Source organism: Gadus macrocephalus, chromosome 11 (genome assembly GCF_031168955.1).
Source record: "Gadus macrocephalus chromosome 11, ASM3116895v1".
NCBI lineage: Eukaryota > Metazoa > Chordata > Actinopteri > Gadiformes > Gadidae > Gadus > Gadus macrocephalus.
The window spans coordinates 14,611,249-14,681,619 of NC_082392.1; the positions used below are offsets into that span (position 1 = coordinate 14,611,249).

Consider the following 70,371-nt stretch of genomic DNA (forward strand, 5'->3'; position numbering starts at 1 on the left):
ATGTTCTAACGCATAATAACGAGAAATGTGCTTCTGTACACTGAAGCCATTCATGAAATTACAAATATCCATGGTTGTTTTCGTCCTAAACTTGCAGTGAGTGGGATTGTACCCCTAAGTACCCCACAGCCCCTGAGCCCCATGCCCCGATGAACTCTTTTGAGGAGGCAGTTGTACACTCACTCTTGCACGTCTTGCCATCTGGTCGGAGAACATAACCTTTCCTACATCGACACACGCAGGAGTCCCCTGTGCTGAGGTGCTCCTGCTCACAGGCGTGTGGACCAGCGGCGCAGGGATCTGTCCCTGGAACCAGAGGGAGTTCAATCAGAGTCCAACTGAAACATGCTGCATGTCGTGTACAATGTAGCCACACTGTAGGTTGTGAGGTTACAGGTTATGTCACCAGAAATAGTCAGTTCATCATGGTACCGTTGTTGTCTATTATAGACCTCATTGCCTTTATTTATAGGCTGATGCAATCTACATGTAAACACTTGAACAGGACACCTAAAGACGCCTTATTATTTTACATGTAGGTCGAATTTCAACTCTGGGTTTACTCTACATGCAGGACCAAGTGCTCAAGGTCATACCAAGACTGCACAGATGCAGGTTTATACTTGACATTTCTACAACCACTGTTTCCCATCAGCCTTCACAACAGTCACTGGGGATTAGTCAGGGTTTCCGGGAAGGGTGTGTAGTTACCGGTGCAGCTCCTACACTAACCATGTGACATGTGCCCTTTACAAAGCAGTTGTCCCTGTACTCACTCTTACAGGACTTCCCGTTCGGTCTGAGTCTGAATCCGTCTCTGCATTTACACACACAGGAGTCCTCCATGTTGACAGCCTCGTGTTCGCAGCCGTGTTTACCATCACCACAGTGGTCCACCTCTGGGCAGGGAAAGACAGGATGCTTGAAGTGAGGAGCATAAATCGTACTGGCTTATCGGGGGCCAATGATGCCCTGCAAGAGGCTTTCAGAATATTTGAAAACTCATAAAGATGTCCAGCGCAAAAGTCACATGCCAACAAAACATAAAACAATCCTGATATACACATCAATATAACCATTTATATAACATCAGGGTTTCTATAAAAACGTTTGTATGGCATCCCTGTTTCTGAATGCAAAAATATAAATAATTCTGAAACATCAACTTTCTTATTAAATAATAATAATAATCATAACAGAACGTACTGCTGCAGGTCTTGCCGTCCAGTCTAAGAATGTAACCCTTCTTACACCGGCAGATGTAGGACTCTGGCGTGCTGACACAGTCCTGCTCACATCCATGGTTACCCAGATCACAATAGTCTGTTCCTGTAGAGTAGGATGTGCAATAGTTTCATCAACCCATATCCCCGTTGTCTACTACTATTAATAGTACTATTGCTGCTTCTATTCTTTACACAGTTATTACCACCATTATAACCTACCCCCTCGCTATGTTATTGTGACTATCACTGCTATCATATTACTGCTATAAATACGTTGGAAGCATGCAGGATGATGGGAGCCTGGAGGGAGGACAGAGGAAGGAAGGGATAGTTCAGGTGTTGTGTTCGGGTGGTGTTTACGGCTGCATGTCCTCAGGTCTGTGTTGAGCTGGAAGCCCGGGCGACAGCGGCATTCGTATCTGGCCGCCAGATCAGCACAGATATGTGCACAGCCGTGGTCGGTCACAGCACAGAACGCGGCTATGGTGGGAAGAACAAATAATACGATGTGATACAGCCTCGTTGGAATATGGCCCATGGTCTCTCTATCAAAGCCATGGTTTTTTATGAATGCATCCCTGGGACCATATCCATGGGCTACTGTTTACTTAGTTAACATCTGATTGGAAAACCATCTCACTCCTCACTCCAAAAGTGCAATGACTTTAGAAGAAGAAATAACCATCACCTATGCACGTCTTTCCGTCTGTGTTCAGTGTGTAGCCCAACCTGCACTTGCATCTGTAGGAGGCCGGGGAGCTCACACAGATGTGCTGGCATTGGTGATCCGTCATCTCACACATGTCTGAGCCTAATGCACGTGTTCGTGCACACACATACACACACATACACACACAAATACACACAGCACATACACAAGCAGAGATCATCAAACGCATGCATAAATGCACTTGTAAATGGGGGAATACTTCAAAAAAGGGGGAGAGGGATGAAGAGAACGTACAGAGGCAGAGAGACAGATGCAGGAGACAGAGGGGCTGGAGAAAAGTTTGATTATGAGAAACAAAGTACGGGAGCAGGAAGAGTCACAAACTGATTAATCTGTTTGTTTGTGACTGTTTATGTTCCCAGGGGCTGGGGGCTTCTTACCTGCATCTCTACTTTATTTACATTGCTTACATTTTTTATTTGGACAAAAGTTAAAAAAGATGCTCAGTGGGGAATGCTAAAATATAAAAAAATAAGAATAAGTAAATAAATAAATAGGCATCAGTACAGGCTGTCTATCCTTAACGTAAAAAAAATGTGTAAACATTCCATTGCTGGGTTTGATCTTCCCCTTGACAATCTCCCTTTTTCTCTTTGCTATGTTTCCATACATGCGCCAGAGCTCACTCTGTCATTCTATGGGTCAACTTCAAGAAAGAGTATCTTTGGGGCGTCCCAGATGCCACAGCGCAAGCTGTTTCACACTACACTTTGTCTGACCTTTCGTCATTAACAAACACCTGTGACGCTCAAAGACCTGCCAGTCTGAATAATGGCGTCAAAATCGGTGTGAATTTGTATAGTCTGATGCCGGAATAAGCGAGATTGAGAGAGAGAGAGAGAATGCTGGAGAGTTGAACAGATGGGCCGAGAGCGAATGTGAGCGGCAGCGTAGGGGCGTCATCCCATTTTGATATTGACACACAATGTTCTAGGATGCTCACTGGCACATCGGCGTGAAAGGACACTCACCTCCGCACAGCTTGGACTGGAACACGGCGTTCAAGGTCTGTATCCGGCTAAAGTTAGCCACCAGGTACACGTGCTCAGAGTGCGGCTGGCTCCCGATGGCCTGCAGCGTCTTCATGTCCACGCGGCCCACGCCGATGGCGAAGATCTGAACGCCCGCCCGCCTGGCCTCGGCCGCCACCGCCTCCACGGTGTCCTGGGGCCGGCCGTCGGTCACCACCATGGCGATGCGGGGGATGAGTAGGCCGGCGGGCCGCGCCCCCTGCTCCTCGGTGAACACGGTGTCCATGGTGTACTGCAGGGCCAGTCCCGTCATGGTGCCCGAGGCCAGGTGCTGCATGGCCCGCACCGCCCGCTCCACCTCGGCCCGGGAGGCGTGGGCGTTGAGGGGGAACTCGCTCTGCACCACGCTGCCGTACTGCAGCAGGGCCACGCGTGTGGCGTCGGGCCCCACCTCCAGGAACTGCAGCAGGTCCAGGATGAAGGCCTTGACCTTCTCGTAGTCCCGGGGCCGGATGCTGCGGGAGCTGTCGATGACGAAGGCGAAGTCCAGGGGGACGCCCCTGCAGGGGGTCTCTGTGGTAAATCATGGGGTAGCAGGGGGGGGGGGTTGGAGATCCTCTGACCCACCGATGTGCAGCTGGCAGCACCGACATGTGTCACAAGCTCACACATGGCGCAATTGAAAATAGTTTAGCTCGCTGACGACATAAACACGGAAAAACTGCAGTGCTATCATTTCAGCTCATGGGTGAAACTACAGTGTTGGCAGAAAGACACAGACACGCACATAAACACACACGCATACACACACACACAGAAACACACACACACTCACACACCTAACCCCATTTGATGACCCACCTGCTGAGTTGTTTGGAATGGAGGTCTCACACACACACACACACAAACACACATGCACACACACACACATACACACGCGCAAACATGAGCATGTAGACACACGCACACACAGGCACGCTCTTCCATAGACAAACACATCTCCACATATCAAACCCAACCACATTTGATGACCCACCTGCTGAGTTGTTAGTAGCGGAGGTCAGGTTCTGTGCACCGGCTAAAATGGCTCTGGGGAGCCGTCTGTCCAGCAGAGCTGCTTCACAGCAGCACAGCAGACACAACACGCCCAGGACCTGGGAGCTCATCCTAACCGCAGACAGCTGGGGCTACACAGTCACCATAAAAAGGAGATGCTGGATCACCACACCCAGGGGCCCAGCGGGACACACCCAGGGGCCCAGCGGGACACCCCCAGGGGCCCAGCGGGACACCCCCAGGGGCCCAGCGGGACACCCCCAGGGGCCCAGCGGGACACCCAGGGGCCCAGCGGGACACCCCCAGGGGCCCAGCAGGACACCCCCAGGGGCCCAGCGGGACACCCCCAGGGGCCCAGCGGGACGTCCCCCGTGGCCCTCACACCCGAGAACCCCAAAGGCCAACTTCTCAAAATAAATGTATTTTCTCTGAATTAACCGTACTATTAGGCCTCCTAGTAGTAGTTGTAGTAGCAGTAATAGTATAGTAGTAGTAGTAGTAGTAGTAGTAGATGGCCTTGTAGTAGGAAGATTTGGTATTATGGTAGTAGTAGTACGTGTAGTAGTAGTAATAGTATAGTAGTAGTAGTAGTAATAATAGTAGTAGCAGTAGATCTGGTGGTTTGGAAGGGTGAGGTAGTTGTAGTAGATCTACTAGCTCACATGCATTTATTATGAGGCTACAGGAGACACAGGAAACACTTTCACCTCATGTCAGTTTGATCAACCCCCGAAAGTCTTTCCTATTTCTACTGTAGCCTCATTGCAAAGGCGGAGCAGGGGCTCTACGGTGAGAGATACTGTGCCGTGTTCGTTCTCTTTAAATCAGCCTGGTGGTGGCTGACTGCATGGGTGATTTAGTTCAGACTGAAGAAGCCTGGTTGTGTTAGCTGTCACAGCCACCCTGGAAGGGTCAGAGCCCTGCCCTCCCATGTTTAGGAATTGGATTTAGAAATGGGAAATGGGAAGAACGTGGCAGTACGGGGACCGTCATCTTACAGAGGTCTCGTCAGGACCAGACAGACTGCTGGGCAGAGCATGCGATCAATGTGTCAGAGACAGACAGAGGAGAGACCGTCTTGGGACAGTGGCTGACCTGAGACATGGGTCAAACTCGCAAGGTGCTTTCCAGTTTGTCTGCTCCTGTGCGTGTGTGTGCTGTCAATATCTCCATTGAAATGATGCAAATTGGCTTTGTATATATACTATATTATAATATGATCAAATAAAAAACGGATAATTCTTGTATGCAAAATGCATGATTATTTTGTCCAAAATTGCTATCCAAATTGCGTAATAAGAAATCCTAATGCTTTTAATCTCATCTGTTTTTTTCACATGATCTGTCTGCCTTGACAGTTGATCAAATGTTCAAATGTGTTTAGTGTTTAAAGACATTCTGATTACAGATTTTTGTAGCATTTGTGAACCGGAGGTTGCGAATTAAATTAAAATGCTTAATGCAGTGGCTAAAAAAACTACCTAGTTAAAAAAAAAAATATATATATATATAAAAAGTTGTATCCTTCCCATTATTATAATTTGAATTGTTTTTGTTCATGTGTGATAGTGCTTATATTGTATAGTTTATGAACTTGCTGGAGTTGTTTACCATAACATTTCAAACGTGAACCTTCCACTTTTTATAACTGCTGTTTTACACGTTAATCTGTAATGGCTTTTCATTATGCATGTGGAAGCTTGCGCAACGACAAAATGAAAACAAGTGTGTATTGTTTATCCACAGTGCAATCTGTTAAATGCAACCTTTTCTTTCTAAATTCTATAGAATGTTTTTCTTATCAATTATTTGGAGATAGACTACTGTTTTATGCACACATTAAAATCCTCATAACCTGCAGTGCAAATGATCAGAAAGTAGATAACTTACCTTTTATCAGAAAGAGGATTTTCCAACGTTAAGCAATTAAAAACACTGATAAACAAAGTCCAGCAGCGGTATTTCTAATCAGCAGAGGTCTGGATCTGTTGAGAAATAACTTTTTGTATGGCTGGCTTAGACACAGGAGTATGTCTGTCACTCTTCCTCCTCCTCCTACTTCCTGAGACTCCTTTGCAGCGGTCTGCCTCTCACCGGTGTCTCTCTCTCTCTTCACCAGCCCCCGGTCTCCCACCACCTCCCAGCCAGAGGCCTGCCTCCTGTTCTCCTCACGAGACATCGTCAACGACCGGACGCCTAGTTTTACAACGGAAGGCTACTTATAAAACCTCAAGATGTCTCCGGGTGAAGTCACGGGCAATTGAATGAGACTGTCATCAGGGTATTTCATCAAGACCTCTGGTTGATGAACTGAATCTGAGAGAAGATGTTCATTACCCTATTTTCCTTATCCTGCATCTACGTTGCAGCTGGAATTTCACATTTGGGGGACATCACTGAGAAAGTTGAAAGGGACGTTTATGGAAAAAAATAGTCAGCAGTCTTGGTGACTGCGGTCAACCTGAAGGCACCTGGCCACCACAGGGCGTGGGAGTTTATACACAGAAGCCTGTTTCTGGATCCTGACCCACTACTTTCCATGAACGGTAGTACTGAGGCAATGATGTCTTACACTGGCCCACACTTGCCAGGTCTTAAACATGTTCCTGAAGACACATGAGAATTTGCACAGATCCAAGCACTATCTAAAATACATCAAGGAAGGAAGAACCAACTGTGGATCAAATTGGATTTTAATAGACAAATATCACATCTTAGTATTTTTTTCGTAATAGATTTGACCCTGAATACGACCACGTTATACGTTTCCTGTCCCGGGGAGGAGCCCGCCAAGAGCCTGCATCTGGTAGAACGGACTTCTACAAAATCCAACTGGAAAAACACACGCAGGCCCCCATACATCAAGGCCCTTCAGGGGAGGAAACACTGATCTAGGTTCAGCCTGCCACCTCATCATACCGACTTATCCGGCTACCTGGTGGTCCCTAGTCAGTGCAACTTCGGTGCAGGCAGCAGAATAGCGCGCCCCACTAGGCAGTAGAAACACAACACAAGCGCAGAACACAGATGGGCTGAGCATGGGCTGAGCACGTTATACTGTACAGTTAATGTTTTTATGTGTGTGCTGCTCTTTGATCACATTAGATTACAGGCAGGTTGAAGTCTTTGGAATGGTTGTAGTTACTGTGACACACCACACATGATTCCACGGAGCGCACCCCGTGACAGAGGAGGTTATGGATAAAGGCAATCTAACCCTGATCACTAGAAGACACTAATTAGCTACCGGGAAACACTTAAAGACCCTTCTCTACTCATTAGAAACAACAGGGCCTTCTTTTCATATTTGTGGCATCTTTGATCATCAGGAATGACAAGAAAAATGCTATTACACCTAAACTGCTGTTTAAATAGAAATACAAATATATCCTCTTTCTTTTCTATATGTTTATCTATGTATACTCCCTCCTCACACTTGTAAGTGCTTCCATTTTTCATTAGGTCGCCCAGTGTCAAATGCATACAATGCATATCATTTCCTGGATATTCCCCATTCAAAATAGAAATTAGTGCCAATGAATAAAACGGTTAAGTCGTCGTACACAGGTTCTTGGGAGGGACACACAATAAATGTACAAAGTTACACGTTATTCCACACACTGATCAGTAGGTCAAAGTTGGCATCAAATACCAGTTGTGAATGAAAGTGTAAAATGAGTTATCTTATGAATGCATGAGTGTCTGTGTGTGTGTGTGTGTGTGTGTGTGTGTGTGTGTGTGTGTGTCTACATCTTATGTAGGGTAGTGTTGAGGCCGTGTGGTGCGTTGGAAAATAAATAACAATAAATAATAACAAGAACAGCTCAATAGCATGTCTCAAGGACAAAGTGGATATTATGGGGTTTCGTAGAGGGTGTCATGGTGACAGTGTTGAGGCCTGGTCTTCAGGCTGTCGTGTAGGATAGGGGGCGCTGTTTGGGGGGTACCCTGACACTGTCGTCGTATGGGGGGAGCAGCACCTGGGGGTAGAGATGGAAAGTGTTAAGTTGTTATGATATATTATATCATGTTATATTAAGTTATCATGATGGTGTAGAGTTCCTGTCATGGGACACTATTATTGTTTGCCTTTGAAATTATATTTACAATTTTCCAATTGCTATAAAAAATAAAAATAATAGTTACAATTTCTAATAATCCCCCCATAAAACCCCCCAGAGGAAAAAGTGTGACACTTGTTAACATGCTACATTTGAAGAGGCGATGTGATTGGACAGTGATTATGTAACTTGTTTGATGGGATGATGTCACAGCCATTGGAGAGCATGCCAGGAATATTTATCTCTGTGATGATTAATAAATAAAAGAACTGATGGCAATTCCCCTCTATAACAATACCATAATATAAAGGAGTTTCGACAGACATAGCTCACTAAATTGTATCTAACATCATCAACACATTAACATTATAGAAAGAGACATTTTGAAGCCATAATAAATAATAATCTAATACATAAAAAAGGTAACATAGAGACAGTCAAGCATGTAAAGAATTAACACAATGATAATTATTCATCATCACAGTGTTCAATGCACTGAAACCTTTAGCCCTGTGAAGCATAGAGGTGTTCAACCTCAGTCCATTTCACCTGCGTGCTACTAACCTGATGCATAGAAACGGTCAAACTCACAACACTAAAGTAGATCCTCCAAATGACGGAAGGGAATAAGCAATGATGTGTGACAAAAATCTAAATATCAGCAGCCTTTAGTAAACAGCATTTCTGAAACCGTTCCATCGATTTAGCTCCCTGTTCTTTTTTACAAGCCCTAGTGTTTAAGTCATTAACTCAAGCTTCCATGGAAGTCGCACACCGTTTCGTAAACGAAGAACCACGCACACAGACAGGCACACACAGGCTCCTGTAAGAAGCTGCCAAGGGGAGTATTTTGTTTCTCATGGTGGGGAATGTTGCCCTCCCTGGGCTCACAGAGCGGGTCTCGGTTTTAACACCTCAAAACAACAAATTGTATTAACCTTATGACAAAAACCTATAGTTATTCTGTTTTTCGGATTGCAACACTGTATTGTATTTCCATGTTCCAGAGGAACAACACTGTGGGATTTCTGTAATTAGACTGCCAGACTTGGGGTAACAATGTATGCATGTGTGCGTGCATGTGTGCGTGCATGTGTGCGTGCATGTGTGCGTGCATGTGTGCGTGCGTGCGTGTGTGTGCGTGTGCGTGCGTGTGTAGCTGTGGCCATGGAAGCAGCCAGGTGTTGGGCAACAGGGAACCAGCAGGGGTAGCCATAGAAGATCCAGTAGCAGGGGTTCACCTACTGCTTACCTACCATGGTTATAACAGCATCTAGCAGTTAATACATGCATGGTTATAACCAACTATGGTCGTTATATTCATGGTTATAATTACCACTTATATGATGACCATTGTGATAATGCACTGGCCAGCATGAAGCCTCATTTGTGAGCCAAATCCATTGAACATGTCCCGGTTCCCTCCATTAGCCGTTTGATTTTAGTCAAATAGATTGGAACAATTCCCGCACAGTAACCACAAAACATTTGTTTGTTCAGCTGCTCTTTCAGCTCGAAGAAAGTGCCAGCTATGAAGTCAGCTCATTTGCAAACAAAATGAGGTTGAGTAAGAAGAAAAGGCAAATTATTTGGTTTTAGTATTGTGACATTCCAGAACGTGGCAGGCATTTAAATGACAGCTCAAGTAAGCAAAATCTGTTTTACCCCTCATTATGTCATGCCATTGTGGCGGCGCAGGCATTGGTCCAAATGATGGATCTTCATAGTGGTGGACACATAGATTACATGCTACATGGATCACCATAGTGTTGGACAGATAGATCACATGCTACATGGATCAACATAGTGGTTGAGAGACAGATCACATGCTTCATGGATCACCATAAGGGTTGAGTTAGATGACATGCTACATGGATCTCCAGAGTGATGGTTGTATAGATTACATGCAGGAAGTCTTACCGTGGTGTCATTAGTGGTCACGTAGAGCAGCACTTCAGAACTTCCTCTTCCGCACACATACCTGTAGCAATTCCACACGCATGCGATCAGGTAGGCCTACAATTGAAAGGGCAGAGAATGATCAAAACTGATTAAATGCATGGATTGGTATAGCATGATGAATGACGATCAACGGCTAGATATGCAATTGTTTCACTTTCTGTCGAGCCCCTGGCCAATGTTACTGTAAAAGTAACATTGGAACCTGTATGAATGTAAAATTAAATTATTACCAATAGTTTCATGTTTTCTACGTAGACCTCCCCTTTTTCCTATTTGATGATAAAGCGAAGGTTGCAGGTGCTGATGGTGGCTGAACGGTTCGGCCTAAATCACCTACCGGAGTTCACCATCTGCTACAGCCATCAACTTACATTAAACTGAGCAATCACGCAATCAACTCAGTTCCTCAACACCAAAGTTAATTTAAATAGCCTCCTAAGGAATGCCACTGGATTTTGTCAGGCAGTCCCATGTCCCACATATGTGGATGTGTGACAGCAATGCCAAAATCCGTCGGTCAAATCCGAGACAAGACACTTAAGTAACATGATCTCAAAGACAAAGAAAAAAGGCAATGCAAAGAATTGGTAGAATTGCAATTGAAACACTATTTGTTCCTCGAATCTACATCCTTCCCTCGGTCGATCTGATGTCATCATTCAACAGACCTGGCCAACGAACATTTCACAGTACCCAGTGACGGATCATCAAGATAGATTTGCAGCTTTAAAGCCATTTGATACTGTTGCATGAAGAATTTCCCAAAGGAGGAAGTTAAGCCAAAAATAAAAAAATCATTCCTGTTTCCTTGAGATACAGCAATTGCAAAACAGCTTTGATATATTATCAAAAAAAAGTATTTTCATTTTCTCTGTTCTTCTCTTCAATCTTTTCAAGGATTCATTGCTCTTCCAAACCCCTGCACTCCAGAAAAGTTACATCTGGACAAAACGTTAGATCAACGCATAGCAGTCACACGCCTAACATATTGAGGCCTAGGCGTAGCATACATGGACCAGAAAACCATTATAAAATGCATTTGAATGCAGCGAACTGCCATGTAGCCATAGCGTACCTTGAACGCTAGAATACAGCTGATGAAGAGCAAGACAATGAGGACCAGGCAGAAACTGCTCAGGGCAGCCACCTCCTCTTTGTAGGGGAAGTTTTCCGGCTAGGTAGGGGTAAAGTCAAACAGTGGTGAATGAGATACAGAAAGTTCATTAAAAACCTAATGACAAGATGGGTAGGTTAGTATAGATTTGATTAGTGAAAAATAAAACGTTGCCATTTTATAGTGACTTGCTGTGAAATATGTTTGGGTATGTTTGACGGAAAGTGTTGGCTGGGATCTTACCAGTTGTTGGAGGTAATCCTGGATCGTGTTTGGATAGACCACGATGCTCACAGCCACCAGGGTGTTGAGTGCAAAGTCAAATATTTGGTAGCAGAAGAAGGGGATGATCCAGGCGGCATGCAACTAAATCAAGAAACCATAGTAATAAATACCGGGGACCACACTAAAATAAGAAACTATAGATCTGTAACACAACGTTACAGATGAAGGGGTACTAAATTATCTTTAGAATAATCAAGCTTCATACCGGGGAGTGGGGACCCACTCAAATGAGATACCATAGTTGTGCGTTACAAAGTTGGAGATGAAGGAGTAATTAATACTAATAATAAAAATAATAATACAGAATACCGGTGACTAAAAGCAAATTAACCAGCTACTTTTGTTATTGTACTGCAAGGCTTTTTAAATACCTGACATTACAAATCTAAAGTACTGTTTGCTCATTGGAAAGCAGCCCTACAATATGTACCAATTTGCCAAAACTGTCTTAATAGCAATTACATTACATTATTAAGTTTTATGGGAAACAAACTCTATATCTATGGATAGAATTGATCTATAACATTATATTGCACTCCAAAATATCCATTTGAAAGACCTTGGATTTCGATCTGTTTGAGTCCAGTCACACTTGAGTACAGTGCACAGAGCAATAAATGAATGAATGATGACTTAATGAATGAAAGGCCAGCTTACCTTATATGCACCATAGGTAGCCATCCCACAGATTAATATCATCAGCAGGGAGATTGCTGAAGCAATGCACATATCTAGAAGAGGATGAGAGTACAATTCAGTTTGGTGTTGTTTTCACAACTCAAGCTAAATAAAATGATCTACAAGCCAGAACTACAAAGGCTTTTAAACTGTAATCAGGGAACCAACATAATCCATTTCATGTCAAACAAATGACGTGATGTATCCTAACCTATTTGGGTTTTTACAAAAATGCACAGTTCCCTGCTAGATATGTTCAATCAGGGGGATCAGTCAGTTATAACACAGCTGCAGTGTATACCTATCGAAGGGAACGGTGATAACTCAAACCCCCCGGATCATGCATTGTGTATTCCTGGAACACGTCCGGTGCCACAGCAGAAGGCAGCTTTAGATATTAAAGCCTGAACCTGGTCCTAATGCAGGGTTGGAAGCAGCTGGCAGGCCAGACTTACACCCAGAACAAGGATAACGGCAAGCTCAATAGAACTGGGACAACACGGTCTGGCCGCCAAACTGGGCCGAGCCTGCCGACAGAGCACGCTGTGATGCAACCCCGTACTCAATGTCCTGCACCGGAGCGTGCTTGTTCAACACCGTCTTGGATCAGACAGGCAGTCTATATTATTTTGTGTTTGCCTTTTATTTAAATTGAAAAGGGAATACTATAACATATATGTCTATATGTTAGATGGTTATCAACCATTAACTCTCCTCAGTCAACTTCCTCAATGATCAACCTGTTGAACATCACAAACACAATCTCCGAAAGGCCAATATACTACTGTAGTTTCTTTAATTAATATTAAGAGACTAGTATTATGGTGAGTGCTAAATGTCACCATAGTATGACACAGACTTATAAAGGCCTTAAATGGAACTCAAAAGGTTATCGCTAAACTAATAACAACACTAAACCAGACAGCTTTAAACCCACCCTCCTAGAACGGCCATTGTGGTGGAAAAATAAATCCCATCATAATAATAATCCTATGATAATAATAGTGGAAATAATAATTAAACAAAAAAATTAAATAACCTCCTTTACTCAATAGTTGAATTCATTGAATTGAATATGCATTTGTATAAACTATCCTTCTACTGAGTGGCTCGCTCCCTCTCTCCAAGGTGTTATGAAATGCTATTTCTCTGAATGATTGGTAAAGGCTTCCATAATCATGCTCCATTAAACGCCCCCAAAACGCTCTGCCACCATGAACAGTCTTACAGGCAAGACTGAAGACAAGAGCACTACCAGCAGCCATGCATCCGCTCCCCCTCTGCAAGGCTCAACTTACTGGCGTCATCCATGACATCCAGGTCATTAGCCAGCTCAGCGCTGGTCAGGTGGTACTGGTCGGGATCGCTGAGCGCCGTAAAGAGGATGACCAACACCACGGCGTTGATGAGCTTAACGCCAGGAGACATATGGACAGTTAAAAGGCAGCAGTATTGCCAGACAGATGGAGCCACTCACAAACGCAAACGCAAACACACACACACACACACACACACACACACACACACACACACACACACACACACACACACACACAGTTATGTAGAGTTATAAACGTTTTAAACAAAATGTTCTCTGACACTTTTCTAACATTGCAGAACTAAGCCATCATAAAAGACGAACATCTAGGAAACCTCTTTCCAAATACCTTTCCGAAAGCACTACATTTGATAGTAATTATACCGGTATCTAAAGATACAAAGTGGATAGCCTACTAAAACTGAGAAGAAAATCTAGCTCTTTTAGTTAAATGAAATATAAGAGATCTGCTTTCGTATGGCCAGAAGAACATGATTATATGGATGAGTCATTCATCCCTTTCACCAGGTCAACCTCATGGAAAAGGCTGTGGACATAAGACCGGCTACCTGAGACTGTCTGATCATTTATTCAGTGCATTGGAGCAGAGTTGTTGTTTCTCCACTAAACAATTCACATTGATATTTGAAGTTAAATTAATTTATAAGACAATTATGAAGAACAACCACGATTATGGGGGGGGGGTGGATTTTTATAATTTCACACACACACACACACACACACACACACACACACACACACACACACACACACACACACACACACACACACACACACACACACACACACACGATAAACATTAACGAGGCTCACCATATACCAGACCCCCAGGATGATGGTGGCTGTGCGGACATGGCAGCACAGGCAGCAGGTGCTTGAATACCATCGGTCCCAAGGGGAGAGCATCATTTTCCAAACCTCTGTATTTTTAAAACCCTATAAGAAATGAAACCGACGAGGGAAGTACGGCTACCCCAATCACGACCCGTATCGACTTCTGTCCGCGTTAACAAATGACTGTCATAAACATGTAGCCTTTCTTTATATACCCTACCTGCGACAATGAGCCCGCGCAGACGAGGCGCTGCTTGACTCCCTCGAATTGACAAACATTGGACCACGTGACCTGCTGGAGGATTAGCGCGATGGTGATGTAACGGATGGAGGAGCTCGTCTTTTCTAGAAGAAAACGAAGCCCAGGCAAGTTCGAATACATATAAAATACACTGTAGGATCCGCCAAATGTGTGACAGTATCTCATAATATAAAATAATATTAACCCTGTAAACAAAAACATATATATTATAGGCCTATTCAATAATATAATGTAGGCCTAGGCATAATATTAGATAATATAGTATAATATAGTGTCATGTAATTGTATGCAATATAATAAAATAGTTTACCAGATCCATCATTCAACTTAAGCTGTTTGCTTGTAATACTAAAACATAATTTTTTTGTTTTTTTATGGCACCCATAACGCAGAAGAGGCATACCTCAGAGGAATGTAAAGAACGGATGTAGGGAGTAGGACTCTTCCCTTTCATACATCCCTAGAAGGTATCCCTCTTGTCTGTGTTCCTTCTCAAGGTTTGCCACCTGATCAGTTTACCTAATTAGGCCTACATTTGATAGCTTTTCCTGGGATGAATTATCTTAGTCTCTATTAGCAAATTGAATTACCAAAAGATTTGTAAAAAATACACTCTGATCACTCAACGCTGATATGGTATTATGATTGGCTTTTATGAGTAGGGGCGAGAACAGGTGTGTCTCGTTAAGTTAATTATTGGTATGTAAGCCTACCAGTGCCCGTAATTAACATCATGAGACACACCTGTGCTTGCCCCTACAATTTCACCTCTTTGATGAAGGCATTTCGAAGCCCATTTCCGCCAGTAAAATTTTAAAAAGATGAAACCTCTTCCCTGATAAAAAATAAATATCCCCATGGTAAATGGTGGAAAGATGGGATAGAAAGTCATAATTATGAGATATTTTCTCACAACAGACAGGAAGATGAGATCATTGCTGGCTACTTTATGGATGCTGTGATCAATGCTGGTGGATGCTCTGCCAAACTCAGACTGGATTTAGGAACAGAGAATGGCCATATGGCTGAATGCAATGGTTTATGCATTTCCCTGCTAACCAAGCTAAAACAGACAGCGTAACCTGTGGTTAAGCCCTTGATCCAGTTTAAAGAATTGCCCCAATATAAGGGCCACAAATTATGTATGAAGTTATTGCATATGTTCTGTGATTAATTCTTATGTTATTGTTTCTGGTTGGCAGTAATAATGTTGGTTGAGGCATTCCAAGTAGCTCTGCATCAGTAGGCATAATCAAAAATTGTAGGGCTAGCAGTGGAAAATGATGGCTCTTCAGAGCCAGAGCCATCATTTCTCATGACATACCATGGGGATTTTGTTTTTTACTAGCGTAAATGGGCTTCCATACATTTCGACTTCAAGCTTTTTGGAGGACTGACTGTAGTAGATTCAAATTTCGCTCTTGGCTTTCTATTTTGAAATTGAGATATAGCGACCTCTACAGACAATCAAAATGATTTGCGTAGCAATGAATGTATTAAAATCGATAAGAGCTCATCAGTGGACTTTGGCTTATTAAGTTAATGGTAAAATTAACTTAATTCATATTCTTTATAGCAATAATACATTTGTAACTTCAGTAAATTAAGGAATATACACATTAAAGTGTATTTAGGGAATGTATAATTATATCAATTTGTTTCGTTCAAGTAGGCAAACATTAATTCACCTTAGTTGATAATGCGCTACTACAAAGTGAGTGGGACAGTAGGAGTTAGTGGACGCAACCATAGATTTCACATAATATAAAGGGGGGACTGCTCCATAGCAACACGTTTCTGCTGCTTTTAAAAAAATGCTTTTACAATATATGTTCGGCTTACAATAATGATTGAATCTTCACAAAAATAATCTTCACAAAAATGTAGTTAACCAAAAAAAAAAACCAACAGGCATTTATTTAGTTTTTTTATACATATGGCTTTGCTTTTCTTTCATTACAAAGAGGTTTTACAAAAGGTTGTGAAAGACTTTTGAATGAACCACAGGCAGACAGATATGGAGAAGATGACTATGCCACGGTAGTACATCTATGATCAGAAGTACCTATATGGCACTGCCACAAAGATTACACGCAGTAAAATGCCAAGGCTATAGGAAACAAGGTCTCAGCACACAGCGGCACAACATTTAGATGAAGGACACACACACAACGGATGGAGTCGGGTGACACCTTTAACACAGTCACGGATCGAAATGCCAGAGGTGATATGTTCCTTTGCACTCCACCTTTTCTTTTTGGATAAAAATGTATACATTTCAGCCGAAACTCACGTGTAACCGTTATATGTATGTATAACTAATTGGTGGTGCCCCATCAAAGATGCCATTTGCCTGACCTGAAGGGTGCTTTCTTAGAGGAAAGTGGTCAATGTACCGGTAAAAATAATAAGACTGCAAAGCAAAGGGCATGTACAACCTAATTGAGTGGTCTCTCCATGACGCGTGTTGTCGACCACTCGGTTTTTCTCTCTCATTTTCTTCCTAGTTACGTTCGCGGCTGTCCTCCGGCAACAGCGCGTTATCTAAACATGATCAGTATTTTCTACATTTGTTATAATTACAGTACGACTCCTTCATCATTCAAAATGTTTTGATTCACCGGAATTAGAAGACTCTAGAATCTGAGCGCATCAAATCAGGATTAGCTCAGGATAACATTAGCTGCTGGGCCACAACCTCGGTTTAGTTCTGAAGGCTCCAAACCAACCACCAAACCTTGCCGGTGCTGGTTGAAGTACAGATTTTTAAGTTTTGTTTCTGAGAAAAGTCCATCATGTAGAGTTTTAGTACAAAGTTCTGCTCATAAAAAGGTGGCGTTTTTTTGTTTGTTGCATAAACAGAATACAGGGACTTTTCCTTCCACCCAGAAGACCGTAGTGTGGACTCGTTCTCATGTCTCTCGCCTTGCCTTCTTCTTCTTCACCGGCTTGGGAGCCTGGCTCTCCTCAATTTTTTCTGTGGAGCATTGAAAATGCATAATTCTATATCAGGCATTTGCATATAATTCAGCCTGACCTATCACAATAATAAAAAAAAAAAATAGAAAGTGCTGTGGTGAGTTTTTAAGAGCTACAATTTGAGTCCTTTGTTAGAAATGTCATTGCCATCCATCACCAATTAGCGCGGGAAATGCTGTGTGAAATATATATTTTCCGGTTGACTACACCTGCCTCTGCATGACAAAGTTGTTATTATACACCACTCCTGGGTCATTTCTGACCAATCTCATCTCTTCACTGATAGACTCAGGGAATCCATCTCAGCCATCAATCAAAAAGGTGCATGAATAGAACACTTATTTTTCAAACTCTTGCTCTCTTCGACTCTAAAATCTTGCCTACAGCACCTTCAACTGGACCCGACTAGTCAATTCAATAAACTGGCATTTGGAGTCATCGTAGCTGGCTGAACTGTAGCATAGAAAGTCAAAGTGGAGGAAGAACTGGGGACCTCTTACTCTGTTGAGCGGTGGGCTCCGATTCGCTTGGCTTCTGTGGCACTTGTGTGACAGGGGTCTTCTGGGATACGGTCTCCTTCACGGGTCGCTCCACTCTCGCCTGCACGTGATTACAGGGCAATGCATCCTACATAACTTTCACCACATTCTTCAATACTGAATATTCCAAACTTCGATTTAAAGAAGATGTAATGAGGGTTTAAGTTCTTTAGATTTTCCTCTCTGATTAACCACTCTCTTTACCACTTTTCGTAACAACCCCTATACCAAGAAGCCTAATTTATTTATTTTTTATCTATCTTTCTGCAGCGGTTACAGGCACAGGAACATATGTGGTTACTAGCACAGGATGTAGTAAACGTCAGCGTCTAGCAACCAGAGCTCCGTGGAACCCCCACCTCAGTAGCAGCAGCAGCTGTCTTCGCCGGCTGGACAGCAGGAGCCTTCTCCTGGGCAGGCTGCTGCGGCTTCTTCACTGGGGCCTCATGGACCACCTCCTTCTCTGGCTCCTCAGAGTCCTTCAGGAAGATATGGGACAGAAGTGTGGTGGTCAGACAGCCAAAATAGTAAGAATCATTTCACTGCTCCACACCTTTAACTAGCAACAGAAAGGAGGGCAACAGCCGAGTGGCTTTACCTGGCTACCCTGGCCTCCTTCCTCTGCCACCTTCCTCTTCTTTTTCTTCCTCTTCTTAGTTTTACCGCTGGAGTCGGCCTTGTCATCGTCTTCATCATCCTAGTAGAAAAAGAAGTGCAACGTAAGGCAGAGTGTTGACTTCAGTAGCATCTGGGAAGATGGTCTGCTTTGGTCAGGAAACAAAAAATTGTCAAATGAGCGACACATCTGAGCAATCTTGGCCAAAGTGAATCATGCACAATTGAGCTCTTCAAGCAGGAAATATTTCCCTCTATGTATCGCAAGTCGAGGCCCCTGGCGCCAACAGTGGGAGAACACTTACAGCGGCCTCCATTAGAAGATGGACCTTAGCGGGCTCAGGTGGGGCCACCTTCTGGGCTGCGGGGGGGCTAGGGGCCGGCTCTTCGTAGTTGCCCCAGACCTCTGAGGGGGCGTTCCAGTCTGAGCTGGCGTCCACTGTGCCGCCGTCTGAAGGAAGCATTAACTCTACGATTAGCTTTGGTTGTCAACGGCAAAGGAGAGATACTGTTGTTCTCTTAGCTTACACGGCAGGCTAACATTTTGCGATTAATGTGGAAAAGTGGCAGGCATAAGGATTTATTAGAATATCAACATAATCAACAAGGTTTAACATTCCTGATGATGTCACTGCTACAATGTGGTCATCACATATATTGAGATATGTCATTTGTGGGGTCATCCTCAAAAAGGGCCTTGTAGTTAAAAGATTGAACAAAAATGAAGCGCCTGGTTCTTACTCTGGCCTGACCACTCGTCTTCTACCTTGGGCTGGCCGGCCCAGGGCTGGTCAGGAATAGGTTCTATGGAAAAAACCAAATAACGGAACATTAAAAGAACTGCTTTGGAAACTACACCCTCTGCTGGCAACAAACAGGATCTACATTTTCACAGATTTCCTTATGAGAGTCGATAGCAAGATCCTTGTGAACAAAAGAGACAAATGTGATTTTACTGATAATATAATTGAAATCACTATTGCGCAGTGTTTACTTCATATATGTTATGGTCATTTGAAGCTACTAGCTAATTGAAATGTGACAACGTGTCACTAAAAAAGGTCAGTCGTCTCATTCCACCCTTTTCCCCTTACCGGCAGCGCCTAGCCCAGAGAAAGAAGACACTTGAGTTTGGTCCGACGTCTTCATACCACTTTCGATCACAGTCCATGATCCTAAAATGGGAAGATTAGAGAGTCACCACGAAAACAAAAACTTTATCCTAATATAGTAACACTGCTGAAAAATACCATATTAGCCAGAAAAAAAAAAACATTAGAGAACCGTTAGTGAACATGATCCTACGCCAACATATGGCTCCAGAATAGCATTCATATAAAACGCAATGTCGTGGCAGCTCAGGCCTACGTCCAGAGGCCAACTGTGTGGTGTGTTTACCATCTATCTCCGATCCCCAGAGCGTGGCAGGCTCTCGCTTGGCGGCCCAGTGGCCAGGGGCCTGAGCAGCTGTGTGGGCTGGAGCATTGACAGCCGCCTTGGTGGAGCTGGAGGTCGGCTCGCTGCTTCTCACTACTACACAGATGGGGAGAGACACAAACAGAAGCAGAGATTCAGAGATGGAGACAGGATGAGGACGCAGATCCAATTGGTGGAGCAGTAGAAATACAAGAACCCTGCTCAAAGCTGAACGCATTATAAGCTAAAACCAAAGACTGCGCGTACTACGTACATTTTAGTTTCTGCCTTCAATATAGAATTTTTTGGTGGTTTAGAATGGTCATGGTCATGTCATTATCGCCATAGCATTGAACCCGATACATTTTAGTCCGATTTGGTGAAACTTGCATTACGTTTTTACATTATGAAAAAGGAGGCACAGATACTGGTTGACTGAATATTGTCATGCTATTGAGCTAAAATAACATCAAGAAATTAATTTGACACCATGATATCAAGTTTTTAAGCAAAAAATACCAAAAATACCATAGCATTCAGAAAACAAATCATTCTGGTAGTGGATTTGAATAGTTACCTTGAGTAGCAACAGCCTCGACTTTCTCTACTTTAACTTTGGTGATTTCACCTAAAAAAGGTGGGGAATAAAAGAATAGGCTTTATTCGGGGGTATTGATTGAGAGCATTAGAACATCTCACATTAGACAGTATGTGAAGGAGCCACAGCAACGCACAGTAACACACCCTTCAGGCGCCACACAGAAGGGTCCCCAGTGTCGAACAAATACCCCAGGGTCTGTATTTATAGGTCCTATTGTCCACACGAGAACGACAGAACTCAACAACACCTCCTCAGGAGTTTAAGACAGGATTACAACTCTAGACACGAAAGTAGACTTTGAATTAGTCCAATCTAAGCTTACATGTGAAGCATACATGATGATTCACATGTAAGCTGTTGTTGTATAAAGGAGCGCATTTCGACTACAGCCATGTCCCACTCCTGCTTGATGTATATTGACAGGGTTAGCCTAAGAACTAGTCAAGTTACCCTTCTTCTTCTTCTGGGCTGCGGGGACCTGGACTGGGGCGGGCTTGGGGAGCTCCTGAGGGGAACCATTGGAGGTGTTGCCCCCTCCAGGACTCGCGGAGCCGTCGCTGGGTGTTTTTTCCTTCTTGCGCTGCTCACGCTTCTCCTTGTTGCTGACCTTCGTCTCCCACGTGCCTGAGGAAATATCCAACACGCACGGTGTAGCATTAGCATGGAAGTAGCCCAGAGGGCAGAGTAGCTGGGTTTACCTTCCAAAATATGCCACGGATTAGGGGATAATGGGATAGATTGAGAACCTGTGGTTTCCTTCTTTATGAAAACCTTGTTAACATTTTAATTAAGTCTGTGGGCCATTTAATAAAACAGTGCAGCAACCTACTTTCTGAAAATAGTTTCAAATTTAAAGAAACAATCTAACGGAGAACCACACTGTAATAGAGGGAGCAGTAAATGGCCACAAAAGACGTGGAATAAAAGTAAGATAATCCTAAGTGACTGATTCATGACACCTCACCTTCCTCTGGCTCTTTTCCGTCAGCAGTCGCCGTCTTGGACACTTTGACCACCTGTTTTGCCTTCTTCTTTGACTTCTTTACCTGGAAGAAAATGATAGATGATCTCCAGGAACTATACAAAACTACTGAAGAGAGCAGCACCGTGTGCCGAAACCAGCCATAACGGAACATGAGACCTCAAGATGAGCCATAGTAGCCAATCAAATCAGTTGGTTTAACTACTGTCTATATATAAGTGAAATGGCATATGACATCCACAACTCCTGTCTAAACCTGAACTGATCCTCATTCCTGTTATCTGTTTTGGCTTTACAACTGAAAACTGTGTTATAAATTGGTAAAAAGAAATGCCCACTTTGATGGTACATTCCTGCTGGCAGCATTTGATGAATTGATCACACCTGACGGTGTCCCAAGTTAGGAATGAGTCGCCAAGATTATGCTGCATCTGCAAGTTAGGATGGTAACCAAATACTGCCAGCTGGCCTGGCCACATCACTACAACACGACAGTGACCAGTGGCGGCAGGGAGGGACTGCTGCGTTTAAGGAGGACTTTGTTAATGCTGAGATTTAAAAATGATTGATAAAAAAATATTTTTGAAAATACAGTACAGTATAGTTCCTCATCTTAATGAAGATGAGATTTGTTTTTTAAGAGATACCGTAAAATCTTACCTCTGTGGCGCTTTCAGTCTTGCCTTGCGGTGGAGGTGACTGGTGATGTGGCACAATCTCTTCTGACACTGTGGCCTCCTCTAGGGCTTCAGGAACCGCTCTCCCGTTGGGCTGAGCCTCCTGGGCTTTCTATAAGCGAATAAGTGCACAAAATCACGTAGAGATCAACAAACGTCCACGTCGTATTGCAAATGATGGATACTTATGTTCAGCACCAGGCCAAGCAAGGCCTGGCGCCAGCCTGCTTGAGCTAACGTTACTCCTGCTAATGGCAGCTAGCGGCCGAGACTGCACAGTTACCTTCTCAGTCTTCTTCTTCTTCTTCTTCTGATCCTCGGTTTTGACGGCAGGCTTGATGCCGTCGGGTTTGACTCCATAGCCACCGTCCACGGCGGCTGGTCGTCTCTTGAAGAGAAAGCCGCAGGCCGAGGCCCACAGAGCCACCAGGAGCACCAGACCGATGCACGCTGCTAAGAGGATCACCCATGGCGGAATCAGCTCCGGCTTCAGACCCAGATCCACGCCGAGCTCCGAGTGGAGAAGCTCTAGGCCGCTGGACAACGCCTCTTTCAAGCGGCTTGTTAGGAGCTTGACCTGCCTCGAGGTCGCCTCTTGGAAATTCTCCATCTGAATACTGTCTTTTATTTTTCTAAAAACCCCGACCGAGTAGTAGGCGAAGGCTTCCTCGGTGCTTCTGCTGAGCTAGCTCAGTGCTAGCTAAAAATAACGGGTCGCTTTCGACATGATTGCTAACAATAAAGTCATCCCCTGCTGGCCACCAATGCTTGACTAACTAAACCGCTAAACTACATTACCTAAGATACAATACCTCTTCTGTATTTTCAGTCAGTTAACATCCTAATATATCACAAATGCGTCCATAGAGAAGCTTGGTCAGAGGTTAACCGATTCACCTCATATGGCTCCCTGTCGACCAGGAGAACTACTGGCATTGACAGCTACAATGACATGGGCGGGGCTTAGCATCCCTTCTCAGGATTGGTCAAACGTCACCATTCAAAAAAGATGTCGTGTCAAAGTAGACGTGTCAAAAGTGGCAATTTAAAAGATCAACTATATGAATAGATACTGGTTGGAACTGCATTACATTTCAAGGACTTTCATAAGTTTACGAGAAAATAAAACTTATGTTAACTTTTTCTGTTTTTTGTTTGAAGCTTTTGTTTATATTTAATACATATTTAATAAACACTTATACACCAAAAGAACATTTCCCGAAAATAAAAACAAAGTATTTTGCATCCAAGTTTATTTTGAAATTCCCTACTCCCCCTATACAAGAAAAATGACTTTCCACAAAGGCAGAAGTGAACCGTCATTAATAACAAGTATTATTTTCAGGGCAGGAAAAAAAATTATAATCACAGTGTCTTTTCTTTTTTAAATACTACTGCTGTTATCTTTGGCTGGGTTTTGGCCGACTTTTTACTGTCCAGCCAAATTCCTGGGAAGTAAAGGTCTAAGCCAATAGAGCAGGGCTGAGGGCTTTACATCTTTACAATGCCAATACAGGAATGTTCCAGACTGTATACCTCTTTAGAAACACAAAAAAAAAAAAAAAAAAAAGAGAACAAGGAGCCTGCGTTAACAACACAGACGAATATTACCGCCAGGGAAGATTGCAACAGTTTCGTCGAATTTTCATAAAATTGTATAGACAAAAAAAAAAGAAATCTACAAAAATGGAGCTAGGTAAATATTACACAACGGTAAACATGTTTTTTTTTTCTTTTTTAATCGTTTTACACTTTCTCCTGTTGAAACACTCTACACAAAACCAAAGTTCTTGGTCTTAATGGCTAGCAGGAGTTTCTGTTTGAGGATCTGTTTGGAAGAGTAGAGTGGCACGTAGAGTCGGGAGATGCAGGTGTTGGCCGTGGGCAGGTGTTGGTCATCCGGTGGCCGTATAGTGATGGAGGGCATGGGCTGGAAGCCCTCCTCGCTGGCGGGGAGAGATGGGCTGGAGGTCCAGAAGTATACCTGTGAGTTGATAGGAGGCAGAGCAGGGGAGGACCAAAAAGGAAACAAATAATTAGTAGTGGAAAGGCGAGCCCTGGGGAGACTTTTCTCTTTTGCAAAACGGCCACGGAAAGGTTCAATGAAATATAGTCACTACTGATCACTAACTCTTTACAGATCAATTGTGACTTGGATACGAGACCGTAAATGACTGAACTTAAAGGTTTCAGTGTGAATTTAGGATAAAAGAAACGGAGACCCACCAGGTCCTGCCTCTCAGTCATGCTCATCTTCTCCACGATGGACCAGAACCAGCGCTTGAACTGCAGCAGCTTGTCCGCGTTCTCTCCTAGTGGACGCAGAGAACCAAGTTAGAACCAAACTAAAAAGTAAGACCGATTTGAAACAGAGGGGCAAAAAGAGATCCAGAGACATGAATCCGATAATGAGGCTGTAGGAGCATACCAGACTCGTCGTTGAAGGAGGTGAAGCTGATGAGCATCTGAACGTTGACCTCCCCGCAGCCGTTGACCAGCAGTCGGAAGTCCTCCGCTGTCAGATCTTCCAAGGAGTTCTTAGGAAGCACGTCCAGAAGGCCCTTCCTCATCGCCTGGGGGGTGGACAGTCACAAAGCAGAGCCTTTTAGTCACCATGAGTTATAGATGTAGACACGCCATGTGAATGGTGTGTGGAGGCCCAAGGGCACAAACAAGATTGCTTTCAATGAATGGCAGAGCTGCACTCTGTCAGAAGTCTGGCAACACTTGTAACAAGCATTTGCTTGGAAAGTAGCACAAAGTTCAACTTGAATTGAACTTCGACACCCACTAATGGAGTCCTCTACCAAGGCATGTTTATTGCCGTGCCTGCCAGTGGCAGCCATGACACCATGTTTGTGAAGCTAAGGTGAAAGTGACTAACGTTTAAGTCCTCTAATGGCCTAAAGGTGGTACACAGGGGATGGATGCAAAAAGACCAATTTCAAGTAGCTCTTACCTTAAAATGTACCAGGACACAGATGTGTCCAATATGGATCAACAGTGTCTTAAATAATGTTATCAATAAAACCACATCCTTTAACTGCGTGGCTGATATCTTCCAGAGATTTTCCCATACAAACGATTTCAGCCACCTATGAGTAATGCCGGTTGTGTGAGTGTGACCATGACTCACGTGGAGGGGCTGCTCCGCCACCACCAGCATCCTGTGCTCGGCATACTTCCTCACGTACTCGTAGACGTTGAGGGGCGTGACCGGCATGTTGACGCCCCCGGAGAGAAGCTCCACCTATGAGAGTGAACACATGCCAACATGAACAAAACCATCACCAAATACGACCATCCCCATGGTCAGAAATGTTGACTTTATACAACTTTTTTATTAGAATTATGCTTTAAAAAAAAAAAAAAGGTATTCATGAGTCAGGTGGCGATCAATTGTGTAAGAGGATTGCTCCTGTAGATTCCTTAGTAGGATATTCCAGAAGATGGGAGCATACGATGGCATCCAAAAGTAATGTAGCGGTTACCTGTCCGGCACCTTCCTCTTTACAGAGGTCAATTGCAAACGCCAGGTCCATGGCGGCGAACACCGCTTCCGCCTCACCAGCCTGAGAATGTCTGATGAGCTGCCGCAAGCTCTCGTACATCACCGGGTCGAAGAAGGCAAAGTCATGCCAGTTCACCTGAAGGAAATGGATGATTTAGTTTCCTCATTCAAAGAAAGAACTATGGGTCATGTGTGCTGGATGGAGGGGCTAGAGCACTGGTCATTTCTTTACCTTCCTGCCGAGCAGCACCTTGATCACATGCCTGTTCAGGGTGATTGGGCAGAGTTCGTTCTGAAGCAGACACAGGCCAAGTATCCTACAAACAAAGGCATAATTATACATTACTGATGTCATGTCTAGCATAGAAGGATCCACACCTTTTAGCTGAACTACTTTTCATGAATTATACATGAAGTATTTCCAGTTGAATTACTGTAAAACCTCTCGAGCTTGTGTCCGCAGAAACAGACACTGGTGCGCTGAAGTGTTGTACCCGGTTATCAAACCCCTGACTAAAAACAGATCTCTGAAGACGCCTACCTTCCGATGTTGCGGAAGCAGTTGAGGCGGGCCTCCGTGTTCTTGCCGGGCCGTGGTGAGTAGAAGCCCCGCTTGCCGGGCTGGTAGAACAGAGGGGCGTTGTCGTCGCCGTCATCGGGGTCGTCCAGCTCCATGTCCACCACGCTGCGTGTGGAGCCGTGGCGCTTGCGGTTCTCCTGCTGCTGCTGCTGCTGCTGCTGCTGCTGCTGCTGTTGTTGCTGCTGCTGCTGCTGTCGCACAGCAGGGAGAGGAGGAGGACACTGGGTGTAAGACGGAGCTCAAACGTTGAGAAATGTCTGTTTATTTCTAAAAGCCTAACGGATAGATTGTGCTTTTACTTGTGCTTTCTCTGGAGCCTCCAGTAGGCCGAGATCCAGTATACTGTCTGCACCATTTTCCCTGTAGGAGAGTAGAGTAGAGTCAGAAAGCACAGCGTTGGGCACATTGACTCCGACCCAGACAAGAATAAGGACAAACATTAAACGCATTATAATGACGCAGCACATCCAGCCAATGCCTTGCCTTCCGTGTGCTATGAGGAGCTCCATGGCTTCCTCCACCCTGGCCCTGAGAGAGTCCTCGCTGGCCAGCAGTAGAAGTAGCTGGGCCGGGGACAGCTCCAGCAGCATGCCTGTGATTTTACTGGCAAACGCCTGAGGGAAAGACATACCACGCTATGGTCACAGGCTCTAGATTGTCCTCTGCTCTATCCATGTTTTGGATTGTATTTGTATTAATTCAGTGTGTTGGTGGTTACCGGTTGCATGGCGTGCACCCGCGGGTACAGCCTCTCTCCCAGGGCCTGTCGGTGCGCCGGCAGGGGGTCCGGCTCCTCGCTGGGATTGCCCTCAGAGGCTGGCCTGAAGGGCCTGGTGTCAATGGACAGCTGTCTCCTGGAGTCCCTGACACACACACACACACACACACACACACACACACACACACACACACAGATCTCGGTTATACCGGGTAGCCGCTGAAAATACTGCATTTTGAGCATTGTGCATCCGAGTCACTATAAGGGGCCTTTATTTGCGCTGCTCAGGGAGCGTCTCTGAAATTTTATTTTGTTAGCTTTTTTCTCCATTTGATCTGTATTCACAGTTTGATTTGAATAAAATAGTGTGCAACATAAGAAGTTATGCACCTGTTGACTTTCTACTCAAATAAAGAAAAAAATATAAAAGAAGATATATAGGCTATAAAAAAAAAAGGTTACAATTCTTTAGTAAAAGTGGTGAGTAGATGTTGGCGTTCTCTATAGATTAGTGACATGGAGCATCTCCCACATCGTTCCTCCAGCTCACCTGTCTCTGTCTCTCCGAGAACCGGCCCGGATCCCTCCGCTCCGCCGCTCCCTCTCCCGGTCCCGGTTCCTCAGCCGCTGCATGAGGTCTACACACGCACACACCACATTACACAGGGGCTTTAGAGCACAGGGGCTTTAGAGCACAGGGGCTTTAGAGCACAGGGGCTTTAGAGCACAGGGGCTTTAGAGCACAGGGGCTTTAGAGCACAGGGGCTTTAGAGCACAGGGGCTTTAGAGCACAGGGGCTTTAGAGCACAGGGGCTTTAGAGCACAGGGGCTTTAGAGCACAGGGGCTTTAGAGCACAGGGGCTTTAGAGCACAGGTACCCGCGTTGAATCATTCAGGCATGCTACTGTAGCGCGGTTCTCGTAAAGATAAACCACGGCAGGGAAGAAAAAAAAATTGTACGCTAAATTTGAGCACCATGATATTAGTTTCCATATGTGGTCATACTTGAGTTGTAATCGTGATGACACGTACTGCTGGCCTGCATGCCCTTGCTGACGCTCTGCACACAGTCCAGGTTGGGCAGCTTGTCGTTGGAGAGGAAGGCGAGCGCGATGGCCGTGTAGAAGCTGCGCGCCACGCCGCTGCCCTCCCCGGGCTCGTCCTTGAAGGTGACCTTGACGCGGTGCACTGCCATGGGTGTGGTGGTGCAGCGCCGGCCGAAGTGCGTGTTGAGCTGCCGCATGGTCTGCTGGATGAGCTGGTCCCGGTCGCGGTCCACCTCCAGTGCCAGGTCCCGGGACTGCAGGTTGCGGAGCTTCTCCATTTCCCGACGGAACTTGGACTCCTTCACCTCGAAGCCGCCCAGCTCCGTCAGGATCTGACGGTGGAAGGGGGCGGAGGAGGGGGACATGAGGCAATGGCAAGTACTTAAAATGCTCTCAAAACAAAGCAGCCTCTATGTATTGATCTGGATAACACATTAGATAACGGCCGTACCGAACCGGGCTCTGCTCCCACATCCTCCATGAAGACCCTCCCAAAGAGCTCCAGGGACAGACGCCAGCGGCCCAGCAGCATGTCATGGGAGATCACCATGCCCATGAAGCTACAGTGGGGCCTGGACAGAGGGGGGGGGGGGGGGAAAGAGGATTAGGGAATGTTCTGGTCAAAAGCTTTAGGCTGAAAATGTCCAAAACTACCAACAACGTATTGTCGCTTGAAAAAAGTACAAAGGCTTTTCAATCAACAAACTACATGCAAATCACGTTGTGGATCGTCATGACAGAATGAGATTTACACAAGCTGACATGTAGCCCTCCCCCCCCACCACCACGGACGGGACATACCTAAATGAGGGCAGCGGGGGGCCTTCGCTCTCGGTCAGACCGATCTCGGCCAGCAGGCTGCTCTTCAGCTGGGCGGCCAGGTCGTGCGGGGAGGGCCCCGGCTTGGGGGCCTCCAGCTCCTGGGCGGCTGCCAGGTGGTCCTCGGGGCCCCGCTGGCCCGTCTCCATGCTCATGACGTTCTTCAGGTTGGCCGAGTACGACATCTTGGTGGGCAAGATCTGGCGCGTGGCAGGACAACAGAGGAATTGTTTAGTCACTCCAGATTGGACAACTGTTGAGTTAAGGTGACTTTTGATGAATGGAAACATGGAAAACGCCCCAGAGCAGTGCTGTGATCCAATATCCAGAGACAATTTCTCGCATATTCTTCAGTTCCCAGCAGGAAATGGAGAGGATATGACAACTCCTGAACGGCCTTCACAGATTCCAACTACAAGCCAATTCACCTTTTTACATTCGAATTATGTTCTACTGTAGATTTAAGGCGGACGGTGGATATTGGAGCACAGCGGGGCAGGTGATGTTTGTACAGTGAGTGAGGGGTGGTATACCTGAGAGGAGGAGGGTACAGAGGAGCCCATGTTTACCTCCAGGCAGTTCCTGTCCATGCTGGCCTCGGCCAGGCCTTTGGTGGCCATGTAAGAGGAGGAGTACAGGCCTTGAGAGGGACGGCCAAACAGGTCCTCCTTCCTGGCATTAGGCTACGAGCGAGAGAGACTTGTCATGCATGCATTCAGGACACAGCAATGGAAATGAGCGCTTCTTAAAATGTGAATATTGAGGATTGAAGTTGTTATTGAAGTTGTTCGACATGATTTATGTTGAGCTGTATTGACCATAGTATAACAGCATGTTGAATCATAGGGCGAGTATCCATTCGTGCAAAAGTGTACCTAAAGCATTTTCTCTTTTTCCAAGCATAACAACTGTGACATATAAAAGCCTGTTCTTATCAAGCAAGGCCATGATAAGGTTACCAAACATTCCTTTTACTCTCGTGCTTTCAAAATGACTGTCCCAAAGATAAGCAGGTCTCAGGGACACCCATGCAGCTCAAGTTGAGTGGCGCTGTGACCTTCAGCCATGAGCGCGGTCTGACCTGCAGGAGGTGTGGCTGGTCCGCCAGGGGGATGGCCTCGGCCAGGGGCACCTCGAAGGGGTTGGGCGGGATGCAACCCAAGAAGGTCATGGAGTCGGAGCGACGGAAGAAGGGATGGTTCTGGCCGGTCTCGGCTGGAACCGGATCATCGTCCTTGTCCTGCAAAGTGGAGCCTGGCGAGGGAGGACAGGATTTAATAGCGCGAGGACACAGGACTCTTATCAGAGCCAAACAAAAGACTGATTTCATAGAGTCAAGGTTGTCTCGAGTCAAGTCTTTCATTTATAATCAGTCTCAAAAGGGCATCACTGGCCACATTTTATGACACCGTTCGCACGCTATCCTCTCAAAGGGCCAGGAAAAACTCCCTTAACCATCAAGGCAGAAATCTTGAGAAGCAACGAAGGGAGGGTGGCTTGTTTAAGGGAAGGAAGTATTGAAATGGCCTCCATAAAGGAAAGAGAAATGGTAGCATTACAAGCAAAACTAACCCTAACCCTGTTCAATTACAGTCACATCTAATTCCGCTCCACTCACTTTGATTGGTGTCGTCGTCATTCTCATGTTCAGAGTCCTCATTGTCCAGACCAAGCTCAAGAATCTCACGGTTTCTGCGAACACAAATAACCCCTTTGTGAGTCATACCATCCCAAAGAGACACAGGACAATGGTATAGGGCTCCATTTATGTCACCACTGCATCACAAAATAAATATATTTATTGTACATGCGTGAAAACAAACTTGATAAGCAGAAGCAGAATGGATATATTCGACCGACATTGAGTAATGCCCAAGACTTAATCAAGGGCATTGTAGTATAGCCATGTCTCAATTATCCAAAGCCAAGAATGTGTCTGTGGATGTCCCCGAGGTAGACCAGCACTTGAGACTCCAAATTGTGTGATTATTTTGCCCAATATTGTGATTGAGATTAATTTTATATTCTGAAGCACGTGCTATACATAAAATATAGTATGTTTCTAACAGTGTTACAGGCATACAAAATACAATTATTTATGCAATTTGTATTCACTTATAATCAACAATATCATTATTATTATAAAATGATACTGTAGTATACATATATATTTCAATGTTTTACAACCTTTCACAAAGTCAAAATCTGTGACTACAAGAATTTCTTTCTGTCAATTCTGTCAATATGCAATGCATTGTTCAGTGCTGCTCAGCCCCCCACCACAAACCCAAGCTACCGTTTGCGGTCCATCTGCGGGGTCTCCAGGGTGGTCTGCTGGTTCATGGCTTTGATCCAGTAGATGAGGGCCTGGAAGACGTAGGCCACGTGCTTCAGGGAGCACACGTCCAGCACAGGGAGCACGTCCGAGTGCTCGTCGTTGTGCGAGCGCATCAGGGACAGGGCGTAGTTGAGGAAGTCCCCGCGGGCGGACATCATTCCTTGGCGTGCGGTGAGCAGGGTGGCGGCTCGTCTGCGACATCAACACGAGCGCAATCAGGTCAACCATGCTTACATGCTGGGATTACATACATAGCACCCGTCTGTCGTCACCGGTTTATTATGGTCAATTATCTTAACCATTATTATTACCGTGGAGGATGTACATAAAGAATGAATGACATTACTTCTAATGAATGACATTACTTCATCATATTAATACTCTATAGTCATACATCATCCTCTCTTACAGGAGATGCAGCTCAAAGTGCCTCACATTCAGCAAACAAATGCATAACATATGTACTTCATTGTAATTACCTGCCTTTCTTGCGATAGGGGGTAGTGTCTAGAGAATACTCTCTGCTCCAGAGAGACCTGTACCTGCGTCCCTCCAGCGTGCGGAGGCTGGCCTCCTCCCGGGCGGTGAGGCGCTCCCGGCGTGCCGAGTGCTGCGAGGCGTGCAGCGGGTGGCTGGGGTGACCCGGGTCCCCGGCGGAGGACAGCGCCGAGCCGTAGCGCAGCTGGGCCTCCGTGGAGTCCATGATGGACACCATCCAGTTCCAGGTGGGGATGAGCTTGTCCTCCACGTAGTTCTGGATGAACACACACGGGGGATGAGAACCTTAGTGTTGACGCTCATCCACACATCAATGACATTAAAGCAGGGGAATGGCGATTTGGAGAAACCATATTTATAAAGCTAGATTGAAAATGAACCAAAATCTCTCCCCTCCCTACAGGCCTCCATCCAATGCCACTCAACCAAAACACGGGACTAGCTCGCTAGCTTTAGCAACGGGTCTATAAATCCCTATGGAATGACTGCTGTCATGTGCATGTATGCACAAGCAGATTGTGCGCAGGTTGCAAGGTAGTTCATCTCATTTAATTTGATCTAATTTGATTTCGTATTTTGATTTATTGTCAGGTTTGAAAACAAAAAACATGACGAGCTTTAATGCAACACTGCTAACGTTCTTTATTTTAGTTATCAAGTCAACCATACTTCTGTTCTTCATGAAGAACACACTTGTGACCAACTCCACTCAGATGACTCACACGCGACTACCCACTAATACTTTTTTTTTAAATAAATTCAATCTTAGTGTTTTTGCAGTGGTAGCACCACCACCGTCTACCACAACAACACAGCAAGCCTTTACGAAACACACTAGATGTTGGACCCCACAGAAGCCCTTACCAACACACTAGCTGTTAGGCCCCACAGAAGCCCTTACCAACACACTAGCCGTTAGGCCCCACAGAAGCCCTTACCAACACACTAGCTGTTAGGCCCCACAGAAGCCCTTACCAACACACTAGCTGTTAGGCCCCACAGAAGCCCTTACCAACACGCTACATGTTGGGCCCCACAGCAAGCCCTTACCAACACACTAGCTGTTAGGCCCCACAGAAGCCCTTACCAACACACTAGCTGTTAGGCCCCACAGAAGCCCTTACCAACACGCTACATGTTGGGCCCCACAGCAAGCCCTTACAAAACACTATATATGTTAGCCCCGACAGCAAGCCTTTACACAACACCAAATTTTGGAATCAATCAAATCAAAAAGATAAATAATACGTAAATAATTAATGAACTACTGTTCTGAACCTACAATTCTGAAAGCAAGACTTTGGAGAAGTATTATAGCCTGTTTTTTGGTGGAACACATTTGAACTAAATATTTATGACCCCCCCAATGTTGACCTGAAGTAGCGCCACTGCATGCTGGAATCAACACCAAGCCTTTACACAACGCACTACATGCTAGTATCAACAAATGGCCTTTACACAACATGGCGGCGCCGCAGCAAGCCTTTACACAACACACAATATGGTGGCCCCGCAGCCAGCCCTTACGCAACACACTACATGGTGGTAGCCACGGCAAGCATTTACACAACACTCTACATGCTGGTAGCCACGGCAAGCCCTTACACAACACACTATACGGTAGCCCCGCAGCAAGCCCTTACACAACACAGTACACGTTGAGCCTCACCTGCAGGCTGACGGCGTCCTGGTAGGTGAGCTTGACAGCAGCAGGGTATTGGGAGTACACCAGATGGTTGTATTTGGGGATGAGGCTCATGAGGTCGGAGATCTGCCTGATGACGATGCTGTACGCGCGGGCCAGGCTGCTGGCAGATGTCAGGTAGCTGCTGGAGTTGCTAGCCTCCAGGGCCGCCGCCGCCGCTGCGCTGGAGCTAATGGCGCTGGAGCGCCGCAGGTTGGAGGGGTCGATGTAGATCAGGCCCGTGGAGCTCGCTGTCGACACAGGGGAACGCATGTCAGTCCCTTGAAACAGGCTTGTTTAATGGGATCTCTGCTAACTAGTATGAAAAAGGTCCTTGATGAAAGCACTTTGGGACTTAAACCTGCACTATCATTTTTCAACTGCAGCTATATATAAAGTTTCTCTCGAATAAAACACACTGTGATAATGCAGTATGATAATGATATAGATAACTAGCCACTTGAAGCTGCTAATGAAACGCCTACATAGTGCTGGTTTAACACATTTTTTGATTGTAAAGACACAAAAATGTAACCTAATCCAACGCTCCATCATCGACTATAAATTTAAGAAATGAAGAGTTACAGCTTTCAAGAAGCACTTCTTGAAAGTTGTTAAAATCGGTTGCCACGGTATTCACGTGAACACAAAAGCACATCAAAACCAAGATATCAAAATGGTGGAGAGGCCTACACACAAACACACACTCACACACACGCGTACCGGCCGGCGTGGAGGTGTTGGGTAGGCCGTTGCCGGCGGCTCGCTGGCTGGGCGCGTTGCGTACGGCCCACTGCATGGAGCGCGGCGCCTGGGCGGCGCTGTTGGCGTGGGAGGCGCTGGTGGTCCTCTCCAGGGGCTCGTCCAGCAGGAAGGTCTCCTGCTCCACGTCATCGCTCTGGCTGCTGCTGCTGTCAGAGTCGCTCGAGTCATTGGACTGGGAGTCGTCCTCTGAAAAGAAGGCAGGAACACTGCTGGCACCTTTGGGGGGGGGGGGGGGAGAAGGAGGAGGAGGAGAAGAGAGGACAAGAGTTTAATGAGTTGGTCCAGTCATCTCTCCTCCTTTTCATTTTACTCATACGACACAGCAATCGTTCTCCAGACTTGAGTGCGGGTTAGTGAACCGCACACACACGCCACCACAAGGCCAAAACAGACGAAGAAAGACAGACAGGCGACAGCGGAGACGACCAAGCGACCGCACTGCTTCGATGGGTCAATTTATGAAGAGGAAACACTGCTCGCAATTGTGGTTATTAATCCATAAACATATCTTGAAAGTCACATTGCAGGAAAGAATCAAAAGCAACAAACTTACCGGGGCGTGTCAAAAAAGGACATTAGTATTGAATGCTATTCTAGATGGAGGGTGAAGGTAAAAGAAAAGCCGTTTTGAAGAGCGAGACATTTTTGGTTATTTGGTTAGGGAGGTGAAGAGATGAAGATTGATAGACTTGACTTAGTAATAATGATGGATACAACAAAAGGTGAACAATGAGGATGAATACTAATTTGCAGGAATTCTCAAGAGGGGAAACTGAGCACTTTGCAAAAATCACTCTTGCCCTAACATACTGTATATGCATTGAAGTAGAGGGGAGCCCATACCAAAAATAGGAAATGCCAGGGACACCCTACTGCCTGCGAACGAAATACATTAAGGATTGAGCCAGGGACCATGTTGTTTGCTGCATCATTTGCTGAGAATCAGTAATCCCCACAACCTAAAATTAATTCCACATAAAATCGAATTAGGCTGCGATTGATTATAATGACTAGTAGTTTTGAAAGCATAACTATGGGTTGGCCAATGCAATGGAAAAGCCCAAGGCCTGAAAGAATGCAACAAATGTAAGGTCTATTTTTTCGTCTCGACTAACCTGCTTCAGAGCCAGCTGTGGCTGCCGTGACTACACTCCTGCGGCCGCTTGCGTTGTCCTGGTTGCTATGGTTACTTTCGCTATCGCTCTCGGTTTCTGCTGCCGCCAGCAGATCCAACTCCATGTCACTTCCTGCGAATGAGGAAGTAGAGAACGTGGATCAGCCCTTCCCTCACGGTGTGCATATTCACCACACATGAAATGTCTGAGTTAGTAGATTTGGTCAATACTATTCTAACTTTGCATAAACGTCCATGTAATGAACATCTTATTACATAGAAGGGTAATTAGAATTCATATGAATTTTTTGTTACTTTATATTATGTTCCCCAAGTTTGAGAAAACATTTTTCCATATCGTCTTACCGTCCTCGTCATGCTCATCATGCTGGCCCTCAGCCTCCGCATTCTCCTCTCCTTGCTCCTCCTGGTCGTCATGGTGATCTTCTTCCCCGGCCACACCCTCCACAACCTCAACCTGAAATAAGCAAACGCACACGGCCATGTGGAAGGTGTGACTCAGGGAGGATTGTGCTCATTATGTTTTAGATTGAAGCAATTTAAGAGCTAACTTAAAGATTGCTCATGATGTACAGCCGTTACAAGACCATAATGATGTCATTTATCCTCCAATCCAAAAACAGATAGATGGAGCCTAGAATACACTCCTTAATTAAAATGTTAATTCCCATCCACTTTTAAATTGATTGATTTAAATAGATAGTCAATAAGCCAGTCTATTTAAATCATCAGGAAATGTTTATTTGCCACACTGTTCTAAAGCGAAAACCCATATCTCAGGTTGATGACATGCGAGCGTCCCTAACCTCTTCCACGTCTGCAGAGACAATGTCATCCTGCTCCTCATCCCTCCCTCTGACGGGCTGGGATTGGCTGCTGCGTCGCGGCTGGGGGTTCCGGATGATGTAGGAGGACGCCGTCTGGCTGGAGCTGAGGACGAATGAACACAAAAATCATTAATCTTGTGAGTCTGCTAATGAAGAGGCTCCGTACAGCCTGTGGATTGAACATCTGGGATGGGAATTACAAAATATATCTTTGAAAAAAAATGAATACATTTAGTGTCATTCACTAATGAGCGAAGAGGTAAAACGATGAAAACAATTAAAAAGGTACGGTAGGCAATTTATTTGAGAAGCATTTTTTGTCATATTTCTTTGTCATAAAATTCGACAGCAGGCACATTACCAAATGCCCTGACAAAAATGAAAAAAATGTGCGTGTAATAAGCCCGGCCAATAATTAAATTTGTCCCGGATTTAATTATTGGACTAGCTGTCTGTGTACCCCACTACCTGAACACACTCATTGCACATGACTGAGTCTTCCACAATGCAACCTAATTGCTAAAGCCAACCAGATAGTCATGTGCGAGTGCTTGAAGTGTGGGATATTTTCAGTTGGATACATTCAAAATCGAGGCAACTCTGGTTTTTGCTAAAGTCCTTCATTAGCATCAATAACAGAAAGGGCGTGTAACGAAGAGCACACATATCAGACAAAGTGACAACAAACATGGGTGTGGAAGGCCTGGGTACCTGCTGGACTGGTCTGGGGAGGGTCTCGGGGGCAGGGGCTCCACAGAGAAGAGCTCCTCGCTGCCCTGCACGGCGTCGATGCTGGTGCTGGCCAGGGTGAAGGGCGCGGTGGGCCTGGCGATGCCCATGCGCACGGGGACGATCAGCGACTCAGCCACGTTGCACAGCTCCTCCACGGCGTACGGCAGAAGGGCTTGGAACACACGCCGGCACTTTCCAATGGGCTGGGGAATGAAGTTGCTGAGTGGACAGAAAGGAGGAGATGATGGCAGAGTTAGGAGTGGCTCAGGGCTGCAGACTTACTCTTGACACAGGGGACTCCGATACGGTCAAACAAAGAGTGGATGATTGCATCTCAGATTGAAACATTACCATGGTTGGTAAAACTATTTTTTAAATGGTAATAAAGTGACAACATTGATCTTCAATAAGAAAGCGAAGTAGTAATAATACAAATGATCAAAATAAAATACGGTGGCAATCAGGAGCCCTGCAGGAATCTGACCTACAGACTTAAGAAACAAAGCCCATCAGCCAGAAGTCACCACCACAAACAGGGCTATAGATGTATGTTATATATGTTCCCCGTACTTCTTTTTCTTCGAAGAGGCCATCTCCACGCTGAGGATGACGAAGACGCGGGCGACGGAGCGCAGGAACCTCCGCGTTACGGCGATGGCCTCGTCCCGACGGCCGGGCGTGTACTTGTTCTGCAGCTCCTTCACCAGTGTTCCCAGGAGAGTGTCGATGAACTGGCAGGGAAACGGGACAGTGTTGGTGCACGGATAGACACACAGCTGAGTAGAGGTGCACTCACTTTGCCTGTGAAAATGCTTGTTCACAAAGACCTTGCTCTTAAGGGGATAAGGCTACAAAAGTGGACTTTAATCTCAAAAGTGTGAAGAACGATCGGCAAGAAAGCAGACCGAAACATAAGTGTGCAATTCAATGGAAGCTTGTTTCCAAGGAAACTAAAATGGCGAGTTAGTAGTTGTTCCAGATGGGATCCTGCATGCTGTGGGCAGAGAGGGAGGGGCTATCCTCCTGCGGTGAGACTCACAGTAATGTCAGGAGCACACTTGACGATGAGGCAGTGTGTGAAGCAGTCCAGTCGTATGGTGCCGCTCTGCTGGTTCAGATAGACCTGCTCCTCAGGCAGAAGGTGGGCGATTCTGCTGCTGGCGCTGAGCCTGTCGGAGAAACGGAGACACGGCACAGTAGCATGAGCTCCCCTGACAACACGTCTCTCACGCTCATTAAGTTAGAATAATAAATGGTTATTTTATGTACAGGATTTTTCCATAAACTCATAACACTGTACAAACAGAGCAAAAGCAACAATAAAATACAGAGAAAGACCCAAGTCAAATCAGCACTCAGAAGTGGCACTGATTTTCTCCAGGTGGGTAGACATTAGTGTAATGGGACCTTGATTGCTTCTGCCCATCAGCCACTCTATCATCACGGAGGGGTCGTTTGGCACGGTACTCACGGGTCTTTGTTTTCCTGCGAGCCGAACATGATCATGGACTTGAGGGCGTTCCAGTCCTGCAGGACTCGCTCTAGAGCCAGCTGGGCGAAGCGCGGCGGCTCCAGGTCGTGGTCCGGCATGTCAGAGTCTGGGAGGGGGGAGGGGGAATAAGACTTAGGAGTCATGGTACTAGCCAGGATTACAGACACTAAGAAATGGTGGACAGAGAATGTGCAAACCTTCTGCATTGGCTGCTTTGCGGTTCCGGTCTTCTCGAATGCGTGGCGGTCTGTACTGGCAGTGCTCCACGCTCTGCCTGGCAACAGTCTGCACCAGGAACAGCAGAATGTGCTCTCCCCTAGGGATGGAAACATCTGGAAGTCAACTCACCACTATGAGACGTACTCTAAGCTAATGAGTGCCTTGAACCCCGACATCGCGATTACAAATTCACAAAGGCTTAGTCTGGAACCTATCAATTTCCATGGATCAACGGGTCCATACATAAATGCCTCTGGAGACCAAAGGATATGTCTGTCTGCCGTTTGTATAGACATACAGGAGCAGCAAAACGTGTGACACAGCAGCAGCATCTAGACATCTTGGTTGTTTTATGAAAGTGCTTCAACAGGGCTCCCTTTGGGCGCTCCTGTTTCATTGTCAGAACACGCCCCAAATTAGATCAACAGCTTTACTTTGACCGAACCAGGCAAGGTCTGCTGGAAATCATTCTTTACTGGGAGGGGGTCGGATGCATACGCTAGAGCAAATAACGCTATACACTGAAGATGGGTAAAAACAATAAGAATGTAGCCTTACGGATAGCCTTTCATTGCCAAAAGAAAGTAGCCTTCATTTAACAAATATCATTAAAAAAAAAAAAAAAAAATTCCTTTCATGTCCCGAGTGTGTTATGAAGGTGGGGTGTTACCTGCTGTTTGGTGTGGTGACCAGGTCCGTGGTCGTGAGGAGCCTGTACAGAAGGTCCAGCCGAGCCGCCTTCTGGCCAGCGATCAGTGTTTTGCACTTGCATTTCTCCCAGCAATCACAGTATGCAGTGGGAGAAGTCCTCTTAAGTCTAAGGAAGAGGGACGATTAAACAGAATTAGAGATCTAGACAAGACGTGCAGTTCAATAAAATATGAAAATAAACTTGAAAATAAAAAAATAAAAAAATTAGTATAAAGCCGTCACTCACTTGCAATCGTGTCCCTTGTGGCACACTCTTGCACACTCCGTACAGCAGCAGAGAGACTCCAGCAAGCCACAGGTTCGGCACTCAAAAATATCCTAGAGGGAGATCCACAACAACCATAACAGTCATTACTCTTTATAAACGACAACTACTTTTACTGCAGACATTGATGAATGGGCACGTGAGGAGCCGATTTGTGTTCCATCATGAATTGGATGAGATGGGCCATACAGTGCAACAATAAGAAAATGAAGCTACATCTCCACCAATAACATGTCATTGGGGCCGAATGAATTAGGATTTACTTTCAACATGATCCAAAAGGTAATCTAATTAAGAGTTGGGGATTAATGAAATACTTGTTTATCCATCTGTTTCTCAGATCTTAAAAGTTGAAGTCAAGAATGAACGTCGTCATGAATTAAATCACAGAATGCGACATCTCCGTGCAGAATCCATTAAAGACTTGCTTTGTGTTCAGCAGAGCAGAGTGAGAAACAGCCCATCTGCTGTTCTCCCAGTGTGACGTACCCCACCGCTTCCCCCCCCCTCCTGCTCCCAGGGGACTCACCTGATTGATGTGCTCCGCTCCGGTCCAGGTGAAGCTACAGGTGTCGTTGCAGCAGAGGACATATAGCGGGGAGTCGTCCGGGTTGGTCCCGGAGGGGCAGATCATCTCCATGAACACAGAGTCTGCGTCCTCCTTCTCCACGATGCCCGGGTCGCCCACTGTGACCACAAGAACAGGCACTGTTATGGCACGGCTACCGCAGGCTGTTATGCAGCTGACCTATGGTTAACCTGTGCTGCTTGAGCCGTTATGTAAACAGTGCTTTGTCTTTCTCTGGCTTCGCGGTTTGGGCTTCCCTTACCTAGAACCATCCTTAACAAGCCTTTGGATTTGTTTTATATAATGAGGGAGAACAAGCCCTTTGTCAAGCTCTCAAAATAGAACATCTATTACCATGGGCCAGCTCTTTGTAGTTTTGTGTAGACTACAAAGGAGTCCTGTGTAGTATATACCCAAGACACTAAATATGGGGTACTGTGTGCCTGTTTTATGTCCTCCATGATGCCATTGAGCTCTGGGTGACCTGCCATTGAGCTCTGGCTGACCTACCCTTGGCCATTTTCTGAGCAGCCTCCAGAACAGTGATAGCAGCAGGGTAGGCTCTCCCACTGACCGCCAGCATAAACGGTGTCATTCCACGGGCGTCCCTGGGGAACAAAGACAACACACATGCTTGTCAACGCTTGTGAGGTGCAAAAACAAGCCGTGGGCTTCCTGGTAGTGAAGCTTGCAAAGAAAGCGACGTCTGTGCTCTCTGGGATAAGAAAGGACAAATTTGGGTCAGATAAAGAAGATGAAATGGAAAAGAAAGAGTTGTACTTGGCAGAGAGCAGCTCTCGCAGGTGTGGCCGCAGAACAACGCTGTCACACATCAGCTTGAGGATGAGGTGGGCGTTGGCCTTCCTGTCTTTAGACTCCACCACAGACGGCTCTGAGGACGGACCTGTGAGACGAGAGAGAGCATAAAGTCCCGCAGGGCATCAGACAGACTGCTTTAATGTCTGGCTCGACAGGATGCCTCACAAGTCTGCTGAAGATAAATAGTCTGCTGAAGATAAACAGTCTGCTGATGGGGAGCAGGGGGCTGGTGGAGGGGGAGAGTCCATGGGCTCTGACCTGGTACGGTGGAGGTACTGGGACCCTGACTGGTGCCGGTGGCGGCTGTAGTGAGTGAGCCCACGGCTGGGGCGAGGATGAAGTCAATGTCACCATCTGTTGGAACAAACAGAAATAAATAACAAGAGTAGACTTTTAATGAGAGTCCTTGGCAGCAGAGGTACGACCGAAAGCGTGAATGTCAAAACAAACCTCTACACCTCAGTGCTCTACTAATAGGAGGGGTGTGGGATGGGCCGTACTCACCAGGGTCCATGGGGGGCGGGTCGGGCACCCAGCTGGGAGGGGCAATAGGTGGGGACACCGGGTCCTGATGGTCACTGGAGGACGGGCCCGACTCATGGCGACCAAGACCAGCAGCTCGCAAGGAACGCCGCATCATCTCACGCAGCCGAAGCCTGGAGGGTGAGACCGGGGTGGTATATATGAAGCCATGCCAATGTTCAATACAGCTGGAAAAAACAGCCTCACGGTTATTAGCCTATGGTACCCTTCTGCCGCTATGGACTGGAAGGATCAAATGGGGACGGCGTTCGTCTGGGGTGAAAAATGTTCTGCAGGATAACCAAATCATTTGCACATGGGGATGTTATGGGAGGAAACGTGTGTTTCACAGAAGCAAAACTAATCACAAACATGCGATGTCAGCCGCAAAAATAAAGAGAAAGGTCTCTCTCTGCTTACTGTGCAGCCCTATAATCAAGCACATTACCCTCTGCTGCTGGAGGAGCCGGTCCTGTTGCCAGAGCTGTTGCTGGAGACCACAGAGATGGCGTTGGCGATGGCTTCTACAGCAGACAGGCGCTCTGCGAACGTGTTCCTCTCAGACCGTTCAGCTTCTGGGATCGACACCGCACCAGCAGTTACCATGGAGACAAGAACAAGAGCGAGGAGGCACTTTGAGAAGATATAATTGGACTGTATCAAAGCGAGGACTGAATTTCAGTAGCCTTTATTTTCCATTGTTACCAGACTTTGTAGTGAGATTGTTAATGATGGAAAAAGATAAAAATAAGTGAAGAGGAATAGCTTGGGAACCATTCCCCTCGACAACCGTATCTCATTCGTGCCCGCCTGTAAGCAGCGTTTTGCCGCACGGCGTCGAAATTCTCCTGCTCACCTTCCTCCTCCTTGGTCTCCTTGTTGCTGACGGGGAAGCAGACCGACACGGCGGCGTGGAGGATGTTGCGGTTGCCGTCACAGCGGTGGCCCAGCAGAGACCCCAGCGCCTGGCCGCTCTGGTCCAGCAGAAAGGCCTGCTCCAGATTCACCAGATACTGCCGGCACGCCTCGTAGTCGCAGCGCAGGACGTGCTGCATCAAGGTCTGCTTCTGAAACACACCGACCAACAGCAGGAATTAGTGACTGGGGCTCTCTGTTTCTCTTGGTTTGTATTTGTGAAACAAACAAGAAAGCAAATTGTATTGTTTAAACGGAGCAAAGCCCACAAGAGAACAAATTTAATGCAGAGCTGTGTTTTTTCACTCTTCGTATGGGACTCCAAATACGTTTTTGTGCAAATGTTAGGTCATTCACCTAGTTTCCCATGCAAATACCACACAACACACCATGCAAAAATAACCGATTGCATAGTAGAACAACAAATAACTAATAATAATAAAACTAACAATTAGGTTGCCTTCGCACTTTGTGCTTGGCACCCTAATTAGCAAACAACTAGTAATGCTTGTGCTACCAACCTCGACGGCCATGATAATAATAGCAGCTTTCTTCTTAATGGTAGAGTTGGAGGGGAGATTGGCCAGGGAGTGCACCCCCATGCCCAGGCTAGCGATGGGTGGTAGGTCCAGCCAATCTGGATCCCGGATTCCACCCATGCAGTCTTTGGCCATAGGGTAGATCGTACCATTTCCATCCCGGAGGATGATAGGAGATTCCTGCAAGGAAGATCATAGACGAGTCATGCGCTTGTACCACATAGAGCAGCTACTTGGAAAGTTTAACCTTTGCGGCTGTGCATGTGTTTTGTCATTCAGACATATTGAGACTTGTATTACAGTATTTGCATATGCAGTGAATATTTGCAGATGCACCGATACAATAGAATGCCATTAAATTGCTTCAATACATCAATGTCACAACGATCCACACTATTCGCTGTGCGTCAGCACCATAGAGCTCGTCTCACCTGTCCTGCGGTGAAGATGCCCACGTTGCGCTCGCTCTGCCCCAGGAAGGCCAGGTTACTGGTGGGGAAGTTGTTCTCCTGCTCGGCCTTGCCTGTGGCCAGGTCGAAGATGCAGTACCTGACCCAGCTGCCGGTTTTCAGCACCGCATGCACTCCTGGGGTAACACAAGATTTCACAGTTCCATGGTCAAAAACTCTGGGAATCAATGCTGAAAAAAAAGACATGATGTTACCGGCAACTGAAGAGCGGTTTGTTGGTAAGACATACCTTTGGAGTCAACATTCACAGCGAGGATCTCTGCTTTCTCTGGGATGCAGAGTTTCTTAGGCGTGCGTTGAAAGCAATCAGGAACTTTGGGAGTTCCGCCCGTCTTAACCACCTATCGGGACACAAAAGCAGGAAGGGTTAGAGAAAGAGCTTTGAAACCCGAAACTACTGTTGAATGGTCTCAGCTTCTCCCAAAAGTAGACTACACACACACAGCTGAGGATTACCAAGAACGACACGTTTAGTGCCCTATTCCGGGACGGTGGTTGTGGGCCTACCTGGAGCTCGTCTATCCTGAGGAGCCTGCAGTCCTGCAAGAGGGAGGACGGGTCAGAGTCGGCAGCCACCGCCGTGGCCTGGCTGCTCACGCTGCTGGACGTCCCGGGGAACTTCACCGCAACATAGGCACCGTCCACCTTTAGCACCTGGGCGGCCAACAGACGGAATACGTACAAAATAAATAAATAAAAACAATGCATGGGGTTATAATGGTTAGGAATGAGGTTAGGGAAAAAGAAGATCCATGAGGTCAGAGATGGATGGCTCAAGCAGCACCTCAGGATTTTTGGTTTAACTGATGGGTGCAACGTTGGGGCATGGGTTCTACTAGTCCGCCCTTGTTTTGTTTTCATTTGAGAGAGGCTGAACAGAACAAAACATAGTTAATGCGGATCAACTAAAGGGAAATGCACTATAGCACCCTCTGACAATAAGGCGTACTCTACTGGAACTCATCTTTGGTGGAAACTGGATAAGATGACATTGACATTACTGCCATAAATAAATATATATATATATATATATATATATATATATATATATATATATATATATATATATATATATATATATATATATATATATATATATATATATATATATATATATATATATATATATATATATATATATATATATATATATATATATATATATATATATATATATATATATATATATATATATTAGGGCCCGACCGATATTGATTTTTGAGTGCCGGTGCCGATTATTTTCAGAGAAAAATTACGATTACGATTTACTCGGCCGATTAAAAACAAAACAAAAAAAGCATATAAAACGTAGTTTTTGATACCGTAAATATACTTTAAACACTTTTGACGAATATGTGAATTGAATGCAGAACCTTTGAGTGTTTTAGAATACATTTACAGTCAAAAATGAGTGTAATGTAAAATGTAAAATAAATAACTAACTCCCAATGCGCTGCGCTCGTGAGCAGTGACTAACACGTGCGTGCTGAGCAGTATGGTCTCACCGTTAGAGTCTACAGTATAACAAATTAACATGGCCTGGGACCTAAAGAAAAACAGGCACAACATGCACAAACAACGCGTCTTGTGTACATTGGTGAGGTGAGCGCGCAGCTGCCTGAGCGAGCGTGCTTTCATGTTGTACGGTAAAATTCAATCTCCTCTTTTTTACTCCAGCTAAAGTTGTTAGTTAGCAAGGCGAGTAGGAGCGCAATCTGCAGGATACTAAGCGCTATAACATTTAAAAAAAAATATATAAAATATTTTCAAAAAGGCTATAATCGGCCGATAAAATCGGCAGGCCGATGAATCGGTCGGGCCCCAATATATATATATATATATATATATATACATATACATATACACACACAAACTAGTTTAATAACGTAGTTACTACATCCGTATCAAGTCAGCTTTAATGACTATCGATCAAACATGCACTCCTTGGTTTATTTTTACTATGGACCTCATGTTGGAAATGTATGTGATAGAAAACGATACAAGCGGCGTATTGATCTACTGTGCTCAGTCAGCAGCAAGTAGAACCGACAAGTCAGCGGGCAATATGCCGGATTAATGCACCCCTCCCAGCCAATCAGAATCGAGCATTCTCAGATGAAGTAGAATATATATATATATATATATATATATATCTTTCAGTCAATCCGACGATGCAAGAATAGCGTCCGGAGAAGAAATACTTCCGGACGCTAATCCTGATTTCCCCCAACCCTATGGGTATTTAATAAAACACATGGTGCAAAACGCATCGAGATGCAGGGTTAGAGAGAGTCCTGTGCTGGCATCCGCTCACTCACCTTTCCTACAGGGACATTTTTGACGTCCTCCACAAAGACCACCTCCTTCAGGGGCCACTGCTCCTCGTTCACCTTCTCCTCCTCCTTGGGAGCGGGGGTGGAGCGCCTTCGTTCTGAAAGGAGGACACATACCAGCTTCTTAGTGTGTCTCTCTGGCCGTTTGCTGGCGTTATGTTTGGGTGTGTTGATGGTTGAAACAGATATAAAATGACAGTTAATCTCCTTCAATACGTGTGAATGTCTGTGTGTGTACGTGTGTGTACATGTGTGCATGTATACGCGTGTGTGTGTACGTGTGAGAAATAGAGCGTGTGTACTAGACAAGGCAAAATGAATGACCCCCATTTTGACATGTGCTTTAACAGGTAATAAGGACATAAAAAGGGCCACCAATAGAAGGGGAACACTGCGCCATCTGCCTCAAAGTCAAAGGAGTCACAAGGGCAGCGAACAAAAACTGGGCGTGCGCGTTTGTGATAAGAGCCGGAGATAAAATGTGAAAGAGGAGGAGGGTGTTGCTGACATACTGTAGGGCAGAGAGGCGCTGCTAGCGATGGAAGAGGTGTCACTGCAGGTGGACGCGGGGGAGGGGGGCGGGCCCATCTCCGTCTTCACCAGCTCTGACTTGCTCTCCGCTCTGGGAGGGAAAGCGGGGCAGTGTCAAAGTGGCAGTGTGTTAAGAACGGTAACAAGGAAATCACATTTCTTGATGATTCAATAAAACATAAGAACTTTAAAAATATGATGTAGGCAAGATTTGAGATTTATACTCCATCCGTCAGCTTTTAGTGAGTGAAATGCTGTGTGCAATATGTACCTGCCTCTTTACCAGACAATTTAGTTTAGAACAATTAGTCCAGGTTCATTTCTGACCAATCTGGAACCCTTTTTCTGATTTGTTTACCGGTACGTGAATGCAGCACTTCAATAGTGGACATTAAATGAATGGTTTGAAAACAAAACCCTGCCCAAGTAACCCATTCCCAAGATGCAATGCAGTTTGATCATGCACTCACTTGATTTCCTGGGTCTTGGCGGTCTTCTCCATGTTCTTGAGGCTTTCTGGTGAGCGCAGCTGGAACCTGCAGCTGTCGTTCATGTTCCACACGGACTCCAACAGGACGCCCACCTTGGGAATTCCAGCATTGACAGAGAAGGCCACTGCACCGGCATGGTAGAGTGGGTTATTTCTCAAGCACACCTGGGAGGAGAAAGAAAAAGAACAAACACTGTTTTGTCAGGACCAGTCCAATGACTTTTTCCTTAAAAGCAAGTCAAAGCATACCCCATACAGTCCAAAAGGGGTTCATCGGTCCTAAATACATGCATTCAGACATAATCTGTAAGAAAGCTGAGGCTGGTTAATGTGGATAAAATGGTAATGAATGGGTTTTATTCCTCTTTTATTGAGTCAGAACTTCTGCACTGATCCGGAAGCCTCAGCCTGAAGGATAAAAATAAACTGAGCCACCCTATGAGAGTGAGCCAAAGATCATCAACGTGAGCCTCCACGTTCCCCCTCTCTTTACCAAGTGAGTCACTCAGAAGGCTAATGCGCTTCTCTCATATTCCCAGCAGCCACTGCATGCCGATATCAAGATACACCAACCAGGATACAGGCTCTGCTTCCCATGGTGGGGCTCTTAACGGTACATTGTCCTTTAACCCTTCTTAAAAAAAAAAATCCTGAGGCACTTTCAGTTTTTAATCCATTCTTTTCACTTCCCTTGTTTAAACTGTTGGGTATTATTATATTCATCGTTTTGTTTCTCATTAAGAGTTGACCCCCAGAGTAGGTCTTGGGCTGGCCCTACTTGATCATAGGTTTTCCATCTATGACGACTGTCCCCAACCGTGCAGTTTGCTTGAACTCACCTGTGTTCCAACAGTGATGTTTGGGATCGAGGAGATGCCAGCACTGGACTTTGGCTTCTTGTTCTTGGCTCTGGCCTTTTCAAGCATCTTCTTACGCTGACTAAAAGGCACCACTCCCCTGTAGACACAAGCAATAGTGTCACAGTAATTCCCAGGTCCTCCAAGGTGAAAAAATTTGTTACAGCACATAGGATGTTAACTCAACATTACAGTTGCAAGGTACCATGATGTCTAGAGTCTGAAAGAAGAAGTTTAGATAAAAGATTTCTTTGGCAAGATTTGCACTGGCATCCACCCGTCTTCATATTTTGAAATACTATGACGATTGAAGCCTGTAAGCTTTCAATCAACTGGAGATTTCCTTTTCATAAATGTTTCTGCCAAGTAGACGAAGCTTGGATGACTGGTCCAAACACTGACTCACTGCAGGGAACTGAATCAGTGTTGGGAACACGGAAGCAAAAGGGTATGATTGGGCTGGGCCGAGCGCCACGCTCAGGAAGCGGCCCTGCGACGGCGGCACCATGCACTATGTAACACCCACCACCAGTAGAGGCTGTTCTCCAGCTGGGCGCAGGTATAGAGGGCACAGCAGTGCAGCGACACGATGCGCTCGCCCTGCAGCTCGGGGAAGGTCTGGGCGCTGTGCTCCAGTTTGGACGCCACAGTGCTCAGTGTGTCATCCACCCAGGTGGCCACCTGCAGAAAAACACAACTTTGTGAGATGGAGACCGTATTGGGGCCGAGGATAGGAATGGCTGATGGTCGTCAAACACTAATTTACAAGCACACATGGTAAAAGCATAATTTTGAGGCGTTTTGCCAGTGTCCAACCAATATTCCAAGTACAACTAACTAAACTAATTTGACAACTTGAGGATAGATAACACAATTGGATATCAAAATGGTTTCTTGAAAGAATCAGCCTTCTTTACCTTGTTGGTCTCTGTGGCGACGGTGGCTCTGATGCTGTTGGCGGACAACAGCGTAATCTTTTCATTGGCCAGGCCAAGAAAGGAAACACGCGGGTGATGAACAGAAGGGTTCTGTTTGGACAAATTACATTTGAGGGTTAGCATTTTCTTGAAAGTGCACACAAGGCCAAGTAGAAACTAGTCAACCGACTTGCAAAAATATATTGAGTTGGCTAGAGTAACCAAATAGATAAATATAAATAAATGAAAAGCTTAGACAAGGATTTAAAATATTTTAACCTTTAATGGAGTTTATTCAGTATTTATCTAGTTATTTTTATCCCTTTTGCCAACTCCTTGTAAATGCATCCCACCTATAAAAGGCCTCATTTCCCAACCTGTGTGTTCCGGTAAGGTTCGGGTTCACTCCACTTCCACTGGTAAAGCTCTCCTTTGGAGCTGATGGCGACCAGCTCAGAGAACAAGGCCCCGATGCTCACAAACTTCACACCATCCTAAGGAGGAAAAATAACAACTCTGTGTCAAAGTAGCCATTACACGCTCGTTTATAAGCGAAACAGCGTTTTTATGCAGACGTATACACCCACCTTGTCAGGCCACCACTGGAGCTCCTCCCCCAGGGACACGGGGCTCTGCACAGGGATGCTCTTCTTGTCGAGGCTGGGCTCACCCTCGCGACTGGTGGAGCCCCGCTCGGTGTCGAACGAGGCCCCGTCCAGCCAGCGTCGCTCGCGCAACCTCAGGACGGACTCCCGCTCACGCAGCAGCTCAGAGTCACGCTCTAAGGGAAGAAGGAGAACTGGTATGCAATAAGGTCACACCAGCGGGATAAAAGTAAGCCACTCTGGGAAGGACCCGGTAACAGACTTGTTAATCTTTAAGAGGATACGAGAGTCGGAGGTGAGGGGTATTGGTTTTAAGGTCAAAGTAATGCAAGTTTGAGTTACAGCGTTGGAAGTTCAAGATTGCGGGGGAGGGGGGGGAATTAAATTGAGAGTGGTGGACGAGAGGAGGGTCGGGGGAGGGTAAGCGTGCAGGTGGTCTAGAGGAGCGATAGTAAGGCTTTCAGAGAAGGCATTGTTGGAGGGTTAAGACAGGAGGACATATGGCGCGTTTCCACTGCAGGGTGCGGAACGGATCGGATCGCAACGGTGCGGATCGGGTCGCGTTTCCACCGCCAAAAGTGGGCGTGACCCGGACTTTGCCGTACCCGTTCCGGCCTCGTTCTCGGGACTCCTCCGTTGGGGTACCGAAAACGAGACGAGACGCCTGAAAGGGTCCCGGGAAATTCTAGCTACACACCCCCTCCGTTGATTGGTCGACAGAATCATCACTTCCGGGTGACGCGGGGATAAAAACAAACAAACAGTAGCCTCGAGGTATTATTCTTTACAATTAACATGTCGCGTAAAACGCTTGCTTGGGCGAACAAGGAAGTGGAGACGTTCGTCTGCATTCTTGGGGAGGAAGACGTTGTTTACGATGTTTACGTAGCTGCCGCGGCGATCGTCATCCGGCCTACCACAAAGGGTACTGTCGGCAGTGGAAACGCGACCTCGGAACTGAGCTGGGCTATACCGCCCCCTCCCTACCGCACCTTTGCGATCCGATCCGTTCCGCACCCTGCAGTGGAAACGCGGCACTAGCGGGCCTTTCTCAGAGGGCACACACACAAGGTACTTTAGCCATGCACTGCAACACCAGACATTCATTCTACCTACAAGCTCAACAGTGAGACCAAGTGGAAAGAAAGGCTTGAAAGATCCCCCCCAGGATGACTAAATCCATGATTTCAATTAAAGAAAATAGGAAATTATGAATTAAAAATCAAAAAAAAATCAAATCAAATTCATGGAGGAAAATCCCCCACAACTACCCAAATACAACAAAGAGTGCTTGTGTCGTACTTTGGATACAGAAACGTCCTGAATTAGCGATGTTTGCTGTTCACCGATGATTGTTGTGCGCGTTTTCCAAAGCCATTAAATCCATCCCATTAAAACAGACAGAATTGAAAACCACCAAAGCTCCTCTAAATCCTCAAGGCTTCGCTCTGTATTGCTGCATTACCTCTGGAGGAGCCCAGGCGAGAGAGCGAGGAGCGTCTGAAGGAGGGGTATCCAAAGTAGCTGATGTCCTCTGAGAACATGGCGTCGGCATCAATGATGACACTGGGGTGCGCCGAGTGGATGTCTGCGTCCAACAGGGACATGAGGTCCTCTGCAGCACACCAGGGGAACAAGAGGGCACACGTGGTTCAGTGATCCCCTGAGCCTTCCGGCGGCTGTTCATGCCACAGCCAGTGAGTGCAGAGCAGATGTGCCCTTCCCCTCGGCCCCGGTTAGCAGTGCTTCACTCACCTCCAGGGAGGTAGGACTCGCTTGCCGTGTCGTCTCCGTCGTCACCGTCCTCGTCATCCCTGCTCAGCAGGTTGTTGACTGCCAGGTTCACGTCCAGATTGGTCCTCTGCAGCTCCCGGATAATGACGCTCCTGGACTTGCCCTGCAGGACCACCTGGGCCTGGGGGGGGGGTGCGTCGGGTGAAGGACACAAGCAGGTTAGTTTTCCTTGCAGTCGCGATCGTACAAAAAGGAGGATGGAAAGAAGGGATGCAAACATTGCAGGTGGTTCTAGTTAGTCATGGTTGACAATCGGGGTAGGGACTGGATAATGAAAAACCAGGACTGACCACTCAGTCCATTAGCTGAATAATTAGTCCTAGGGCTCTTGGCTGACTAAGGTTTTTGTTTGACGAGTAGCCGCATTTTTTGTTGTTATAAGCACATGCTTTCACTGTTATTATCGTCTCCCCAGGATGCATCGTTGTTGAGACTAAAATAAGTTTGTATGCCACATTTACTGGCTAGCCAAGGTAGCTTGAGTGACTGTGCATTCGAACAGTTTTACAATAATGACCGCCCAACAGGAACACTCTGACATCGACTGAAGGTCAAATGTCTAGCAGTATAGCACTTTGGTGGTATTTTGAGAGTCTGAGAGTCTGTTATTTTTGAAGTCAAAAATACCTTTGATAGTCAACTGATATTCACACATGAATTACAGCGATCGGACGTGGGGAACTAAAGACGTTAACACCGGCCCCATGTGTCTAGCGTTCGGGCAGCAGCACGGCTCTCTATAGAGCCATCATTTGATCAATATTTCTACACACTAGGCGAATAACAAACCCTGCACTAACATATGAAAAAGCTAAAAAGCAATTAAACTGCATAGGTCTCATGTTTGGCCAAAGGTGGCCAAAGGATATAACTGTATAGCATCCAGTTGTGTATCCAGCTACTGTACCACAACAGTTAAAAAGCAGGTAAAAAAGCTTGGTGTACTACAAATGGGAGCATTCCTTAAAAAAAAAAGGTAAACAAAATCTATCAATGGAAAATATTTTGAATATCTATACAAGAAATAATATAGATGACTACTCCACAACATAATATTGTTTATTTGGTTAGCTTACGCCATGATATCCTTGTGTATCTCTTTAAGGCACATGACTTCAGCATCTTAAATGTAATTCCAAATATTGGATGAAATACATATCCATCACATTAAAACATGCAATTTGCAGCCATCAAAGGAAAGGCTCAATAACATTGTTCCCATTCATTAACATAAGAAATTATCAAAATGGCTGCCAAGAGCAAGAAATAATGGCAGCAGAACATTGCAAAGCTCTACTCGCAAACGCCGGCTGTGTACCTGAGAAATGAGTTCCTCTGGGATGACTGAAGCAGGGATGACAGGCTGGGGCTGGCTACCCAGCAGGCCAGAGCCGCGGTCCCTGCCGGTGCGGATCACCCGGGTCTGTCTGCGGGAGTCCCGGGCAGCGGTCGAGGACCTGCCCGAGGTGCCCCCACCTCCTCCACTGCTGCCCCCTCCTCCACCACCACCACCCCCGCTGCTTCCCCCTCCTCCTGCTCCACCTGCCCCGGAGCCTCCGCCACCGCTACCACCTCCTCCGCTGCCTCCATTTACACCAGAGCTCCAGCGACTCCTGTTACACACACAAAGCCACAGTCAAGAGCGCCCGGTGAATACACACACACACACACACACACACACACACTAGGGTTGCCGCGGTATACGGTATTACCGGTGTTGAGGCCAACACCGATTTATTTTTTTCCAGTAATAAAAAACAAATTCAGTAAAAATGAATAATATAATTATAATTAAGAAAATTAAAATGTGTAGAATAGGCCACAGTTCTGCTCTGTGCGGGAGAATTGTCGGGCCGAGAATTCCTTCCTTACAAGACCGGTAACCATAGCAACGCCGGTAAACTAACCCCGCGAAGCCCAATCCCGACGTGAGCTCCCCGCGCTACGGCCATCCGGAGGCGCACAGAGCTCATGGCTGTGATATTATGATATATAAAATTATATATAGAACGTTATAAGACGCCGAGAATTGGAGCGCTGCCAGCCGCTGTCACCGGGTGTGAGAGGAGAGTTGACGGAGAGCTGGCGGTTGACCTATAGTTTCAAAGTTAATACCGGTGTTGACACGAGCGTATTACTCGGTGTGAAAATGTACACACACACACACACACACACACACACACACACACACACACACACACACACACACACACACACACACACACACACACACACACACACACCCACACCCCCCTTAGGTGGGAAAAGAATAAAGTCGCAATTTCGGAAAGAAAAAATAGTCATTATCAGTTGGCCATTTTCCCCCCTAATTTTAACAGATACTTGCTGGGGCAGATCTAATGATTATGATTTAAATCTCTCTCCTGCCCTTTATGATGATTAACTTGTAAGAGCTGCAGTACGGGTTAAATCATTGTGTGGTCTGCATTTGTCATGCACTAGTTATATATAATACATCAGCATGAAAACCAATTTTACCATTTCCAGACACTGCTTTGGAGGAGTAATGGATTCTTCTATGGAAAAATAGCTCCCCAAAAAACGATCCCATTTATTGGATCACTTTTAGTCATTCCATTTCGTCTATATATGGGTTTTTATTTAAGAAAGGGTGAACCAGTTTGCAATAAAAACCCAACCAGTGGTGCCAGAATCATGCACTGAATAATTTTGCTTGAGCTGGGTTCTCCGACAACTGCCAGAACTTACCCAAGGGTGTTGCCTGCCAGTCTGCCCAGTGTGTCAGAACCAGACAGGAACCAGGGTGGATCACTGGTCCTGCCTGGCCTGGAGCTCCTTCCTGTCCCTGAACCAGTGTTCAACTTTGAACTGGAAACAAAAGATGAGAGATCAGTGACAAACCTATCATGGTCCCCACATAGGACCAAAACTATACTGATGTCTTATTTCAACTGAGTAATTGAAATTCCACATACAAGCCAAGGTTTTAGTAAGCCCCCCCCCCCCCCCACCCCTCGATCTGAGTATGTTCTTTTAGGTTTCAAAGAGGAGGTTTGGTGAGACTAGCACAGCAACACCCTAGGGAATCAGAAATTACTGCAACTTGTTCCGCCTTTGAGACATTTCCGTTTTAAGGATCTTGGGGTTTTTGGGCTGCAATTGCTTTCTCCAATGTTTCTGCTTTTGTATTAATGCAAGTGTCAGGCAAAATAAATTTAAAACAAATTTGAATAAGGACATCCAAGCTCCAAGTGATGAAAATAGTACAAAATAAGTATAAAAAATTAAAAAATCTTGCAAGCACTAAGGCCGACTTCGACATGATCAAAGTTTTAAATCTGGCGCATGGGAATAAAAGAGCTCATTAGAAGGATGCACAGGGTGGGTTACTAGATGTCGCACTGGTGCCATAGAGGAAGAAAAAAAACTAAAGAAATTGTGCATTGTTGAGCAATCCCTCGTTCCGAATAAACCATTCTGACGCCTTCTTCCATAGGCTTTCCTGCAGCCCACAAGGATGCTGAAGGCAAGGTTATTACCATTTGAAACAGTCTCATTTTCTTTTTGCAACTTTGCACCAAGCAACAAAACATGTGCTCTGCAGAAAAAGCTGAGACCAGGCTGCTCCACTATCGCACACTGCCCAAGCCTGATTCACATGCACGGATGGCAGCTAAAGGGGCCTTGAAAACGCTGAAATCACTGTTGAATGCTGCTCTGCTGGCAGGAAGTCTATGGCTTTCAAGAGACAGACATTCAACAAAAGATTCTTGCCAAGAGCAAACACAAACCCTTGCAAATGGTGAAAAGCTTACTTTAGCAGAGTGTAACAGTGCCAGAATAGCACCTCATCTTACAGAGATTTAGCTTGCAGCTGTGTGCTCCAAATATGGAGGATGAATGTAGAACCATTTGGTTTACGGCCTTTTCTAGTCTCCCTATTCTGCAGTACAGAAGCAATATTTTGTATGGGCATGAAGACTATTATTACAATGGACGTCTGCCATCAAGAGTACACGAGCATCGTAATGGATGGTAAACCATGGTGTAGATAGAATAGCAACGCCTTACAACCACAGAAGAGCCAACCACATTAGGTCTAGGCACGTACAATGTATCCTTTGACAGCGAATTCAACAAGCTAATAGATTACAACTACGCCATGGGAAACACCAAGACTGGAACACTGGAAGAATCCCAACATTAAGACATCACTCACCCATCGCTCCCTTCCGGTTTGCTGAGCTCCAAGCGATCGGGCTGGACAGCAAAGCTGATTCGACACACACGTCCGTCCTGGGGAGAAAGGGTGATGCATTTTATCATATCATGTAGAGATGCACTGATATATCTTTTGAACATCAGTCTGATTAAAAAGACTTTGTGCCAGTAGAATGATTGATGTTCTTTATTATCAAACATTGTATGACATTAAAGATATGGACGTCACGTCACCAAAAATTGCTTTGAGGCCAAAAGTCCTTCATATGGGTTTGCATTGTGCTGCAAACCTGTTTGCAGCACAAAAAGAGGCCACGAAGAAGGCAAAGTTTTGCCGTACATGTCATAAATTCTAATAATGAACGTTTTTCCATTTTGATTGAAAAGAACATTGGATTATATCATCTTATTTGATGATTTAGTAGCAAGCCTCCTTGCTGAACCGGCAGAAACTCTTCCGTATGCATATTTTATCTGTGAGCTGATGTTTCAGTAAAAGATTCAGATAAGAGACAGACAAAAGGTAACATAATGAGTTCTGAGCCTTAAATTTGAATGGGTTCATGTCTCAGCCTTACCTCGAGCAGAAATCCAGCATGGTTTGGTCCAACCACACATTGTTTCAAAGTGGACTGTTCCAGAACACTGAGGTGTGGATGACTGCATTGAAAAAAGAAAGAAAACGTAAGTTTTGGATAATAAATACACGGCGGAAAACCAGATTTCACACTCTTGATAACCTAACAAGCTCACCTGTTGCAGTTGTATTTGTTGAGTTTCTCTGAGACTTCACGGAGCCTGGGGGAAAGATGGAGCAAATAAATGTATCACATTCATCACACTCATAGCATTAAAGGCAAAAAGAACACTTATGACTTTAGTGTTAAAGGGCTTTAGACAGCATGTGAACATATGAGTATGGTATGTTTGGTTTTGTTACCAACTCAAATATAAAATATATAAAGTAAGAAATATAATAAAAACTTGTAGACAGGTCAAGCACCGGTCTGTCTAATTTATTGAAATACTTCAATTTTAAATCAAATTTTCCCCACTAAATTAGTAAAAAGGCTTTGCTTTAGTAAGACCTAAGGATATGAATAATGTTGTTTGTGTACAGAATTTTAAATAGTGAAATATTACCACATTAGATCGGAGCGGAACATTCCAGCATGGGAAAATGTAGTGCAACCCAACCAACATAGCATAGAAAGATACCACATCAAACAATAGCCTGAGCCTTTAATTAGCCTTCTTCTAATATTCTGTTCTGGACAATATATTATAATATATGGTGGTCAAGGAATCCAACTGGTTAGGTCAATGTGACCAATAAGAAAGCAAACTAAAGCGATTCAACATGCTTCATATTTTATGAGCATATGTAGATGCAACACTCCTCCATCATCAACTATTAGTTCTGCAAGTTAAAACTGCAGAGGAAATATAGGGGCCAATTAGCACATGTCGAACATGGACATAGATAGTGCAGTGGCATTAAAGACCTAACAGACATGGCCACCTCAGTAACTTAAAGAAAGTTCTTGTTTTCCGTTATAATATATAATGCACAAATGTAGTAGATCACTTTTGCATGAAGTCTATAAGGTCAGCGAAGTTTTTTTTAAAGATTTAGGTGTATATTATATATTATTCATATATTAGGCATTTTATGTTCTCAACCTCTTTGTTTTAAGTAGAGCAGGCTGAGCAGCTCATTAAATGGTTCAATCTCTGCAGTATAAATAGCCTAACTTAAAGTCACCTGTGTCAAAATACAGGTCGTACCAAGGCATACTGAACATAAGCACCGTCTTACTGTTAACCAATCACCACCGTAATTTGATACTTGAGAAAATTGGCAAAACAATGCGTGTGTCACATATTTAGGTGACAGAGTGAATCTTATACATCAGCCATGAACCCCAATCTATGCAAAAACAAGAAAAAGCTCGGCAACGTCACTTTAAACCAGTGTCCTGCTGTGATCGCACATCCAAAATTATGTCTCGGTATGTCAACTACTTGCCAAAATAAATGGCGACTCGAGCATGATACGAAATATCATGTACTGTATGTTTTCTTTAATTAATTGTCTAGGGTGTAACTCGTGGCACGGGTTGGTTGTGGAAAACTGTAAACAAGAAATGCACAAGTGCACAGCAATATATCGTGATAAATGTGCCATTGACGCGGACGTGGTGCTAGCGTTCCATCATTTGATTGCTGATAGCTTGTTAGCATTAGCAGCTACCATCAGCTAGCTGGCGTTAGCTACTTCGTTACACTTGGTAATAACAAAGACGCCCAGAAAACAAACATTGAGCCGGACAGCAACCCTTTTGATTAAGACTGGGTATAAATCCCTTCCAAATAATAACATGACTTGGTGTTTATTGACCTATATTCCCCCTCTTCTCTCCCATCCCCCAATCCGCATTGTCCATCTCAACTTTGACTGAGAGCCAATCATTCCTAAGGGTAACGTTAGCTACTCTTAGCACTGACGCTAGCAACTCTCAGCACAGACGCTAACAGCTCCCAACACTGATTCTAGCTGCTCTTAACTGACCCTAGGGGCTCTCAACACGAACGCTAGCTGATCTTAGCACTGGCGCTTGCTGCTGCTCGCTACGGTTGATGGGACTATTTAGCTACAACAAGCTAACAAGGATTGTTCAAGATGCCGGGGCCTTGTTTCAACCCCGGGGGGGGGGGGGGTTCAAACAATTAATTCTTCAAAGAATTCACACAATGACAGTGTCATACATCGGGAAAACACGGGAGCGTAGACAATTCACATTACAAACACAAATATTAGTTGTAAGACTTATTTTCGCGGCCTGCAACAATTACCTGTCATTGAGCTGATCCTCGGTCCCGGGCAACGGGTGGACCACGAAGTGTATGGATGTCATGAGGTCAATCCAAAATCACACGCAAATGCATGAATTGTATGGGAATTGTTATGTTCTCTTTTTCTGTGTAGATGCAGGTTCATATGACTTTTTTTATGGCGAAAGACACGAGTTTAGATCCACAGCCTCCTCACCCACATGCCGCCATCTTAACTCTAGCAGGCTTCTTCTTTCTGTGTTGATGAACGCACATGTAACAGCCCTGCTGGTTGGTTGGACCCGCAGCAGCGACAGGAACTGTGTTACAGGAGATTGGATTGGCTTGGTTGTAGGGAACGGCTATGCCACTGTAACCAAAATATCCATTCAAACTCCAAATTCTTTGTTCTCATAGTTTGACATAGGCCTACATCCTAATGTTTGTAATGATTAATAACAAGCCTCAATTGCGGTCCTTTTAGTTTCAAACTTTACTTTGACAAATTATGGTGGCGAAATGCTGTAGTAATTTATTCATTTAAATATTATCACTAGTAATTAACAGTACAAAGCCTATAGTCTCTAGGGCCAGTTGATTAATCAATTTTCGTCATGCATTAAGCTGCATTTGTATTGTTTGCTTTCTTGCTTTCACCTGGTAATATATGGCATAGGTAAGGCTAATGTCAATAGAAGGCCTAACTGTCATGGCCTACTACCTACTAGATTAGGATCAAACTGCAGTCACAAAACTTGAATAAAACCTCATATTAGCAATGATTCAACAGCTAGGATGCGCAACAAAAGTTGGTCAGAGTAGGAAACATAATACCAGTATTATAGCCAGGGCCGTATTTCAGAGGCAGTAGATTCAGTTGATGACATTAATAGCTGCCTAGTAGCAGACTACTGAGTTTGTATCAAACGGCTACACTGTGAAATCCTGCAGGATAAAACCATAATGAGATTGCCTTGAGCAAATTGCAGTACCCATATTGCAGTAATATATTTCAAGGGCTGATAAGGCTCATTCAGTCTTATATTGTTCTAAAAGCTGCCCGTCAGTTTTCCTATTAAATAATATAATTCACTTAAGGATTTAACCTTAATCTAAATGTTGCTTGTTATAATTGAATAACCATATTTTTGTGGTTATTTAGAAAGTACGGAGCTTGCTAAAGACCCACATTTGTTTATATATTTATTTGCCTGAGGGAAATATTGAATATTGATCTTAATAGGACAATAAATAATTTAAATGAGCTTTGAAAGGAAATTATTCAAACAATCTCTTTATGGATAAACGAATAATCGTCATTCTTCTTGATTCTGCATTATTCTTTGTTGTATAATTATGACCGCGTGACAATCCAATAATAATATTTTTTTGATTAACCAGCAGATGGCAGGATTTACCTCTATTAATGAGATGTGCAATCATGATTGAACGAGAGGTAAGTATACTGGTGGTGGATACACTATTAAAGGCACCCAGTGCAACTTTCGAGGCTTAAAAATAAACATTACATTTCTAGTCTTTTTTACACGTAGTAAGTTTCAATAACTCCATACCATTACATACCGACATTTAAGCAGCAAAGATGAGACGTCGTTGTGTGGTGAGAACTGATACAAAATCGATAACAACAACAATGCCGCCATTTTCTTTATTTTTTGTAACCTACAATAAATAAAGCAGGCTTCCAGTCAATGGAAAAATGGCTTCTCCCCACCGGCGATTGTTGTTGTTTACGATTTTCTATCAGTTCTCACCACACAACGACGTCTCTTCTTTGCTCCTTGAATGTCGATATGTAATGGTATGGAGTTATTGAAACTTACTACGTGTAAAAAAGACTAGAAATTGAATGTTTATTTTTCATTGAATGTTTACATAAAGTTGCACTGGGTGCCTTTAAGCATACATGCCACCAACGAAAATAACAGGCAGGTCTACCTTCATGTTATCTTCAATGTTTTAACTGTAAACACATTATAAAATGAGGCCAAATACTTAAGGCTTCACTATGTAACTTTTCTACTGCAGCGATTTACCCCATTTAAAAAAATCTGAAATACAAGTTTCTCAAGCATAGGGTTTTGCTCCATTAATTGATTTATTCTAGTCCACTTTGGGCCCCTCATCTGAGAATGTTTTAGCCATCTGTAGCAACAGGTCAAGCCACTAGAGATTGGTAATGAGAACACTTACCAATTTGTCGGTCCCTGGGCCCTGCACTGTGGCTTCCCACTGCTCCTGGTGCTGCTAGTGATGGGTAAAGGTAGCGATCACATTTTGTTATACAGTAGGCTACTTGTGCTCGTGCAATGACAAATAAAGAACTTCTCTTCAAACATAACTTCACTTGTTTAAGCTAATGAATTTGAAATGTTCTCTGTAAATTAGGTAAAATGAATCTGACAAAACTATTAGCAATATCTAACCTTGGAATGAGTAGAACTTCTTTCCAAAGATGCTATTCAGATACAAGAGTCCTCATCAGGGTATAAAGAACCTAAACCTGTTGGCCTGAATACAAGCTAATGAGATTGTTGGCACTAGTTCCCTTGTCTAGCCTCGCTCGAGATGGCTTCGCTCGGGCTCAGCGAGTCTAGCCTCACTCAGGGTGAACCCAAACAGGACCTCTTATATGTGTGAGCTAACTTTAGCAAGTTGGGCAGTTGGTTATCAAATTACCTTGGTCATTGTTAGGCCATGAAAGAGTTACTGGCTGTAAACAGCAATTTTTTTTGTCAGGGTCACCAGGTGTTTTACTCAATATGTTCAGATAATAATGATTGAATAATCTATAATGGAATTATCATTGAACAAGGTTCAACTGAATATGACCAGATATTGAATAGTGAAGAATACAGTTAATTATTGCAGGCTAATTAGACGAGCACCATGTCTTGTCACTCAGGCCTCTGAAGTAGAGGTTATTCCCAGGGAGGTAACACGATCATAAGCTAAGGGCTTTTAAATAACTCCTCTTACGGTTGCCCTGGACACAGACATATATTTAAGGAACAAGCGGCGGGACTGATTTGTCCATTGCCAATTGCTCATGTGAAGCTTAGGGCCCAAAACTGCTAATCTTCTGCCTAGCTACTCATATTTCCTTTGAGCATGATAGGATTATGGCTCCATGAGAATACAGGAAACAGAGTATTAAAGCCTCTTGGGTAGCCCCAGGGAGGAAATTTAGTTAAATTTAGTTTAGATCTAAGGGAACTTTTTTTAAGAGATACATGAATTAATTAAAGTCACTTTCATTGAGAGAGGTTTTGGAACAGAATGATTAGGCATGGCAATCATCTTGGTCAAAGTATTGCCTGCAGTATTGTTTCCACAAAGGGCACAACAGGATTCACCTGTGCATTGCATAAAAAATACTTAGATGTTTAATTAACTCATGCAATTAGAACATCTGATAGTGGAACACATTTGGGGACAGTTAACATGGCTCCAAATCAAGTTGGGTTTTCGTCTCATTTTGGAAATGTATGACATGCTATTATCTTGGATGCTTGAGTTAACCAGGGATTGGCCAGCAAATATGTTTTTTAGAGTATAAATAGGAGCTTTATATAAGATACAAATAAAGTATTTAAATGAAATCTGTGTAATTTATAGCTCTTTAACACTACATGATCTACAGCACCACAATGTAAAGAACTTGCATCAAACAGAAGAAATAAATCTGTGACAGTTAACATAAAAGTAAACACAAGATAAATGAGCAGACAAAAGACATAACGTCACACAATATAATCTATCTATAAAATTAGATAGTTAATAAAAGGGTTTGGGTTAGTTTGGTTTTCTGAAAGACACATATAGCATATAACATTTATATTTACTGATATTTAAGTAAAGTCAAATAATGATATCGTATTTAATAATTCTCAAAGCAAATATGTTTGTTTGTAACACTGTGTTTCAACACAGTGTTCTTTGTTTTGCAGTTTGGATCCTAGCCTGGGAACCAGAAAAATCTTGCAAGCTCATGTTTCATTGCTCTGTGGATAAAGTCTGGCTTCATACAAAAAGATTTCTGCCTGGTACGACTGCACTTTTTCATCACTCAGTGCTGCGTCATCTGTTTCGTTGCTGTGATTGGTCATAGGCCTTGCGTCCAGAGGCAATTTGCTCTGCATCTCGTGGTGGACGCCCTTTGGAAATCGAAAATGAAAAGAGAGGTTCAAGACTAATTACAGTTTGCAATTGGTATGTTGGGGCCAGGCTATTTGGATCCATCTCTTTCAATGCATATCTTTTTCTGATTAATACATATCTGGTTTTCCTTTGTATGTGTACCACCACAGAACGGCATACCATCCAGACTGACCACTGCCTTTCCCTTTTGCCTGTGTGTGCATGAATCCATTGTGTGTCTACAACCTCCCCTTTGTTCTCTGAGTCTTTGCATGGAGATCCAGACAACTGACATTTAATGAAGCCACATGGCTGTCTGGGACCTCCGCAAGGTACCCTGACACTTCTGTCAAACTCAAACCACCTAGCCTCTTATCCTATGATCATTTAATAAAGTCTGGCCACAAATTCCATCTAAACACAGGTTCAGAATTGAAGTGAATTCGTTTTTGGTTCTCTTTATCCGTCTATCTCAATGTTATCTTCAAGGACATCTTCTTTTGCCTTTTCCTCCCTCACATCAGATTTAATGTCAGGTTCACTCTCCATTTTGTGGGTAATGACTTGGTGTGCACTGTTCACAAAGAGGTAGGGAGAGCCTGAGCGGCCATATACTTCAGTGGGGCCCTCGGGCGCCTGACCCCTCAGGCTCTCCCTGTTTTCTTTGTTTAGCAATCAGCGGTGACACCTGGTGGCAGCAAGTTGCCACCCCATCATACCTTTACCACCGCCCATTGTGCCTGTAACAGGCCACTCTCCTTCTGCTCGAGTCATCGCACCCGGAGAGGGGTAGTTGTGGGCATGTTGGTCCCCAGGGGGACTGCGGAAAGTTCGTCTACACGAAGTCCAGTCTGAATGCACATGAGGCTTCACACATGTAAGCTTACGCGTGGATCAAACTCTCAATTGTCTGTGTTGCTTTATTCACCCCCGAGGGTGATTTAAAAAGCCTAATTAAAATTAATCCACATGCTCATCATAATGTAGGCCTAATGTAAAATGTAATCCTCATTTCTGATATACTTTTAATTGAATGCACTTTGTAGTTTGGCAGTACATCCTCAGTTGACTGATCATCCAGGAACTGCGGTCAAGTGAGCCGCCATTCGTTCATCCGCGGTTGAGCCAGCCGTCACACAAAATCTTCGTGTGCCTTTACTCTTAACAGCCTCTGGGTGGTATCTCGCAACGTTTTCAAAATAAAACCCTTCACCTACGTGTGTAGATATATAGAACACTAGCTGGCGGCGTCTAGAATGTCCGCACTTGCGGACATCTTGCCAGTCAGCTGCTCACCCATAACATTGTGTTGGTAGTGGTACCTGTACTTTATAAATAACAATAACTTGCTACATTTTCAACCGTTTTACCAACGGTTGGGTTTCTTATAAACCTTATTAACGTGGTTATAATATTGTACACATTTTAGAACATTTTTTTTTTTTTAGAATCTAACATAATTATTCATCAGTATCAAGTATGCAGTGCCGTAACTACATCTCTGACGTTTATAACAAAACAAACCGTTTGAAAATGTAGCAAGGTGGTTAAGGTTATTTAAAAAGTACATGTACCACTACCAAGTCAACACAGTGTTATGGGTGAGCAGCTGACTGTGGCAAGTTGGCCGCCAGTGCGGACCTTCGACTCCATTGGCCAGCAGAATATGCATGTGTACGTTTTTCAAATGACATTTTCTCAAAATCTATAGGCCTACAGTAAAATCAAATGGTTCCTTGTGGTCAAGTAGTCAGTATAACAGTTATATGGTCATATCAGTCAGTGCCTGAACTTATGTGACATTCGGTCTATAGCCCACTTGAAATTGCTGACATAATGCAATTTGCAAAGGCGAGAATATGCATGTGAACGTTTTTCAAATGACATTTTCTCTAAATCTACACAGTAAAATCACATGGTTCTTTGTGTACAAGTAGTCAGCACAACAGTTAGTATGGTCATATCAGTCAGTGACATTTTCTCTAAATCTATAGCCTACAGTAAAATATAATGGTTCCTTGTGTACAAGTAGCATAAGTTCAGGCACTGACTGATATGACCATATCAACCGGTGTGCTGACTACTTGTACACAAGGAACCATTAGATTTTACTGTATAGATTTAGAGAAAATGTCATTTGAAAAACGTACACATGCATATTCTCGCAATGCAAAATTGCATTATGTCAGCACTTTGAAGTGAGCTATAGACCGAATTTCACATAAGTTCAGGCACTGACTGATGTGACCATACTAACTGTTGTACTGACTACTTGTACACAAGGGACCATTTGATTTTACTGTATAGATTTAGAGAAAATGTCATTTGAAAAACGTACACATGCATGTTCTCGCCTTTGCAAATTTGCATTATGCCAGCACTTTGAAGTGGGATATAGACCGAACTTCACATAAGTTCAGGCACTGACTGATATGAACATACTAACTGTTGTACTGACTACTTGACCACAAGGAACCATTAGATTTGACTGTATAGATTTAGAGAAAATGTCATTTGAAAAACGTACACATGCATATTCTCGCCTTTGCAAATTTGCATTATGCCAGCACTTTGAAGTGGGCTATAGACCGAATGTCACATAAGTTCAGGCACTGACTGATATGACCATACTAACTGTTGTACTGACTACTTGTACACAAGGGACCATTTGATTTTACTGTATAGATTTAGAGAAAATGTCATTTGAAAAACGTACACATGCATATTCTCGCCTTTGCAAATTTGCATTATGCCAGCACTTTGAAGTGGGATATAGACCGAACTTCACATAAGTTCAGGCACTGACTGATATGAACATACTAACTGTTGTACTGACTACTTGACCACAAGGAACCATTAGATTTTACTGTATAGATTTTGAGAAAATGTCATTTGAAAAACGTACACATGCATATTCTCGCCTTTGCAAATTTGCATTATGTCAGCAATTTGAAGTGGGCTATAGACCGAATGTCACATAAGTTCAGGCACTGACTGATATGACCATACTAACTGTTGTACTGACTACTTGTACACAAGGGACCATTTGATATTTACTGTATAGATTTAGAGAAAATGTCATTTGAAAAACGTACACATGCATATTCTCGCCTTTGCAAATTTGCATTATGCCAGCACTTTGAAGTGGGATATAGACCGAACTTCACATAAGTTCAGGCACTGACTGATATGAACATACTAACTGTTGTACTGACTACTTGACCACAAGGAACCATTAGATTTTACTGTATAGATTTTGAGAAAATGTCATTTGAAAAACGTACACATGCATATTCTCGCCTTTGCAAATTTGCATTATGTCAGCAATTTGAAGTGGGCTATAGACCGAATGTCACATAAGTTCAGGCACTGACTGATAGGAACATACTAACTGTTGTACTGACTACTTGTACACAAGGGACCATTTCATTTTACTGTATAGATTTAGAGAAAATGTCATTTGAAAAACGTACACATGCATATTCTGCTGGCCAATGGAGTCGAAGGTCCGCACTGGCGGCCAACTTGCCACAGTCAGCTGTTCACCCATAACACTGTGTTGACTTGGTAGTGGTACATGTACTTTTTAAATAACCTTAACCACCTTGCTATATTTTCAAACGGTTTGTTTTGTTATAAACGTCAGAGATGTAGTTACGGCACTGCATACATGATACTGATGAATAATTATGTTAGATTCTAAAAAAATTGAAATGTTATGTGAAATGTACCTAAAATAGGTACAATATTATAACCACGTTAATAAGGTTTGTAAGAAACCAAACCGTTGGGAAAACGGTTGAAAATGTAGCAAGTTATTGTTATTTATAAAGTACATACAGTACCACTACCAAGTTAACACAATGTTATGGGTGAGCAGCTGACTGGCAAGATGTCCGCAAGTGCTGACATTCTAGACGCCGCCGTAAGACAGCTAGTGTTCTATATATCTACACGCGTAGGTGAAGGGTTTTATTTTGAAAACGTTGCGAGATACCACCCAAAGGCTGTTCTGTTTAGAGTAAAGGCGCACGAAGATTTTGTGTGACGGCTGGTTTAACCGCGGATGAACGAATGGCGGCTCACTTGACCGCAGTATCCAGGACAGTGGTTTTCAAACTATTTTAACTTAACAAATTGTTTATTAAGGTGGGATTCAGATTCAACTGATTTTATTAAGGCGGAAGTATACAAATGTTTTTTATTTCGAAATTGTGCAATTAACCCATGCATTTCTGGCGACTTCTAGAGAGTCGAGCATGGCGATTAAAGTGGTCGATTTGGATGTAACTGTTCCAAAATCTTAATCGTGAGCGATCATTTAAAAAGAGGGCCCACGCTAAAACAACTATGAGGTCAAATTTGCACGACTGCATGCTTAAGTGAGTTAAGCCCAGATCGCAAGACCAATTCCAGGCTAACGTTACCCTAATCTTGAGGTAAAATGTGAGGGGAGACACACCACTCACGTCAGATTGCATGCCAGTCAGATTTCATGTAGGCCTACTGTATTCCACGATTTGGATTGGGGTTATTCCGTTTCTCTGTGAGGGCACAGCTGACATTGAAGATCATTGGTGCAATCTTAAATTGACATCAAATATATATACGGATACACACACATTACATATACTGTACATACATATATATATACATACACAATATATATATATATGTCGTATATATATGGTGTATATATTTTAGTGTTCCGGTTGAATAATACATGTCCAGACCTGAGATATAGCCTTGTATTCTACATTTGTACAACTACTACTTAATCGACTGAATACTTGAAAAAGTGAGTGATCTAATGTTTGTAATGATATCTCTAACATTTGTTTTCATTACACAGAATAAAAGTAATGTTTCCATAGTAGCCTATTTACATGTATGCGACTCCTTTAAAATATTACATTTTTACAATGCACAAGAATTGGAGACTCAATATGACAACATGTTATATTGCATATACATATAGATATCTCGATATATAAAAGACATAACATTAAGAAAACACAGGACGATGCCATTGATAATCAACCCAGTGAGGTTTTTAATAATAATGATCATTTGATGACACGCACAGCTACAGGTTAACGTGTATTGTCCTTTTGGTTGTTAGCCGGTTCACAAAGGATAAACATGTTTAGTTAAAACTAGGTATAATGGTAAATCCAAGGAATCGCTATTGAAAAAGGAAGAAGAACGCTCAACCAGCAGCCATTATAAATATTAAACATGGCACACAGCTTGTTAAGAGTTATAGGAAGATTAGAGATTCCTTCTACAAAGCGTCCCTTTCCTTCAATAATCAGCATTTTTTTAGGCCTCTTTTCACATCCCCTGTGCCACCTTTAGCACATTCTTTAGTCTTAAAAAAAGATATAAAAAAAAACATTGTTTGCCAAGGTCGAGGTACAGCAATTACCAGCCCGGTCCTCCGATAGTATGGTAGCTCGCCAAGACAGCACGCCGCACTTCGGCGGGTTAGCACTCTGAAACACACCAGTCGATTGGTGCACACCTAGCAGTGAGCCTTCTCGCTTCTAGCCCAATGTGAGAAATGAGCAGCAAGCAGTATATAGCCACGGCGTCCCCTAGAGACAGCTCTCATGCTGCATAACGTGCTCATTCTTCACAATGTTTCCCCATTGAGGCACAATTGGATACAGTTTACTGCAACCAAAAGTTGGAAGAAAAATTTGCACTTTGATCTGTGCAGCTGTGTCATGCCTTAAGCCCTGAAGTGAAATTACTGAGTGCTGAAAACTAAGCAAAGATGCAATACTGGAATCAGGCTTTTTAGACAAAATAAACAAATATACAACCCCTTAATTTATAAATACACATAAATATAAATACACAATTGAATGCATGTAGTACAATCACTGGAAATAAATCTTGCAAACAGGACAAATTTAAATCAATCACTAATACAACAGGATACGCTACGTTTTCAGTTAACTTTTTGACTCGTCCTTTTTTTTTTTTTGCATAATTATCCGACAGATACTTTGAGTTTGCAAACTATAACAAACCAGCCAAATTCCAGCCACACTGTCCGTTTAAGTCCTTCCAAAATGTATACCAGAACAATCACTAAGCTGGGACAGAGAAGGCAGCCCCTGATTGGCAGGATTTGAAGAAATAAGGGACCAGAGAGAAGTTCTTGAGGTTGATCTCTTGCGTGACGCCAGTATCCTGCATCTCAAACCTGAGATGGAAACAAAACAATGTCTGGTTACAATTGAATACAGTGTTAAAACAAGAAAGGAATAACCTCTTGCTTATTTTTCTATAAAACGAAGCACCATGTGATTTCGTTGAGCTAGTCCCAGCCCCCTATTAAAAAAAATATAACGCCTTCTGGCCTCCTCCTGGTCGATATTTTTTTTCCATTTAAAAAGGTGGGGCTGATTGCCGTTCAGTTTTCTCCAATCGCAAGAATAAGTTGTTTTAGTGTTTGGTTCTCCTTTAGTGTTGGAACTTTTACCAGTCTCTGGTGGAGATGACATAGTGGACCGGGGGAGCGGGCGTGTTGACCCCGCCTCCCGCCATCGGCCGGCCCAGACTGAAGCTCCCGGCGTTGGCGAAGACCAGCCAGTCGCCCGTGTGGAGCTCAGGCAACACACACTGCTCCACAACCTGGTCCATGTCGTCCCCGGATGGACCCCACAGGCTACAGCTGAACATCGGCTCATCTGGGGCGATGTTCTGGTAGGACCGAAAAGAGAAGGTACTTTGATTGCTATAGGAAGGCCAATGGCAGTACACAGAGGGAGACGGGGTAGAAGGGTGAGGACTCGGAAAATTTTGTTTTTGCTGATCCCACCAAGGTTGCTGGTGATTACTTTCAAGTCTCCATTTTTCTTTACTTCCACTGCCGCCATTTGTTTTCCATTTGAATGTTCTAAATAATTTTGCTTTGTTGTCATTATTAGTTCATTATTATTAGTTCATCATCTGATCCAAGACTAGGCCATGTTAGATATGTAATAGGCATCAGCTCTCTAAACACTCCTAGTGCTATTTGGAGTACTATAATATTAATGGTATTTTTGTAGGATACATACAGCCTAGGTAGTTGCCTTCAAGTGACGCAGATTGACCTATCCTTGCTGAAAGGACCACCATTCAGATGCATAGACCTTGAAAAGTTACATCTTCCCTCACTAGGGAGGTAATTTCCTCCACTCACCTTGTGAACCAACGGCACTGGGATCACAGAGTCAGTGAGTTTGCAGGAGAAGGATCCGTACACGCCCTCGTTGATGTAGTACTGAAACTCTGGCTCGTCATTGGCAGACGGCGCGTCTGTGGCAAGAGGGCAGAAGACAATGACAGGAGGTTGAAGCTAGTGGAGGCAGTTTTGAGAAACAAGCTAGAGACAGCTATATTTTGAATGTATCCCACCATTAAAAAAACCTCTCGTCTGGCCTCCCTCAAGAGCCACTCCCATAACCTGGCTAGTGCTAGACCAAGCTCAATCGTAGATTGCATGTTGGTCTGGGGAAGCTGCCGTCATTTTCTTCAGGACAAGAGGCATGGTCAATGGGCCTAGTTCAAATGACTCTGTACACAATTGGCTGCTTGCCGTTGCTTTCCTGTCGTCATTGTTTTAAACCAGCCAATAACGCGCCAGAGGGAAAAGCCAGCTTGTTAAACGGCTGCCGCAAAAACGTATCGGAGGCAGAACGAAATGTATTGCTCTTCTCCAGACCCTTGTGCAGGGCGAACTCACATCGCCGGCAGAATGGGCGGGGCTACCCAGTCTACCACTCCCCAAAACGCATGACTTGCTCGCTAGCTTTAGCAATAGGTCTGCCTAGCATAAGTTGTGCAAGATTCCGTTCATGTGCAATAGATGTATGGGGGAAGAGTGCATGCAGAAGATATCTAGGTAAGTAGGAAGTAAGACAGGGAGGCTATCCAATCAATTCATTTGGGCCAAATTAAATGATTCAACAGGCTTATTAAAGGTCTGTGATAACCACAGATATCATTTTTTTTATGGATTGCTGTAGAGATGTTAAGAGAATTTCCACAAATATGACAAAAATGGGTTTAAAATCAAACGCCCCATCCTAGCTTTAATAGAAAGTAATTAATTGTATATTGGGTCCGATACATCCATAAGCCATATAT

The 70,371-nt window shown here is 44.4% G+C and overlaps 5 protein-coding genes across 25 annotated transcripts in view; all 5 read right to left on the minus strand.

Moving 5' to 3' along the window:
* The window catches only part of LOC132467431 (matrilin-2-like), a 9,566-nt gene extending 3,461 nt beyond the window's left edge, over window positions 1–6,105 (minus strand). The window contains exons 1-8 of one of the 3 annotated variants that reach the window (XM_060064728.1): window positions 5,874–6,105; window positions 3,964–4,114; window positions 2,928–3,500; window positions 1,915–2,037; window positions 1,587–1,706; window positions 1,207–1,329; window positions 777–899; window positions 184–306 (exon numbers count right to left, since the gene is read on the minus strand). In XM_060064728.1, the coding sequence (XP_059920711.1) occupies window positions 184–306; window positions 777–899; window positions 1,207–1,329; window positions 1,587–1,706; window positions 1,915–2,037; window positions 2,928–3,500; window positions 3,964–4,093 (1,315 nt within the window). In that variant the 5' untranslated portion in view covers window positions 4,094–4,114; window positions 5,874–6,105. The remainder of the gene's footprint in view (window positions 1–183; window positions 307–776; window positions 900–1,206; window positions 1,330–1,586; window positions 1,707–1,914; window positions 2,038–2,927; window positions 3,501–3,963; window positions 4,115–5,873) is intronic. The other 2 variants (XM_060064727.1, XM_060064729.1) reach the window with 2 other exon arrangements.
* Window positions 6,106–7,099: 994 nt separating this feature from the next.
* On the minus strand, window positions 7,100–14,596 carry LOC132467434 (lysosomal-associated transmembrane protein 4B-like). 2 transcript variants are annotated; one of them, XM_060064733.1, is made up of 8 exons: window positions 14,477–14,596; window positions 14,236–14,342; window positions 13,382–13,493; window positions 12,063–12,136; window positions 11,364–11,486; window positions 11,082–11,180; window positions 9,965–10,060; window positions 7,100–7,963 (listed from the first exon to the last, which is right to left on the minus strand). In XM_060064733.1, exons 2-8 carry the CDS (start codon window positions 14,329–14,331, stop codon window positions 7,889–7,891), a joined length of 675 nt encoding a protein of 224 aa, XP_059920716.1. In that variant the 5' UTR covers window positions 14,332–14,342; window positions 14,477–14,596; the 3' UTR covers window positions 7,100–7,888. The 2 variants fall into 2 exon arrangements, with proteins under 2 accessions (XP_059920716.1, XP_059920714.1); XM_060064731.1 differs by having other exon boundaries at window positions 14,236–14,523.
* A 1,840-nt stretch (window positions 14,597–16,436) lies between these two features.
* Window positions 16,437–23,268, minus strand: LOC132467433 (protein LYRIC-like). The gene is made up of 13 exons (XM_060064730.1): window positions 22,611–23,268; window positions 22,311–22,439; window positions 21,633–21,714; window positions 21,119–21,292; window positions 20,645–20,695; window positions 20,050–20,184; window positions 19,746–19,826; window positions 19,393–19,455; window positions 18,957–19,102; window positions 18,635–18,733; window positions 18,396–18,515; window positions 17,998–18,097; window positions 16,437–17,495 (listed from the first exon to the last, which is right to left on the minus strand). The coding sequence occupies exons 1-13, from the start codon at window positions 22,935–22,937 to the stop codon at window positions 17,431–17,433; spliced, it is 1,572 nt and encodes a 523-aa protein (XP_059920713.1). The 5' UTR covers window positions 22,938–23,268; the 3' UTR covers window positions 16,437–17,430.
* A 295-nt stretch (window positions 23,269–23,563) lies between these two features.
* ubr5 (ubiquitin protein ligase E3 component n-recognin 5) lies at window positions 23,564–58,340 on the minus strand. 16 transcript variants are annotated; one of them, XM_060064715.1, is made up of 59 exons: window positions 58,087–58,340; window positions 55,984–56,028; window positions 55,809–55,890; window positions 55,229–55,305; window positions 53,758–53,877; window positions 52,346–52,640; window positions 50,989–51,148; window positions 50,699–50,848; window positions 49,216–49,409; window positions 49,006–49,122; window positions 48,629–48,739; window positions 48,238–48,392; window positions 47,694–47,811; window positions 46,835–47,019; window positions 46,346–46,455; window positions 45,818–45,931; window positions 44,008–44,162; window positions 43,730–43,841; window positions 43,462–43,616; window positions 43,013–43,210; window positions 42,433–42,643; window positions 42,025–42,151; window positions 41,559–41,710; window positions 41,313–41,408; window positions 41,016–41,139; window positions 40,746–40,843; window positions 40,197–40,354; window positions 39,629–39,720; window positions 39,362–39,508; window positions 38,670–38,788; window positions 38,452–38,578; window positions 38,020–38,149; window positions 37,551–37,711; window positions 36,960–37,199; window positions 36,228–36,351; window positions 35,767–35,878; window positions 35,402–35,533; window positions 35,130–35,162; window positions 34,233–34,502; window positions 33,507–33,772; window positions 31,882–32,093; window positions 31,298–31,531; window positions 30,620–30,693; window positions 30,083–30,255; window positions 29,535–29,684; window positions 28,984–29,201; window positions 28,634–28,754; window positions 28,142–28,514; window positions 27,687–27,774; window positions 27,137–27,281; window positions 26,902–27,032; window positions 26,718–26,778; window positions 26,380–26,609; window positions 26,071–26,155; window positions 25,819–25,974; window positions 25,464–25,577; window positions 24,756–24,900; window positions 24,554–24,639; window positions 23,564–24,311 (listed from the first exon to the last, which is right to left on the minus strand). In XM_060064715.1, the coding sequence occupies exons 1-59, from the start codon at window positions 58,146–58,148 to the stop codon at window positions 24,099–24,101; spliced, it is 8,643 nt and encodes a 2,880-aa protein (XP_059920698.1). In that variant the 5' UTR covers window positions 58,149–58,340; the 3' UTR covers window positions 23,564–24,098. The 16 variants fall into 16 exon arrangements, with proteins under 16 accessions (XP_059920698.1, XP_059920699.1, XP_059920696.1 ...); XM_060064716.1 differs by having other exon boundaries at window positions 34,245–34,502; window positions 44,008–44,154; window positions 45,819–45,931; window positions 49,216–49,427; XM_060064713.1 differs by having other exon boundaries at window positions 44,008–44,154; window positions 45,819–45,931; window positions 49,216–49,427.
* Window positions 58,341–67,255: 8,915 nt separating this feature from the next.
* The window catches only part of azin1a (antizyme inhibitor 1a), an 11,203-nt gene continuing 8,087 nt past the window's right edge, over window positions 67,256–70,371 (minus strand). For all 3 annotated transcript variants that reach the window (XM_060064735.1, XM_060064734.1, XM_060064736.1), the window contains exons 10-12: window positions 69,425–69,540; window positions 68,720–68,940; window positions 67,256–68,440 (exon numbers count right to left, since the gene is read on the minus strand). In XM_060064735.1, coding sequence (XP_059920718.1) covers window positions 68,326–68,440; window positions 68,720–68,940; window positions 69,425–69,540 — 452 coding nt within the window. In that variant the 3' untranslated portion in view covers window positions 67,256–68,325. The remainder of the gene's footprint in view (window positions 68,441–68,719; window positions 68,941–69,424; window positions 69,541–70,371) is intronic.

Bases quoted from the DNA above. Each gene is read 5' to 3' on its own strand.
- LOC132467433 (XM_060064730.1), bottom strand. From the start codon at position 22,937: ATGGAGAATTTCCAAGAGGCGACCTCGAGGCAGGTCAAGCTCCTAACA. The intron at 18,516-18,634 runs GTAAAGCCACTC...ATCTTCCTGAAG, and splicing joins AAGGAGGCCAGGGTAGCCAG to GACTCTGAGGAGCCAGAGAA. The intron at 17,496-17,997 runs GTAAGAGGTCCC...AATGCTCCACAG, and splicing joins GGAGCCCACCGCTCAACAGA to AAAAAATTGAGGAGAGCCAG.
- ubr5 (XM_060064710.1), bottom strand. From the start codon at position 58,148: ATGACATCCATACACTTCGTGGTCCACCCGTTGCCCGGGACCGAGGAT. The intron at 40,844-41,015 runs GTACAACTCTTT...TTTGTTCCCCAG, and splicing joins CGAGAGCTGCTCTCTGCCAA to GGACGCCCGTGGAATGACAC. The intron at 24,312-24,553 runs GTGGGTCTCCGT...ATCAACTCACAG, and splicing joins TGACTGAGAGGCAGGACCTG to GTATACTTCTGGACCTCCAG.
- LOC132467434 (XM_060064733.1), bottom strand. From the start codon at position 14,331: ATGATGCTCTCCCCTTGGGACCGATGGTATTCAAGCACCTGCTGCCTG. The intron at 11,487-12,062 runs GTAAGCTGGCCT...TTCTTGATTTAG, and splicing joins CTACCTATGGTGCATATAAG to TTGCATGCCGCCTGGATCAT. The intron at 7,964-9,964 runs GTAAGACTTCCT...CTCTACCCCCAG, and splicing joins TGACCACTAATGACACCACG to GTGCTGCTCCCCCCATACGA.